The following is a 65347-nucleotide window of genomic DNA, read 5'->3' on the forward strand; positions in this document are numbered from 1 at the left end:
TTTTATGTGAAATGATTGTTTACATTAGTGATATGTAATTGCTTATATTCATTGCGCAAAATGAAAAAAATCTACGCCTACATAAAACCAATTGATGGAAGTGTTTCCATAAAATAGAAAGTGCAATGAGAACAACGTTATTATTCGAAAGTATTATGCGGTTAATTACTTTTATGTATGGATGTTTTGGAGTATTATACAGTGGTGCAAGGTTTGAAGTTGTCCACTGAAAAAATATTTTTTTGACATCACTTGACAATTTACTTTTTAGAATATTTTGATTTTTTAAAAAAAGATAACCTTTATATTTATAAAAGAAAACAAAAGATAAAATAGTGAAGGTAAAGTATGTGTAAAATTTTTATTGGACAAAACTCTTAACAGAAAAGTGGTAACATTGTGAATAAATCCCATGGGATTATCATCTGTAGTCTTAACTCTAGAGAGAGTGGGGAGACAACAGGGGTCAGACTCTGTGGTCTCTGCTTTCAAATTAAACACTTGTTCTTGTGTTTCCTCTGCAGTCTTTTCCCTGGTCCAACTCGAGTGTGCAAAGCTAGCTCTGTAGTTCATTAAACTCTTCGCTCTCCATCACCACCAACCTAGGAAGCACTTGTCAAGATGACCTCTTCTGCTCACGCTCGTGGCCTCATCATCTCTCTCATTTTTCTGTCTATTTTCTTACCCGATGTGAATGTGAGTTTCTCTCCTCTTCCTCTCCCCTAAATCCAAATGAATGTGTCAAAATTTGTAGCTCAATTTTCTTAATCTTCATTATAAGCAGGCAAATGGTGGTGCAGCAGCATCCATGCAGATGATGATGAATGAGAGCCGGAGAAGATTGGGAAGTTTCCAGATATGCGCACTATGCACCTGCTGTGGTGGAGCCAAAGGGATCTGCTTGCCCTCTCCATGTTGCTATGCCATCAATTGCAACATTCCCAATAGACCTTTTGGCTTCTGCTCTTTCACCCCTAAAACATGCAATTGCTTTCAATGCCATCTTTAGTTGTTTCTCTTGCAACTTCCCTAAAGTTAATCACAGTTTTTCACCTTCGAATCATTATACTAATTCGGGTATTATATTGGGGTGCGGTGTGGTGGGAGAATAGGATATTGAAGCCTTAGCTACAAACCTGCCACATTTGTAATGTGTTTTGCTATTTTTTTATTCATGATGGTTCGTGCATCAATGCAATTAGCCTAGGTATGTGTATTATTCCCCCTTTTCTATGTGTTTTATGATACTAATGCCATTGCTTCTATAATGTCAATTATTAATAAAGCAAGAATATTGCACTTCTGTACTGGTAAATTTGTGGCTGTGGGCTTTGGTTTGGATTGTTGCAACTAAATTCTGCATCTTAAGAAGAGTGTTTTGGAATCTTTCTGACCTCATTTCGCAGCAATCCATGCACTGTTGTAAGGATAATTTAAGGATCCAACTGGAATTGCTTGTGGCTGTTCTAATATTTTCTGAAGTGTCCTCCGAACAAGTTCTCTTGAAGGTGCTAGTGCATTCTATTAATTATTTTTATATTTTTAATACAATAAGTATTCTCGTTCTCATTAATTTTTTTTTTACTTTTATTTCTTCAATTATAACCTAAGAACACCCTTTAAGATTTGCCTGAGCTATATTGATGTTGCTATCTTGCTGCAGAAATCATTTTATGCCACTGAAAACTTAGAAAACAGTAAACGTTTTGGTAGTTTTGAAGGGGAATAAAAGTTCACTGGCCAGTGACCACTACTAATTTGTCTGTTATTGAAATCTTAAACTGCATCACGTCTTGTTATCATTCAGATCCAAAATCTGTGACTGTCTTGTAATATGTTCTGTGAAGGAGAATGTTGAATAAAGTGATGATCCAAGCAGAAACAAAAAGAAGATAAAACGAACGATCATATGGTATAAACTCAATCTTCATCAACTCTTTTCAAATGAACTTGACAAGTTGACATCTTACTTTTATCAAATCAAAATTAGCATAAAATGACAGCAAAATGTTTACTCAAGAGAAAAACAGGGTGGATAATCTAAATTACATGTTTCTAACTACCCTCTTATCATTATTTTATTTCCCTTCAAAGCTGATCCAATAAAAGGAGGAAAATTTTCACTGAAGGCACCCAGCTTATTTAAGAAAAAAAAAATTATTCCAGGAGTCATGTCCATGTGATCTTATAAGCTTTCTCTGTATGTCTTACTCATGATCCACCCTTGCTGAAGCTTCAAGTAGCATTTCTGTTCACATATAATATGTTTTTTTCTGTACAAAACTTACATAAAATTTGTCTGCCAATCCAATTCTTACTCTGACTGTGGAAATGGATCCACCCAACATTCATCCTCCTTAACTGCCTTTTCCCAACGTTTCCTAAAAATATCTAATTCCCGGTAAGAAAGTCTCCTCACCTGCAGAATGTTAATGTTAGTGACGACAGAAAAAAGTATGTATCACTCAGATATACTAAATGTTTGGCATAAAATTTTCTCATGCAAGAATCTCAAACATGCAAAGCCAAATGGCAAAGCAATTAGTTCTAGTCATTTAAGGTAACAAGTTTAAGGTTAATTATTGCCTATTTCATTGGCTTCCATCAAACATCAAAGGGGACCCCCCCCAAAAAGTTGTTTTTCTTTACCACATCCAGAGGCACAAGTTTTGCAAAAATATCTGACAGGTATAGCCTATGAATCAAAATCAGATAAAAGCGTGTTTTTTGAGGTACATTCAGACAGTACTTGAATTGACAAATCATGGTAACTTACGTCTACTCTGTGATCCTTTTCCTGAGGTTTAAGCTGCAAAACAAAGTTAAGCTTCAGTTTCTAGGAAGATAGAATGCGAGACACACATACAAGGTAAGAATTGAGCTAAGAAATTATAGTGATTTAGAAAATTAAAACAAGTATTTCTTCATAATTAAACTCCAATAAGAATGCAAATTTTCTGACCACAGTCTGATCTACTCCTCCGAGGGTGGGACGATTGTAGTGGATAATGTATTCAGAATCCACAACACCAACGCTTTTTGTTCGATCACCCTGTACCCATCAGAGATAAGGTCAGATTGAACAAGAAGGTAAAAGTAGAAGGAGAATGAAAAAAGGAAAAAGTTTTAATACAGTTTGTTAGCGTTATTCTCTAATTAAAGTTTGTGTTTCATCATGCTAATCGCCTTTGATTCTAGTTGCCACTATGAAAACAACGGTTACCCAAATAAAAAGTTCATTTTTTTATTTGAAAATAGTACCAGCAATGTCTATGGTATTATTCTATATAGAAAAAGGATATCAAATTTAACCAAACATGGCTTAACTTGCCTGAGCACAGTAGCCAAGCTGCATGTCTAGACCCCATGCATGGATCAAATCATTCTGTAAATCAAACCACAGATTGTGAATAAATTGGAACCAGTATAGAGCAATGTTTATGGTAATGCTCCACAGCATCATTAATTGCACAGAATGGAGCACCTGAATCATATACCAAACACAACGCCATGCAGCTCTTGAGAAAACAGGAGCCATCATTTCTATCCACCTGTAGCAAATTGCTTCACCTTTTATTTCTTCCACTGTTTAAATAAAGGGAAATCCACCTTAAATTTGTTTTTACAACATTAAAATCTTACCCTGTACAAGGTGGAGCTGTACTGTTTTTATCACACCCTTTACCATCATTACCAGCTCTGAAGGTCCTTCTGCAAACACAACGACCAAAAGCATCCATAAAAAGGCATTTTCTTCAAAGCACACTTATCTAGTAACAACATCATTTCAAGGAAAACACAAGATAGGCTTGTCTTCCCTCAGTTTTTCAACAAAGGTTCATTACCACTGATTATATGGTTAGTATTTGGTAACTACCTTAACCCAAAAAAACCATAAGCAAAACTAGAAATAGGGGAAATGAGATGAACTTTATAGAAAATGTATAGAAGTGAACCTGTGCACTGTTGATCTCCTCAAACGTGCAGTAATCTGATGATGCACTTCTGAGTTCTTAGGATCCAGTGCTGGCTGTGATATCTCTAACCCTTCAAGTTTGATAATAGAAATATACCTGAAAATAGTTTAAGAAATATGGTATAAATCATGAGACAGAATAGTTATATTTGGATGAAAGGCCATGATCATCAAACTATATAATTGCAATTAACAAATGCTAAAACGGAATTCTACATACCTATCTGGGTGGAAGTATTGCACTCCCAGGTCCTCATCCCAAAGGAAAATGTAATCATAGTCTTCAACTATGTCAGGGTGTAAGAAACGTTTTGCAAACCACCTAGTCATTGAAAACATGTCCATGATAAAAACACACTCAGAATAACAAATAGTATTCAAAATATGAGTCTGTTGGAATGTGAAATCACCCTAGAAACCTACCATTTGCCTTGACCGTTTACTGACACATGAATGACACGACTATTCCACTCAAGATCATTCCATCCATCAACAGCACCATCATAGTGGAAGAGCATCACAGTGAAATTACTTTCTAGAAACTGCAATGTAGTGTAGAAAGAGAGTTACAGACAGATAAACAACAAGAGTACTTGTTATGAACAATATGTACAAAACTCATTAAAGTACCTTTTTGACCATTTTGTCCACAAGGTCTTTCTGCTTTATCCCAACTGCCATCGCAAACAAACTGCTGGATGCATTTAGCTTATCCTTACCATACCAGAAGAAAAGAAAAAGGGTTTAGTACCTTTATCTTTTTTGTCTCAACTTTTTCAGATTTTGGCATTTAGTCTTTAATTTCAATTTTGACCAACCAAAGTCACTAAAACTTTAGTTACCACTTTTAGCCTCAGCTATTAGGTAAAATGTTAATTGATACACATAATTGGCAGTCTAATAACTTGTCACGTAACAAGACAATCATGGATAGTATTTTTGGTAAGCTGTATTATCTATTCAGATCAGTTGATGACAAAAGAAATTGCACTTAATCCAAAATTACAGATTGATAAAAATTCAAATAAAGTTTCAGAACCCAAAAGCCAAGAAAACCAAAAGAACATAACCAATGAACACAGTGTTGGTGGTGGTGATGATTGATATGAGCTCTCTATGCCAAAAGAGTGTAAATTAAAGAGACTGCATATTCAAGAAAGAGATATACAGAAACTCACTTGTGCAGCACCTTCAGCAGGTTCTACAGTGTGATGACCTCTCTTTCTAGGCGTGGGAGGATCCCAAAGAGGTCGCAAATCGAAACTGGAAGTGGAGGACACTATGCCTGCAGGTAATGCCTCACTACCCTTAGGCCTGCACTGGTTCTACTAAACAATATAAACAAATATTAAGCACCAAAATTCAGTACCTGAAAAAATTGCACACGATCAAGAAAAATAAATGCCTGGTGAGAAATCGAACCTTGCATTTATCAACTGTTGCAGTTTGTTGAGCGTCTATTTTCCAGCTTGATAGCCTCAGCTGCATGGAGTTTGGAAGAATGTGATGAATCCTACTTAATCAAAGGCAAATTCGTTAAGAGAAAAGGATGTTCATATATACCTGTGATGAGAAGATCAAACTCGTGAAAATTATAACAGCACAAATTAAAGAAACTGCCGGGAACATGGCATAAAGACATGATCTTTTACTCTTTGAATCACCACCAGACAAAGCCTGGTCCAACATAAGACAAGGTTAGATAAAAGCAACACAAAATGTTTTTTTCATAAAAATTAAAGACCTTTATGGTACCCTTTTTCACAAGTTTTACAAATCATGATTATTTTTTCATCATCGATTCCTTATGTAAGACAAATGAGGCATAACCCTTATAGCCATAGGCCATGCAAAAAAAGGAAAGGATCAAAGAAAATAAAACAGAAGAAAAAACATGATTATCGGTGGCCCCGTTTGTCTTAGAGAAAGAAAAGGGAAACATGAATCGAAGCAAAAGTACGATGATAATAAAAGGGAAGAAAGAAACGATACTCGAGAAGGTGACTTCATATTTGGTTTTGAAAAGCAGAGAAGCGTGGTGTGGTGTGATGAAAATCAAAAGCAAAGGTCATGGAAAAGTGTTGATTAGACAGAAGCAACATTCAAGATAGAGAGAAGGCAAATTAGTGGCGAAGATGGTGATCGTGGTCGTAATCGCAATCACAAATCTGAACTCTAAGACAGAGAAAAATTAAATAAAATGGATAAGTTTCTTTCCCTTAATTTTGAGTATATAGTTAGTTTACGTAAGGAGCGGGAACGGAACAACCAATGCCACAAACAAACAAACTGACAAAAATCATTGTTAGAACATCAAATTCATCTAATTTCTTATCTTTTCTTTCTTTCTTCTTTATTAAGAAAAATTAAGGTGCTTACAAATAATGCACACTTATTTGTCGTGTGCTTCTTCTTCATTCCAATCCCATTGAATCTCAATACCATTCTTTTTACAATTCTAATGTACCTTGTAACTATGATCAAATAATACTATTAATTTAATTTCATACTGTAATTTTCTTCTTATTTTTTATGATTAAATATATTTTTTTCTAAAGCTATTTAAAAAAATATGTTTGGTTCTTAATATAAATTATATATATATATATATATATATATATTGATTTATTGTGATTAATTATGCAATATAAAGGTCATGTAATTACTGTTTAGTAAATTATATGTAAAAGATTTTGCTTGTAATGAAAGAGTTTTAGAGTCAACTATAGTACAACTTCCACTAGTATGTAATGAAAGAGTTTTAGAGTCAACTATATTCTTAAAGTGAAGGGAACAAAGTACGTAATTTATATGAAATATAATTTTTAAAAGTAATATGTAGAGGAAAAATATATTTAATTTTTTTTTTAAAGTTGGTTTATGTCTAAGAATGATTTAATAGAAATTGTGTAATTTGATTAATATACTTTAAAATGATTCTTATTACCTGAGTTAAAAAGTGGATTTATATCTAACTGAATACAAAATGAATTTAGAAGATGACTTTTACACTCATTTTGAGTTATTACAATTTAGTCTAATTAGAGTTGTGGTGTAATTGAATAAAAATAAATTATTATTATTAAAATTAAATATGTTTTTTTCTCTCCAAATTATCATAAAAGATATTTTGTCTTTAAATTGAATTATAAAACATTGAATATTTGTATTTTATGAAAGTTGGTATAAAACATTCTTTTAGAAACTAAATATATTTTTCATAATAATTTAGGAGAAAAACATATATAATTATTATTATTATTATTTTGTATAAGTTTATTAAACTAATAATATTATTCTCCTGCAATATAAAACTCTTCCTATTGAGAGGTTGCGGCTCTCTGTCATGTGATTGCATTTGAAGCCAATGAAAAAGGTAACAGAGACAACCATGTAGATCATATTAGTGTTTTGTTTGTATTTGGTTATTGAATCTTCTTTTTAGTGAAGTTATCAGCCAAATAAGTCAGATAGATTTTTTTTTTTAAAGTTAGAAGTTTGGCTGATAAAAGTTGGAAAGAAAAATATAAAATATTCTAAATTTAATTTTAACATTTGATATATATAAAATTGATTTAAAGAATTTGAAAAGAAAGATAAAAATGATTGTAAATTCAAATTTTCTCATTAACAACTAACACTATATATATATATATATATATATATATATATATATATATATATATATATATATATATATATATATATATATATATATATATATATATATATATATATATAGTTACTCATCCTAGATAAACTCTTCCTTTATTGATTTTAGGGTGAAATCATCCATATCTAAACCTCTTACTCTTATATTATAATATCAAAATTTAAGTTTAACTTAATTCTACCAACTAACTTAATAAAATAAAATGATATTTGTAATCTAATTATATTTTTAGTCGACCTTAATTTAAATTTAAATTGTAGAATTATATATGGAGATAATAATTGCGTTAACATAAAATAATGCTGCGGTTCAGAAGTCTACTTCAACATTCACTTTACTTCTCAATTTATCTCTTGATAAAGTAAACGTTTATGTGCATAATTCACGAAATTAAGTTATCTTTCTCGTGGTCTTTTATTTTTTTATTGTTCAGTCTTCTCTTTATTTAATTATATCTATCAACAATTATATATATGGTCGTCATCGACTTACGTGTGATAGTTTTTCTCCTTTTTTTGTATTTTTAATGTATTTAATGCCTTTGTTTTACTTGTTAAAAAAATCTCATAATAAGACATCATATACATAAAATATATCTACTCACATTTTCAATATCTCTAAAAATATTCATTAATGAGACAATTTTATGAATTTTTTTAATATATATTCCATAATAATTCAACCTAACCATTTTTTTCAATATTATATTTATTTTTATTAATTTAACCATGAAAGATGTGTCAACCTAAGTGTAACATCCCATATTATATATGAACATATAACATAGTAAGTCCACATTTAAATAAGAGAGAACAGTTAGAGTAGACTGTAAATAAAGTTAAGCTGACAGTCATCCCAAAACGAGGCAGAATTTAAAACTTAAGCAAATGGAGTATTTCAAAAGGGTAGGAATCACAGGTGGATTCATAACAACTGAATAGTAATTCCAAATAAAAAAAACAATAATAGAACCCTAAGGAGACTAAGCAGCAACATCGTCTTCCTCCAAAGCCTGCTCCAGAGGCACCTCATCCGCCTCTGCTCACATCCAAATGGATGATCATTGCAAAAGAAAGCATACCCAAGCAAACACATAAGCAAGGGTGAGCTAGATATAAAAGTCATGTTATAGCAATCATACACAATAGACAGTTAAATACAGATACTAGACCATACAAACTTGACTTGTTACACTTAAACTTGACTCGTCCTGACTAGAATGATTGCCGAGCTATGGCGGGTTATGCACTCGTGGTGGCCTCTACTGCTTTGCAAAGTCATTGCCAATGGGTTTCACCCTACCACACTCACGAGGTTAGTCCATTATCACTCACCTTGGATCATACTGGAAGCACCCAAGACTAGGACCTCCTGCTACTCCTCACCACATGGATCAATCCTCTCTACTTGAGAATGAAAGACCATTGGAGCGTCAGGAAAACCCCAAATACTGAGCTACCATGCAAATCATTCTAAACATTAAGGGCACCACCATGAATCTTCTCCTTGAAGATCATGGAATTACGTCCAACACTATAGGGCACCACCATGTGACCTCCCTTTGAGATCCATGGAATTACGTCCAATAACCATACTTGTTGCACTTACGCCAATCACAACTTTGTTTCATATATACTTTCAAACTATAATTCACATACAATACACATACCCTCAATCATGTTGCAAAATCAAGCCACCCAAATCAGTTATATAGACATACATACACCCTGGCAGTCAAACAACATCAAACAGCTTAAACAGATGAGGAAAACTGTGAAACCCACTGAACCAGGTCGCACAGCGCACCAAAATGCAAGGCAAGACAGCAAAAATTCGCACAGCGCACCACCCTTGGTGCGTTAAGCGAATTTTCCTGACGGAGGGAGTGTTTTTCAGCTAAAATTGGCATAGCGTACCACCCTTGATGCGCTGGGCGAATTTTCCTGACAAGGGGACAGCTAAAATTCGCATAGCGCACCAAGTTTGTGCACTATGCTAAACTAAAAATTCTAATACAAATTATCACACCCTAAACCCTCGCATAGCGCCCCAAATTCGCTATTCGAATTAATTTAGCCTTTTCACAGGCAACCCCTAGTCGCACGGCGCCCGGATTCGCTATGCGAATCACCAAACAGAGAGCAACTCTCTCTAGCCATTCGCACAGCGCACCAACTCGCTGTGCGAATGATCAAACAGAGAGCACCCCTCTACGAGGACTCGCTATGCGAAAACATTCGCTTAGCGAGTCTGCATAATCTGCAGAACGTAAGTTTTGCTAAATTATGCAACTCACACACCCCTTACCATTTCTAATCATTTTTCCCAACTTCTAACACCTCTAATTTATATTTTATACTTAATTAAACTTGTCTAGATGATCTAAAACCTTCCTACTACCATTCTAAAGTAATTACAACTCAAATTCAACTCTAAAACGCCAATTTCCACCACTTAGGGACCCAAATTCGATTCAACCATTTTGCACCTGTTTTGATCAGTTTGATGACTCTAACAAGTCACAAATAACCTCCCTATATTGTCCCAACAGACTACAAGAGCCCTAGACCCTTAACTCTCAAATTCACTATCCCACTTCCTCTCAAAGTGACCTAAGAACTATATAAGCTCCAAATTTCCTTTCCAACCAAGGTTATACAGACTTCACACTTCACTCACTTCCAATTGATCAATTATAACCATTCCAAACCCATCCAAATCAATTCCAAACATCACAACACAGTTTCATAACATATGAACAATACGTACCATTTCATACGCTCAAAACTTAACATATAATCCAAACAGGAGAATATTACAGATTTCATCACACATGCACACCATACAATAAAATCAAAGAATGTCTAGCTCCCCTTACCTTGTGGTTACAGTACAGTACAGCTCATAACAATAGCAAGGCTTTGATAGCTACACAGCTAGCACCCAACAAGACCCTACAATCCACTGAAGTGGGGACAACACAACTCTTAGAGCTAGAACAGACAGAGAACCAAAAAGGAGTACTACCAGTTGCATGCAACAGTAAAGCTGCATGCCATAGGTCCAAGAGGAGAGTAGAAACCAACTTACCCGTCCAAATGGAAATCTAATCGGATGGATAGGAAGCTCTCAGCTCCGTGAGCGAAAGGACACCACCTAAACCAAAATGCAACGGTTCAACTATGAGTGAAGGTAGAGAGATGACAAAGCTGGTTTAGAGAAAACTGAGTTTAGAGAGAGAAAGAGAAACTGGAAAATGAGCTCAGAGTTGGAAAATAAAGGAACCCCTTCTAAGGTCATGGTGCCCTTAGCCCTTTGGGCCTGGCTGCCTCAGAAAAGAAGGCCTAATAGCCCTTATAGTTTCCAGGACCTTACACTAAGTGATTTATTTGAACCTCGTTAATTTCTAATATTGTTCTTAAAATCAAAATTTACAGCATAAATATTGATTTCCTTCCATTTTTAATATTCTTGTCATATAAATTAAAATGGGGTTTAGGAATTGAAAAAAAAATGTAAAACAAAAATAAAAAATGTAAACAGATTAAAAAACAGAAATAATGAAAATGAAATATCAATTTATAGATCAAAACAACTTCTTGAATTCAGATCCAATTTTAAACAATAATTAAAATATTTATACAAATCAATTCAAAATATCATTCACATTAATTTGTATCTAATTATAAAATCAATATTCAATTAATTCTTAATTTTATTTCTGAAATGACAAAAATGCAAATCTAAAAAATGTAAATATAAAATTATATAAGAGAAAAACAAACTTTGAGTGACAAATGACTAATGCAAAACCTAATTAAGATTTTTTGATATTAATTTGATGAATTAATATTTAAGAACCAATTTTTGATGAAGAACATAAAACAAAATTAAGTGAAAAAGAAAAAGAGTCAAAACGAAATTTGAGATAAAAGAAAGAAAATAAGAAGAACAACAATTTATAGAACTAAAAAACAGAAAATTTGGATTTGTTTGAGGTTTTTTACAAAACTTCGGTAAATACATCACTTCAAAAAATCATATAGAATAACATAAAACTCCAAATCTAATAAATCCATGTGTCCATATTTGAAGACTTGAAAATATAGAATTTAATACAACGATAATTAGACAAAAACAATATTTACATAAACTTTTTATAAAAAGTTATAAGATCAAAACATTAAATGAAATAAAAATTAAATTCAATCCGTTTCTATATTTATCTTTTTACTCTATTGAGTCTCATTTATTTTTATTGAGCAATATTGTCCCTATCTAAAATGAAATAAAATTATTAATTAAATTTAATTACAACTTATATATTTATATTAAAATAATTCTTTAAAATTTAAACATCAAATCACCCAATTTAATATTAAAATTAATTTTATGTTTTAATTAAAATTAAAAAATACTTATTTTATAGTTATGATTTTACATTTTTAAACTTAATTTCTCTGCTTTAATCAATTTTATAAATCAAATAATATTTATAATAATTGAACAAACTTATTTTTACTTATTGGTAAGTAAATTAATTTAATTCAGATATATTTTGAAGAAGGAACAAATTATTCCATTTTAAAGAAAATGAAATTCAATTAAATCAAAAAATAAACATATAACTAATTTGAATACAAAATGTGACGCTTACATTACGACATGAAACTAATATTGTTATATAACACTCACGTTGCCATTGCCATTGCCACTGCCATGTGTTATGATAGAAACTTGACACATAAGAAAAAAGTTAAAAAATATATTACTAATAGACATGTATCATATACAAATAGAACATTAACATCTTTTATACAATTGAATAAATACAACCAACATAAGATCATCACACTATTTTAGCCATATAATAAATCTTTTATTTTTAGGATACAACGTTATATGTTTTGGTACTAGACTACGATCCTCAATAGGTGTGGTAACTCAGATAAAAGTAGTTGATTAATATTTTAATTGCGAAATTTGGATTTTTTTTGTTTTTTATTTTTTAAGGAGAGTAATAGTTGTGTATCAGTTAATAAATTGGAAATTACACAAGCTTAGTTAGGATGATATAGTATCTTAAAAGTATGTAGATAAATTTTTGCTAATAGGTATGTAAAATTTTGACACAATTTGTTAAATATTTGTCATTTGTAGTTCTCACTATGTCAAAAAAGTTTTTTATGTCTTTTAGAAAAGATTTTTTACATCTGTTAAAAAAAGTTTTTTACATCAGTATTTGAATAGAATAAAAAGTTTTCTTTTCTTTGATCAAGTATAAAAAAAATTGATTTTTTACACCCGTTCTATTTAAAACAGGCATAAAAGACTCACAGTTACGACTGTTTGTTCTGGAACACGTATAGAAAGTTTCAGAATAAAAGAATCTCACTTTTATATCTGGTGCTATAACTCGTGTAAAAAAACAACAAAATTTTTATGGCTTTAACTAGTATATAAAGTAATTTTTTTTTTGGATATTTGATTTGGATGTGCCACTGTATCCAGACCTTTATAAAATTTAATTCCAGAATACAGTCTAAACAATCGATAACGAACAAAATAATCAATATTATTTCAATTAACACATTAAAATATAATATTTATCTAATAAAATTCTTAAATATATTTATCTAATTACACATAAAATAGTTCTTATCCCAAACATTAATCAATATTATTTCAATTAACACATTAAAATATAATATTTATCTAATAAAATTCTTAAATATATTTATCTAATTACACATAAAATAGTTCTTATCCCAAACATTCATAAAAAAAAGTGCATATTCAAAGGAAACCCGCCTGCTAGTTTGCCGAAAGTAATATCTGCAGTCTGGAAACCCGCCTGTTGGTTTGTCGAAAGTAATCTCTGCAGTCTGACATAAGTTTCCAGCGAGTAGGATTTTGCACTTGGAACAATTGTCTCCCTAAGTTTCTGATTAGGAGCATGTAAACTGATACAAAACACAAAACAATTTTTATGTTCTGGTTATCATTCTTTGCCCAATTTTCACATCCTAAAAGAAACACAGTAAAGCGTATATACAATAAAAACTTACTATAATAATTTATCACAATACAATGAAAAATAGAAACAGAAACAAAGGACAAATTTTATATAGACAATGTGATTACTTGAAGTTTTGAAGGAGAGAGAAATGTATGCATATAACTTTGCACTTGTATTGAAGATGAATTACATATGCATTCACATGTGGCATAAAGTAAGTCCGGAAAGTCTTCATAAAAAATAAGTTTCATTTTACAATTTAAGGTATAAAAACTTATTTTTAACGATTCAGGTTCATGCAGTTCAAAATTTACAATATTCTAGTGAATATAAAGATTTTTGTGATTAGCTTTATTACAGATTAAATCTAGATATAAGATCATGGTGAACTCAGAAATGAGAAAATTTGTAGTATTTTGAACAAGTGATGCTGACAAAGTGGTTGAATCATCACTTGTCTAACTTGGGTAGGGCTAGTAAAAGTTCAATCATTGCCTAATATGGTTCCCCAGTAAAGGATTCATTGAGTATGTCAGTTGGACTTCTTAATTGAAGTTTTGCAGAAAAAAATAATATATGTTGTAAATGACTTTCATTGCCACCAATAAATGAATACCCAAACCTTATCGTCTAATAAAATATTATTCAAGTAATTTTAAATTAAATAATTTAAAGTGAAGTAAGGAATTTAACTAATTATTTGAACTGTTAAGTTAACTCTACTATTTACTTTATTATAATTTAAATATACCGTGCCCAGTTTTGGACTTAAAGTGACTTAAGGTAAATATTTGTTTAAGGTTTTCATACAAAGGCTTGTGAAGTTTCCTTACAGGATTAGAAATGTATTCATCCACAGCATCCATTAGTTTTAAGATAGCCTTCTTTCCAAGTTCTTCATTTGTCCCCTGTAGTGCAGAGAGCGCAGAACCTCGCACAATTGGAATTTCATCCCCAGGAAATTTGTAGAAATTAAGAAGTTCTGCAAAAAAGTTTGGTTTGTCAATGGATGCACATCCATTTTGTAGAAAATATATGATCATTAGTACATTAAATTTTCTTCCCATTCAAATAAAACAATAAGCTGATAATTCGTACCACGAAGCTCCAGTTCCACAACTTCAAGCAACTCTGGATCATCAACAGCATCAACCTTATTTAGAAAGCAGACCAATGATGGCACACCAACCTGACACAGGAAAGAAAAATACCCATGCATGTTATGGTATTTTGGTTTTGTAATTTAGTTAGATTTTATAAAAACTGAGTTCTACTTTCGCATGTTGATAAAATAACAGCCTGCCGAGCAAGCAGTATATGTTCTTTTGTTTGAGGCATTGGCCCATTTGGTGCAGAAACCACAAGAATTCCACCATCCATTTGTGCAACTCCAGTTATCATGTTTTGCGATTTCAACAAATAAATAAATTGAAGAAGGCAATCAACACTGCCTTCTTCCTCAGGATCCCAACATCTGGGGATTCCAGTTGCCTAATCTCCACTAGAGATCCAATATCAAGAAACTAAGCTAAAAAAAAAGAACAAAGGAGAATAGTCAAAACCTAAAACAAAATCGAGAACCTCATGATTTACCCCGTGACAAGTTCGAGTCTCGCCAGATGCTGACCTTGTTCATCCCACGCCGCTTCTCTTCGACTCATGACGACTCTACATCCAAGCACTTGAGAATTAAACTGTAAAATAATTTTTGAGGGTTAAAAATATATTGACAAAGAGTACATGATAAATAGGGTAACCTAGACACAATATAATCATGATAAATAGACTAATCTAGACACAATATAATCATGATAGATAACCTAAACGATAAATAAGGTAACCCTAGGCACAATTTAATCATGATAAATAAGGTAATCTAGACACAATATAATGATGATAAATAGGGTAACCTAGACACAATATAATCATGATAAATAGGATAAATATTCTAACACTCTCCCTCAAGGTGGAGCATACAAATTGTATGTGCCAAGCTTCGAATAAATAAACTCAGTCCAACACAATCAACTTGTCTAAAATGTCGAGGCAATAAACGTGGTAACTCTGACTTCGAATAAGGTGTACATATGTTTTAGACCATCAAGAAAGAATGTTTATAAACCAAATTGGACTCATAAACCAGCGTAACTGAAGAGACTCCTCATAAGCTTATGGAGAATAATATTGGACAACACGAAACTTCATCTAGCACCATGAACCTTCAAGTAGGATGACTTTGACAAAGTTGATTTCCATCAAAAGTGAATGATGAGTGGTAGACAACGAAAAAACTGTAGAGACTAGATTGCCATCAAGTAAGGATGGAGCCTGCATGGCTAAAAGCAACAAAAATGCAGGGACTGCTATCTCTGACTAGTTGGAGCCTACAGTGGCTGAAAGCGACAAAACTGCAGGGACTGTCATCTCTGATTAGTTGGGGCCTCTGACTAGTGTCTGCTAGTGGTTGGAAACATACTCCCCCTGTAGGGACTAAATTGTCATTACTGACTGATGGGGCCTGTAGGGACTAAAATGTCATCACTGACTGATGGGGCCTATAGTGGCTGGAAGCGACAAAACTACAGGATTGTCATCACTGACTGACGAGGTGATGGAGCCTGCAGTGGTGGAAAGGACAAAACTGTAGGGACTGCCATCACTGAGTGATGGGACATGCAGTGGCTGGAAACATACTCCACTCACGGCAAACGATGGAAATGACGACGCGTCGATGAAAAATCGTGAAGGTGGAAGATCATAATGGTCTCTTTTATTCATCAAAGCATCCAAAAACAGATCTGACAAGGGACTGGTGAAATTGTTTGACTAAGATTATGAATCTTGATAGAAATAGACTCCCCTCATGCCATGAGGAACCTTCAACCTATGACTTTGGTGTTGAAATTCCTTGGTATTAACCAACTAATAGCACTAACTCTCCCTGGAGACTTGTAAATAAATGACACAAGCCATCATGAACATCACAACTGCTACAATATGCAAAGCTAAACACACACTATGAAAGAGGCTAAGGAACCATGCTGAAACAAAAAATATTTTTTTCTTTTGGTCCAGCGAGACGAACGGCAGCGACACAATATGATTCTGACATTGAGAAGGTGACTTGTAACAAACATGCGCCAAAACCTGATCAGAGAAAATTCGTTCGTGACAATGCGTGTGGAGGAGAATGAGGCAATGAGTCACGCTCCTTGAGGCGACAAAACCCCTAACTTTGTCAAAGAAAACGTGATGGTGGCGACAGATGTCGAACAGATGTGGCACACGTAGCGACGCCTGGATGAGAACTAGCCCTCGACATTGACGGGATTGGTCGTCGCTCAAGGAGGCAATCCAGATCCACTGGTCGTCGAACTATACTCAGGCAGCGGATGGTGGTAGACGACAGTGGGATTGCTCATTGAAGTATTTCAGAAAAGATGAAATTTTTAATGTCGTCGGTGGCGGCAGTAGCCACCGGTGGCAACAAAGACAAAGTAGAAAGAGACTCAGACAACCTGCTCTGATACCAACTTGAGAATTAAACTGTAAAATAATTCTTGAGGGCTTGATTGATCCCTCTCATAATCTTCTATTTATAAAAATAAATTGATAAAGAGTACATGATAAATAAGGTAACCTGGACACAATATAATCATGATAAATAGAGTAACCTAGACATAATATAATCATGATAAATAGGGTAACATAAACGATAAATAGGGTAACCCTAGGCACAATATAATCATGATAAATAGAGTAACCTAGACACAATATAATTATAAATATGATAAATATTCTAACACAAGCCAACACCCGAGGAGAAGTCCTATTGGAGCTATGCGACCGCGAATCTGACCTCCTCGAAGCTTCTCCGATGATGAACGCAGGGGAATGATGAAAATGATAAAGAGAACTCGAAAGGTGTTTTAAACAGTGGGAAGAGGTTATAAACGGTCGAAAGGGGTTTTAAACGGGGCAAAACCCTAAAGGAACCAAGGAACCCTAAAATGGACCGATTGATTGGTGGAAAATGGGTTTTAAACGGTGGAAAGGGATTATAATGGGTAGAATGTGATTATAATCGGTGGAAGATGTAGATCGAAGGTGAAATGGTGTTTAAATGAAGTTTTAATCGGTCAAAGATGAGGAAATGAGGAAATGCGGGAGAAACCCTAACCTGAAGGTGAGGAAGATGGTCTCTGATGGTGAAGGATGAGCTCTGGAGCCATTGAAATCTCGAGGAAGACGACGCGAGAAATGCTCTATGATGTTCAGGAAAATAAGGCAAAGAAGATGTGAATGTTGAGTGAGTGAACAACTTCAAATGCTAAGATGAACGAGCTTTATCCAACCACCTGGACGACCAAACAAGAACAATGACAACGAAGGAATGAATTTTTGATTAGAAGTAAAATATTCCACATCGGTTATACTATTTAACTGTTGTAGATCGATAATCTATACTTGTTATAGGGTAACCGTGTAGAAAAAAAAATGATTTTTTATACTTATTCGGATGACAATCAGTGTTAAATATTTGTATTTTATTACAATATTATTCATTATTTTTTATACTTATTTTTATTGTAACTAGTGTAAAAAAGTTTCTCATATTTACAAAATTGTATAAATTGATATTTCCACTAGTGCGTTGATGATAAATAATGTGTCATCATGATACCTATAGATATATATTTATCTATTACAGGTAATTTAAATTGTATATCCATTTCAATTAAATAAAATTTTATCTTTTTGAGAGACTTTTAAGTTTATCTAGTTAAGTTACTTATTTATGTTTATAAGAGGTATGAAAATGATTTAACAGTTACGTTAGAATGGAGAATAAAGGAGGTTGTCGATTCAACTTCTTTTATTAACAGTCTAGAGTTATAAAACTAGTTTGAAAAAAAAATATGTAAGAAGCTGTGGATTTAATTTTTTTCATTAATAAATACTAATAATTAAAATTATCATTAAAAAATAAAAACTTATTTGTATTTATAATTGAACAAAAAATTTCTCTTTATTTCTATAATTAAAAAAAGGTATTGTTTACATATATTAATCTATTTTAGATGGTAGGGATTAGCAAAGATTAAAAGTAATGTAGGGACTAAAAATATTATAATATGCTTTGAAATAAAATGATATACGTAGATATTAATATGGATAGTCTTTTTTTTTTTTAAGTATAACAACTAAAACATAAATTTATAGTCTGCATGAGTGCTTAAACAAAATTTGTCATCCTGGTCTACTACAATAATCCAGTGAAATATTTTTTTTTCTTGTTTGAAACCTTAACGTATAAATGAAAAATTGCTTTAAAAATATTTACAATTTAAATAATCTTAAATTCAAATTTAAACCACCATTAGTAAATTTTAAATGTAATTATAAATTTATAATATTTACATAAAAAATATACTGTAGAAATAAAGTGTTCAAACTCAATTTCATTATATAGGGACAAATAATAGGTTTTTTTTAATTAAGCTAGTGTGTTTTTTTATTTCAAAATGGATAATTTTTCAAAGTATAAAACCCACCTTTGCATGATTTTATTGTGAAAAAGTTCATGACAATACAACTTTAGTGTAAAACATTTTTAAATTTAAGTTATGTTAATGAAATACGATTTTAATCTAGTGTATTTTAAAATTAAGTCATACAAAAATTATAAAATTTTAATTTAATTTTGATAGAAGTTATGTCAACGTGACATAATTTTAACTTAAAATACTGTGAAAATCTTAATACAATTTTGATTCGAAAAATGTTTTAAACTAAAGATATGTTAACTTGACAAAATTTCTTTACAACGAAATCTTGTCACCTTGATTTGACTTATTTATTTTTGATTTTTTTTATGAATTTAAAAAAAATCACACCACTTTAATAAAAAACTAAAATTATAAATAAATCAAAGATTATTGTAACTTAATATTATGTTATGCACATAACTTTTAAAATTTAGTTCATGTTATATTATAAATTAAAACATATATATTCTCTTATTTGTAAAAGATGCTAAAAAAATATGACCAAATTATACACTGTAAATATTCTCCAATTTGTATTATTGAAGAAGAATAGTTGTTCTTATGATCCACTTAGATGTAAAAACGGTTGATTTTTTTTTTTGAGATATCAATTATCAATTTTAAAGATTCCAAAAGCTTATTCAATCTTACAAATGGGGAAGTTAAAAAAATAATAGAAATTATAAAATTCAATTCAAGCACGATTATATGATGAATGTACTTATACACTGTATTTTAGAATCGCATATTTTTTTAAAGAAAATTGTATAAATTTTAATAGGAACCTACATTTATAATTCTACTATAAAATAGTATGAAATTCGTCGATGTTTTGAAACAAAATCTACAAAATCTTATCCAATTGGAAAATATTATTTGAGAGCTAAATTTTTTATATTTATTTGATATTATTTTTATTTATTTTTTATTTTTTTCTTTTAGAAATATATAAAATTTATAAAAGTGTGTTATCGTATCATTATTTTATCGAATTTATTATCTCTAAATTTTAAAAAGATTTGTTGTAAATTGTTTTAAACTACATTTTTTTTATCATGCATTCATTCATATATTTCGATATCCTTTCAACTTAAACTACTTAGTGTAAATTTAAATACAATTCATATATTAAAAACATTTATTTATAATTATTTTCTTATATTTAAAAAAGTGTAATTGAATAATGTGATGGCGTGGGTGTTGTATAAACCCTTGGCAGTGTGGAGAATGGAAGAAAAGAAAGGAAAGGACTGAAATTACAGTGTGGAAGCAAAGCCCTTAACCCAGCAGGGGCATCAAAGGGAGAGAGAGTAAGCAACCCAGGAACCTTTATCTCTTTTCTGTCGTTTTATTGCGAAAACCATTCATTCTTAGCGTCGTTTCGTTTATCTATGTGGAATATTTGTGGTTCACTGAGAGAAGATTAGGAATGGGATTTGTTTTTCTCTGTGGCGATAAGCGAAACTGAAATTAACCTTATTCTTTTCAAGAATCGTACACCTGAATTTCAGTTCTTGTTCCGTTTCTATTTCGCAGGTTGCTTCTAACAACTCAGAATCATGTCTTGGTGCACCATTGAGTCCGATCCTGGTATGCAAAGTTAATGGCTTTTTGACTAGGGTTCACCGTTCATGCAGTATTTTGTTTGATATAGATGTTGATTGGTACATTGTTTTAGAGTTGATTTTGCTTCTTTATTTCCCCAGGCGTGTTTACAGAGCTTATTCAGCAAATGCAAGTGAAAGGTGTACAGGTATTTTTGTTGGACTTATTTATTTTATCGTTGTATTTAGCTTGGCCTTGGTGTGGGATGTTAGTTTTTGTATCTTGTTTAGGAGATTTTGCTTCCTAGGGAAGTGGTTGGGAATTGGGTTTTGAAGGGGACAACAATTGTTTTTATTTTTGATAAATTGATAAATATTCTCAAGTTTACTTATTATTTTTTAAAATAACATGATAGATTAATTAGTTTATTTTTATGAACTTTGCATAACCGTGTTACTTTGGAATTAATAAATTACCCTCCCCTGCTTATTTCAAGGCGCAATGTTGCATTCCTGGGAATATTATTCCCACGAACATGTTTGGTTGGCATTTAGTATCGACATTAGAGAGATATTTAATTGGCAATTTTTTCTATTTGTTAGTACTGTTATTCAGTTTTTTTTTTTTTGGGCGAAGTCTTTGTGTTGCATTCTATTGTATACTAGCATCTATAATAATGTGAATAACCTGTTTAAGAGAAGGGAGGGAGAATACAACCAGGGCAAGCTAAAAGTACCTTCCAAACCTTGTAAAATGATACAAAAGGAAGATGAACAAAATAAAGAAAGCATCAAGGGAAAAGGTTGCCAAGTTATTTTCGGAATGTGGCTAACTCCCTTGAAGCAATCATGAATCTATTCAACGGCAATTAGAATTGATAAACACAACCTATCCTGTAATAATTTTAGCAGTAAAGAGACTTTCTTAAAGATGCAAGCATTTGCTCCAACCAAATTCACCTGTAGACTTCACATACTGTCTCGAAAATGTCAGCCTCCTTGTTTTCTCAAAATTTGTAATGAATGAACCATCAGAAGCACCTCCAAACCCCTCCAAGTAAAAGGACACTGTCTGCTCAAACAGAAATCTTAAAAGTTCATCTCATGGTAGATGAGCATAGATAAAGAAAAGGGCTGCAGGTCAATCTAATAGGAATAAAAAGTGAGAGTTATAGAAGACGACCTTTGTAAAATTAAAGGGTTTGTGAGGAGGTGAAATTAGATTTCTCGTGGGTTTTCTTTTCGAACAAGGAAGTATGACCTATAGGGAAAATGAAAAATTATGCTGTAGAAGTGGACGGGGAAAATGGACTGGCTTTCTACGTCTGCATGTCCTTTGAGAAAGCTTTTACCTTGTCAAAAAGGATTTATATTCCTGGGCATTAGTTAAAAGCACATTGTTGATTGCCATTTCTTGCCAAATTCAGGGCATGGCTTTTTGGAATTATTTCGAGTCTGTTAATATAAGACTGAAAACTACTAGAAAATTTTTCAATTCGATGACCATGGAATTTGTTAAATTTTGTGATCCAAAATAAATCTGATTAATTACAGGGCTTAGCAAAATCAATTTATTTTTCCTTTTGGTTCTAGTTAGAATAATTTTTGTGCATGCTATCCTCAATCACATTTGTCTTGGCAGGTTGAGGAACTATATTCTTTGGACATCGACTCTCTCAACAGTCTAAGGTTGGTGTGCTATTTCAGCTAGTCTTGAACTTCCATATGTTGTGATGATTAATTTGTGAATGTTTGAATTCTATCTGTCTGGGGATTTTATCCTTGATTTCAGGCCTGTTTATGGGTTGATTTTTCTTTTCAAATGGCGCCCAGGAGAAAAGGATGACCGAGTTGTAATCAAAGATCCCAACCCTAACTTGTTTTTTGCTAGCCAGGTTATTGTTACTATTTTAATAATTGAAATATAAAATCATAATTGTTCTCTGCGTGATTTTACTGATCTCGTGGTTGATTTGTAGGTAATAAATAATGCTTGTGCAACCCAAGCGATCTTGTCCATTCTTATGAATTCACCAGATATTGACATTGGTCCGGAGCTGACAAAATTGAAAGAATTTACCAAGAACTTTCCTCCTGAACTAAAAGGTTTGGCTATCAATAACAGTGAAGCCATACGAACAGCCCATAATAGCTTTGCTAGGCCAGAACCTTTTGTTCCTGACGAGCAAAAAGTTGCAACTAAAGATGATGATGTTTACCATTTCATAAGCTATCTACCTGTTGATGGGGTGTTATACGAGCTGGATGGATTGAAGGAGGGTCCTATCAGCCTTGGTCAGTGCTCTGGTGGGCAAGGTGACTTGGAATGGCTGAAGATGGTGCAGCCTATGATACAGGAGCGCATTGAAAGGTATTCCCAAAGTGAGATAAGATTTAATCTCCTGGCAGTCATCAAAAACAGGAAAGAGATGTACACTGCTGAGCTGAAGGAGCTTCAGAAAAGGAGGGAGCGCATTTTGCAGCAGCTGGCAGCATCAAAGTCGGATAGACTGGTGGACAATAGCAATTTTGAGGCACTGAACAATTCCCTCTCTGAAGTGAATGCTGGGATTGAAGCTGCTACTGAGAAGATCTTGATGGAGGAAGAAAAATTCAAAAAATGGAAAACAGAAAATATTCGTAGGAAACACAACTACATACCCTTTTTGTTTAACTTTCTAAAGATTCTTGCTGAGAAGAAGCAGCTGAAGCCCCTCATTGAGAAGGCCAAACAGAAAACAAGCAGCCCGTGAAGAATGTTTAATACAAACCTTTTATGTGGATTTTCCCGATATGAGTATGCCCATATGTATCACGTTGCACTTAATTTTTTTAACATTTTCTTAAGTACTGATGCACAAACTTCTTCTGATCCATGGATATAACTCTACCCTCTTTGGTAAAGATTCATTAGTTCTATTTACTAGTGGTTCTGGGTTAAATAATATACTGTTAGGGGATGAATTTAATCTTCAAAGCTAGTCTTTAACCCCCTCCTCATATCCTCGCTCGTATTCTCTCTCTGCAGTTGAAGGACATAACTTTCAAAAACTAGTGATATCAAGCTACTCCCCCCTCTTTCCTTGTGAATAAGGAAATGCCATGAATGTTCCGAAATGTTTAAAGAAACCATCTCACTGATCTCATTTGATATAGTAATAGGGCACATTTTGTTTGACATTCAGAGGAATGTACAACATGAATGTTCACCGTGAAAATTTGATCTGTAAAATACTAGTTTTTCAATTTCCAGACTACTGATGCTCTGGGTCTTGATTCTCTTTGCATAATAATGGACCAAACATGTTTAAGTTTTTGGTTTACTTTTGTCCAATTGGGCAAACCCGATTATAAATTTGATCTTGTGGTAATATACGTTTGCATGAAACCTTTCCCGTTTATAAAAACACGTATATAAAATATAAATTGCAAATCACTTCAAGATGCACCAACCTTGCTCTTTTATCATTGGGTGGCCTTTGGAATGATCATTGTCTTTCTATTTACCATATGATTTAAATTAAACTTCTTTCACGATCACAAATAAATAACAATAGAGGTCTTTATTAACGCTTTTTGCCAAGAGAGGTAACTCAAACTTGTGTGTCTTGCACATAAAAAATATCCTAAAATTACGAAACATATTTATCTAGCGCACTCCGTAAATAGTGCGAGCCAAATTATTTTTATCTTCATAAAATAAATTACACAAGGTAAAATAAAAAATTAGACATGCAATCAAATGATTAGATGGTATCGTGTCACGGTAACGGTTGTTGTTACTTGTTTTACAAGAATTTATTCTGATAAATTCATTGGAGAAGAAGAAAAAGGTCATGGAGAGAGAAATAACCCAATTAAATAATTTATCTAGTAAAATAAAAAAATATAAACAACGAAAGTTAACATATGTTTGTTTATGGGAAGATAAGAAATTAGAAAGCACGTAAAGCGAAGGTGGCAGCATTTGCATTTCCCTCTTAACGATGCTAGTTGCTTCAATTTCTCCTCCTCGTTTTGCATTACATTGAGGAAGAGTGCTATATGTTTCTGATCCTGAAACGGTACGGTAGCAAGAGTTATAGCTATTTTAGGTAGTAGCATGCGTGGTTGATCAGTGATCAGATCATAATTGTGATCGTGGATCGAAGCAATGTTCAAATTCTTGAAAGAGGTGGTGGCTGGATCTGGCACCGGCCTCAAAGATCTTCCATACAATATCGGTGAACCTTATGCTTCTGCTTGGGGTTCGTGGCTTCACTTTCACGGCACCTCCAAGGTAACTCAATGTCACCTATTTTTCTTATTCCTGAACGAGTAACTCCTAAGTCCAATTATACGTGCATAATGTTTAGGCCAATGTTAGCTTCATTTTGGAGCTATACCTAACTAATTTGGCGTTAATTTGGTTTTGGTTTTGGTTTCAGGATGACGGTTCTCCAGTGTCAATATTTTCTCTGTCTGGGAGCAATGCTCAGGATGGACATTTAGCTGCGGGTCGTAATGGTGTTAAGCGTCTACGCACTGTAAGCTTTGCTTGTATTGTGTTGCTGCGGGGTTTCAAATTTTGGATGATTTTCTCTTTTTGATGGTGCACCGTTTCAGGTTAGGCATCCGAATATTTTATCTTTTCTTCACAGCACAGAGGTTGAAACTGTTGATGCTGGTTCTCCCAAGGTTACAATTTATATGGTGACCGAGCCTGTGATGCCGCTGTCAGACAAGATTAAGGAGCTAGGTCTTGAAGGTACCCAAAGGTATCAATGCAGTTTCTGCTTCATGATGTGCTTCAGTTGCTAAAGCATTGATTGGCAACTTTCATTGCACATGATTCGAGTGTAACATTAAATTGAAATAATGCAGGATGAAAGCTTTGAATTTGAATTTGATTCTGATTTTGTTATTTTTTATGAATTGGTTTTTGAATAGAGTAAATAGTATCCATTTATAATATTTTACTCCTTATCGTGGTTGTAGGGATGAATATTATGCTTGGGGCCTGCATCAAATAGCAAAGGCTGTGAGCTTCTTAAATAACGATTGTAAACTCGTGAGTGTTCATGAGCTAATATAAATATGGTTTTTATGCTCTCTGGTTACTGTTTTGTTATTTTGTTGACAAGCTTTACCTGTTGCAGGTTCATGCTTATGTTTGCTTGGCAAGTGTTGTTGTCACACAAACTTTGGACTGGAAACTCCATGCTTTTGATGTTCTGTCCGAGTTTGATGGGAATAACGAAACTTCCTCTGGGCAAATGCTGGTAATTTAGTGTTTGGAAGTAATAATACCTTCTTTTCTTGTCAACTTTAGAATAGGTTTCTTGGTATGTGGTTGAAAAAGGACACCATGGCCTTACACTTTAGCAGACCCTAGTGTGACATCAAAACAAGCTATAGCCATGTGTTCTCTCTTGAAAGGACTTTTTTTTTCCAAGGGGGGGATGGGAAGGACCTTGCTATAATTTGTGAAACCTTTTATCATCTAAAAAAACACTCAAGCGGTGAAGAAACTGTTATGAAGAGAACGATAATAGGGGTAGAAGAGGGAATTCGTAGTGGCACGGAAAGAAACTTGAATGGCCTTGTACATAGGGCAGCAAATTTAGAGCAAAGAGGAAAGAGAATTAGTGCACGTCCCAAGAAAACCAACGTGCACCTACAAGAATATGTTTGCAATATATAAGATGATGGTGAGTACAGGGTTGTTGGTGGACAAATCTTCTTCCCTTGGAATTCCTTCTGTTTTCTTCTCAGAGGTTCTCTTGTTTATCTTTTGTCTCTGTGTTATTGCTGCGTGACAATCAAGCTCCTCTTCATATAAGTTTTAATCTTGTCTTTTATGAGAGGATCAAATACATTAAGATTGACTCTCATTTCATTCAAGAGAAGATTATATCTGGAGATATTAAGACTGAGTTTGTCAACTCATATGATCAGTTAGCAGATATTTCCACTAAGTCTTTATAAAGACCGGGAATTGAATATATTTGTAAAAGCTTGGTACATACTATTTATATGCACCAGCTTGAGGGAAAATGTTAGATATATTGCATTTTATGTTAATTAGGGAAACATAGTTCCTATGTTACTTATGTTATTTTTACATTTTCATTTGTATTTGGGCTTAGCCATTCTCACTATTATAAATACATTATCCTATGTATATTTTCTACACAAGGAGATTAATCTTATACCTAGTTTTATTATATTCAACAATTACCAATATCTGGAGAAAATTTAGTACTTGGGGCGGCTTGGCTTGCTACACTAGGACCATATATATTTGATTACAGTGCTCTCACTATCAAGTTTTATATGAATGGCCTGCACAATTTCATCAATTAAGAAGAACGCAGCAAAGCTCAGGTATGGAGTTATTTACATTACAGCTGCAACAACCAATTTGTCCTGCAGATCAGTGGTTGGATACTCCTACTACTGTTGAACCTGAAATAGCTTTATTGCTGCAAACTTACATGGATGTTTTTGCTACACCTTCAGGTTTAACACCCCACACCAACACCCAGCCCCCCACCCCCACCCTTCCACCCCTAGGTCACACGACCAAGCAATTCCCTTGCTGCCTGGGGCTGGACCTGGGAAGGTAAGACCATATAGGTACCCTCACAGCCAGAAACAACAAATTGAAATCATAGCGTCTAACATGTTGAAAGAAGAGATCATAGCACCTAGTACAAGTCCTTTTTCCTCTCCCGTCATCCTAGTTAAAAAGAAGCTGCACTTGGAGATTTTGTACTGATTACAGTTGAATACAAACCTGGAAAGGAAAATGTTGCTGGTGATTCCTTATCCTGATCCTTTTTAATGGCTTGGTCTCAACTCAAATTGGAGATCTTATCTACCCTTAAGGATTTTATTTACCAAAATCAAAATCTTAAGAATACAATTGAGTTGTGCCTGAACAACCAAAGTCCTCATCCTAATTATACAGAGCAGGATGGGTTGCTGTATTGGAAACGAAGACTTTTTATTCCACATAAACATGAATTGGTGAATCAAATTTTGCATTAATTCCATAGTTCTTTACAAGAACTCTAGCCAGGATTATTGCTCAATTTTACTGGCAGGGAATGCACAATGATATCAGGGAGTTTGTAAAAAATTGTTTAATCTGTCAACAGGCTAAAGCTGTGACTTCTTCACCTGCTGGGTTACTGTAAACCTCTGCCTATTTCAAATCATATATGGGAAGATTTGTCCATGGACTTCATCACAGGTCTTTCTCCTTCACAGGAAACACAATCATTTTGGTGGTAGTAGATCGTTGGTCAAAATCTGCTCATTTTTCTCCTTTAAAGGTTGACTATACCAGTAAGATGGTTGCTGAACTTTTCATGAAATCAGAGATTAAATTACATGGGTTCCCAAAAACTATTGTATCAGATCGAGACAAAGCCTTTACTAGCAATTTTTGGCAACAATTTTCAAGTTAAGTGGCACAAAACTTAACATGAGCACCACCTACCATCCCCAAACAGATGGCCAATCAAAAGCTCTTAATAAAAGTCTTGAAATGTATCTAAGATGTTTCACCTATGATGCTCCCAGGGACTGGGTTAAACTACTTTCTTGGGTGGAGTACTGGTACAATACTGCTTTTCATACTACCACTGGCATGATGCCTTTTAAGGCAGTTTATGGTCAAGATCCTCCCTATTTAACTAATTACATTCCTGATGCAAAAGACCCCACTGCTGTCCAAGAACTGTTGGTTGAGAGAGATCAGATTCTTCTTAAATTGAAAGCTAATCTCCACAAGGCTCAGGAACACATGAAGAAGTACGCGGATAAAACGAGATCAAATCTTGAATTCAAGGTTGGTGACATGGTTTTGGTTAAATTACAGCCATACAGACAAAATTCAGTTGCTTTGAGAAAGAATCAAAAGTTGGGATTAAGATACTTTGGCCCTTTCCCAAGTGGCTTATAAATTATTATTAACCACTACTATTACCATCCATCTAGTATTTCTTGTTTCACAACTCAAATCATGTAAAGGCGACCATAATCAACCTCACACACCACTACCTATCACTCTTTCAGATTCTTCAGGGACAAAAGCAAGTTCAGCGACATCTAGTTCAGTGGGAAGGAATGGATGGATCACAGGCAACTGGAAAGATCACGAAGCACTTCAAAAAGCTTTTCCAGATTTCAGCCCTGAGAACAAGGTTGATTTCAAAGAGGAAGGAATTGTTATGAAGAGAACGTTAATAGGGGTAGAAGAGGGAATTCATAGTGGCACGGAAAGAAAGTGGATGGCCTTGGACAGAGGGCAACAAATTTAGAGCAGAGAGGAAAGAGAATTAGTGCACGTCCCAAGAAAACCAACGTGTGCCTCAAAGAATACGTTTGCAATATATAACTATTGGATGATAGTGAGTAAAGGGTTGTTGGTGGAAGAATCTTCTTCCCTTGGAATTCCTTCTTTTTCTTCTGAGAGGTTCTCTTGTTTATCTTTTGTCTCTGTATTATTGTTGCGTGGCAGCTCCTCTTATTGTAAGAGTGTCTTTTCTTGTCAATAATACAAATACAGAGCTTATTCACTGTTGATTGAATTTTTTTTAGTTCTTTACATTACAGAAACCTAATATCTATTCCTCCCATGTTTTCCATTCAGCAATATGCATGGCTTGTTGGAACACAGTACAAACCAATGGAACTGGCAAAATCTGACTGGGCTGGAATTAAGAAGTCTCCTCCATGGGCCATTGATTCTTGGGGCATGGGTATGTTATTCTCAGTTATAATGTATTATGATGGCAATTTGAAATATTAAGTGGAATGGAGCCAATTAACATTCTGGCATTGTTATATTTTTCTTGCTTGCTGCATGTCCTCTTACTAGCCTAATCAATATGGTTGTACCATGGGGCGCACAACTTATATTTTGGAACTCGTTTTATCTATAACTGGCCATAAAAAGAAACAAATGAATTTTACTTGTGAAATACTTTAACTTCCTTACTAAAGATATAAAAACCGATATTGAACCTCACCAAATATCTTAAGCTTTTGCAAGAGTTGGTCCTTGACATGGTATCAAAGTTTCTATGATTAAATGGTAATGAATTTGATCCTCCACACCTGCTTCTTGTTATTCTAAAAGCTAAATTTCAGCAAGAGAAAGATACAGCCCGTAAACTATTTATGCTTCTGAACCAATGGGCTCATTTGCAAGAAGGTGAACTAGTGATATAAAACCAATCTTGAACCATCACCTAACTGCTTAAGTTTTTGGACAGTTGGTCCTTTATACATTCTTACATAAAGAAGTGGTGCTATAAGTTAAACTCCATGCTCATTTACTGTTGGGGCTTGGTTCTGTTTGTAATTTACTGTTTTGCTAACAATGGATCATAATATAAATTTTTGTTCAGAAGGAAGAACTAGAAATAATACATCTTATGCTTTGCATAATGTTACCCATAGTTACCAATCCACTACTTTCCAGTCCTAGTATGTAGGAAATCGTATTTATTTTGGAATTTATTGTTTATGTATTTTGTTTAACCTTTTCTCTCATAAATATTCCTTAAGAGTATAGTTATATATCAGAAAAAAAATGTTACCCTTTATTCCATGCATTAGTAATATTGGTTCAAATTATGTAAACTGCACAGATATTGTTGGTTTACGGAATAGACCTCTCAAAACCAACAAATTCTTATTTTATAGGTTGTCTTATCTATGAGCTATTCTCTGGTTTAAAGTTGGGCAAAACGGAGGAGTTACGCAACACTGTCTTCATTCCTAAGGTTATCCTGCTTAGGAATTTACTGTTGGTTTGTGTTTGTACGTGTTACTAGATATAATGTTTAAGTGAGGCTTTACTCGGTTGGTTACTTTTTTATATCTCATTCTAATGAAATATTCATTCTTCATCTCTGATTGTCTTTTTGTTTTTGGCTTATAGTCTCTGCTTCCAGATTACCAGCGGTTGCTGAGTTCTGCACCCTCTCGTAGATTAAATACATCAAAGCTTATAGAAAACAGCGGTGAGTGCTTGTTAATATATTTATAATTAGTTTTACAGAAACTTGATTAGCTTAGCATTGTTACAGTTTTACTTCTTTGTTTGAACTTTGTAGAATTGTTTTGCAGTTTGTCTTATATGCTATAGGATACAGTCTAGTCCTCTGTCAGGCTACTTAAAACTGTGCTAGTTATATCTAGGTATTTTACATTTGGGTTGGCTTTAGTGCGCTAGGATAGTCATAGACTGTAGTTTAAAACTGCATGGGAAACATTGGTAATGATTGGAATTCTGACAACACAGACAGTCTTAGCTATAGCCAAAGGGTTTTTGACACGGTTGCTTGGCATTTTTGGAAAGATGTTCCATGTTTGATTTAATACATTCAACTGTAGTTTTTAGCTTACCAGAATGCAGTTAAAACTGATGTTGTATAACTCTAACTTCCTGAATTGATTGTATACAAGAGAATAGAGAAATTTGATGGTTTTTTCTTGAATAGAGGATTAATCAAGGAGAGGGGGCGTAGAGTATATTACATGCATGCAGAGGTTATGGTTTATATGATAGAGTGTTGTTGGGAGCACATTCTAATGTAAATTGATCTTAGCTTTTTCAGATTTAGGACTTAGGAGGGAATTCTTCTGCTTCATGATCAGGTGAAAACGAGCTAAAATAAAAACAGTTCAATAATCTATACCACATCATAAATGCTTGTTTTGAACTTCTAGTAGTTATTGTTTTCTGCCCTGATATAAGTCTCTGCAACTTTAAGTTTGTTGGTAATGGATGTGCAGAGTATTTTCAAAATCAGTTAGTAGACACGATTCATTTCATGGAAATTCTTAGTTTGAAAGATAGTGTTGAGAAAGACACTTTCTTCCGCAAGCTTCCAAATTTGTCAGAGCAACTTCCTCAGCAGATTGTGTTGAAAAAGGTCTCTTTACAAGTTCAAATTTTAAACTTTTAATATGTTCAAAATTTTACCCCAATTGATAAATGGGATAATTTTGGTCTTCGCAGTTGCTTCCTTTATTAGCTTCTGCTCTTGAATATGGTTCAGCCTCTGCCCCTGCTTTGACTGCATTGTTGAAAATGGGTTCTGCACTGTCATCTGAGGAGTTCCGTGTGAAGGTGTATAACAACTTCAATACCCTTATGATACCCCTTTTCTTCGTTCTTTCTTAGTGTTTGATTCTCTCACTAACTAGTACTCATCTCATTCCTTAATTGGATTTCACTATATAATACATAGGTGCTTCCAACCCTTGTTAAGCTTTTTTCATCAAATGATCGAGCTATTCGAGTTGGACTTCTACAACATATAGATCAGTATGGGGAGTCATTATCAGCACAAGTAGTTGATGAGCAGGTATGTTATCAGAATACGATTGTTTAATTTTTTTTTCCGTGGTATAATACATGAAGATTCATGTTATCAATGTGGATGTTTTGATTCTATTGTTGACATTTTATGATTAGGTTTACCCTCATGTTGCTACTGGGTTCTCTGATACATCCGCTTTTCTGAGGGAACTTACTCTCAAGTCCATGCTAATTCTGGCTCCAAAGGTATGTCTTTTAATATTCATATCGGCTAAATTTCTGTCTTTTCGTTTTACTTTAAAAACGAGAGGTGTTATTGGTGTAATTAGAATTTTAGGCACTCAAAATTTGTTATTACAGTTATATTGCTAGTACCAAATTTTTGGTCTTTGTATGGTATGTTTGGCCTGATTACAGTTTAACACATTTAGCACATGGCTTAAATTAGTTTCAGCGCATGTATATATCATTAGGATTCGATTAAAGTTTATATTGTGATATTACTATTATATCTTGCCTTGTTCAAAAGAGGCGTGGGTTGTGTCAGAGTTTGGGAATTAGCATCACGGAGAAGCTGCTATTGCTATTAGAACTACCAATAAATCTTAATTACACTAATCAGTATTTGAATAAGTACATGTTAGGATACAGGATGATAGGACTTAATGGGTAAGGGGTTCAGGATAGAAAGCAGAGGAATAAAGAGAGCGGGAAAGTTTGTTAGAGGGGGAGAGAAAGTGTATAAATAAACCTTTTGGTATTTCTGTGGGAGGTAGCCATTTCTTATGTTGTGTAAACAGGTCTTGAACCTTGTTGAGGGGGATTAGACTTCCGTTATTATCTTGATATTTTGTTGCAGTAAATACATACAAATCATTTGTTATTTCTTATTTCTGTGTTGTTGTGTGTTTGGGTATTGTGAGAAAGTTAAGTTTCTAACTCGGAAACCTAACAGTACATGTTTTGGAATGACTAATTTTTGGGAAATTATTTGATTGCTTATTTCTTAAGATACATTAAATGTTTTCAAAGAAGTTGAATGATGTTGGGTTTGCATAATTAATTTTGAATGCACATCAATGAAATAAATGGGTTTCTTGTGACTCGCATTTATAATACTGAATTGTCTTTGAATTCTGATTGGAACTTAAAATTGGTTTTTGATATTATATAAAAGAAAAAACTAATTGAGACAGAAAATATTACGCAGAACATAGGATAAAGAACTCTCCTAAACAAAGGAACAGAAATAAAAAGTACCAAGAAAAAGAAATTCAATGCAACTAAGTGTACCCAATCCCTCAATATATATGTTAGTGAACCTGTAAGGATCTAAAGGAAGGAAAGGTTAAGATAGTTAGTATATTAATAAGTTAGTTGAGCATTAGAGATCCTTTGTAAAGGAGAACCCTTGGAGAAGAGAGTGTTGTTCTATATTTTGTTCTATTCAATAAAATCTCTTTTCTTTCTCTTTTCAATTTTTGGTTCCTGACAGAACCTCAATAGAATGCAATGTTTCTGAAAGCTTTGTTCCTTTATCATTACTCGTCCTTTTCTTTTTTTCCATCCCAAATCTTCTTTTCTATTTGATGAATCTTTAGTAGCTAATTTTATTTGTTAAAATATTATTTGTCTCATAATTGCAGCTGTCTCAAAGGACCTTTTCCGGGTCATTATTAAAGCATTTGTCAAGGTTACAGGTACTGCTTCAACCATTAATATGTGGGGAAGGAAAGCTGACTGGGAAAGTGAACAATTTTCCTAGTTTTCCTTTTCTAAAATTTATAAAATCTACGATTTGTTCTGTAGGTCGATGAAGAACCAGCTATACGAACAAATACTACCATCTTGTTGGGAAACATTGCAAACTACTTAAACGAAGGGGTATGATCACATGATGTTTTCTAGTTCAGAAAGTTGCCAAACTTTTATTTATTGTTAGAAAATATTCATCGGTTAATAACTCCTCCGAGTTTTTCTCAGACAAGAAAAAGAGTGTTGATTAATGCATTTACAGTCCGTGCTTTACGTGATACCTTTCCACCTGCTAGAGGAGCAGGTATTAGAGTTACCCCGATCGACCTATCACATTTTTTCTTCAGTTTTGTAACAAAATGTATTTTTTCACCATTTTAAATTTTAATTTACAGGCATTATGGCTTTATGTGCTACCAGTTCCTACTATGACATCACGGAAATTGCAACTCGGATTCTTCCTAATGTTGTTGTGCTCACAATTGATCCTGACAAGTTATATCCTGATGATGCTTTATTTTCTTATATTCACTTGCAATCAGTTTGCTAGTAAATTGATTTCTCAATAACTAATATTTTTTAGTGGGTTAAATCCTTTTTTAAAGAAAAAATTATTGTGTTCCACAGTTGCTTCTTAATTCCTTTTTTTGATGTTTTAAATTTTTTTACGTTAGGCTCTTAAATAATGGATGTTATTTATTTTTTTCCTTTGTGCTAATTTGTATGTTTTGCCAATCCTCATATTCTACATAGAGATCTTTCTTGTCCTTGGAATATTTCACCTTTTTCAAGGCAGTGATTATATGTTTTTCTTGTCATGATTCAAACAGTGATGTGCGTTCTAAGGCATTTCAGGCAGTTGATCAATTTTTGCAGATGGCGAAGCAATATTATGAAAAGGTATACGATAAAATTCTTTGACTGTTACCCAGATGCATAATATGGTTCTAAATTTTGGCGTGTAACTTTGAGAAGAAAATAAATTTAAGTTCAGAGTTAATTTTTTAAACCCTAATTCTAATTTAATGTAAATCCATTCCAATATTTTAAATCAGAATACGCTAAATTGGTGGAAAGGAATGAAGTAATACCAGCTTCCATTAATTGGATTGTATAAAATAAGATGGCATCGGTGTTCCATTTCATTTTATCAGATGCCCTTCTTTTTGCCCCCTTCCAACTCAGGTATGGGATGGAACCAATCCCTTTTTTCATCCCATTATAAAAGTTATCCAAACAATGGAATGGTAATTCTCTTCCATTCCAACTTATTTTATTCTATTCTTCTCACCATTATATATCCAAAAACATATTCTCCCTTAAGGAATAACAGTTATTCTTAACTTCTTATAAATTCAAAATTGAAGTTGTTTTTGAATTAATAACTTAAGAATTTAAACGGGAAAGCCTTAGTGCAAAGGTAATATGGTTTCCTTGTGATCTTAAAGATCACGAGTTTAAATCTTGAAGATGGCCTCTCTCTGCTTAGCTTTGTACATCCACCCTTACTGTATCCAACTAGGTGGGAGCCTTGTGCACTAAATCACTTATTCTTTACTATTTTAATAAATAATTTTTAGATTCTACCTGAATTGTTTATACATATCTCCCTCCTAATTATTTTTTTTTCTTTTAATTTACATTTTTTGGATTTTACCTAAATCTATAAATAGTTGTGCAATGTACAAGATGATACTTTCTAGTTCCTGCTTTACCTAATAATGTTCTTTGTCAAACATTTCTTAGAAGGAAATTTCACTGTTTAAAGAAAGTGTAACTATTCTGTATACTGTACTGGTTATCCCCTTAGGCCTGCTTCTCATCATTTAAACTAATAATATCTAGGATGATTTGCATGGGCCTACAGCTGAACGTTCACACTTATGTATGGACAGTCAGGGTATTCTTTTGCTTATGCACTGCCATCGTCCTGATCGTAGTAATAAGAATATTTGCAACAAAATCAATGCAAGTTAAGGAAATTATGGGGTGTTTGACAATTATGATCTGTACCAAATAATTTCGAGAATAACCTAATATAAAAAATTACCGCTTAAGTATTTTAGTGTTGCACCAAATTAAAAAGGCTCATGGCAGGTCAGCATTTGGAGTTTTGTAGATGATCCGTTAGTTTCAATAACTGTCTTAGTAGTGGCAGTTTGTTGCCACCTTCAATGGTGAATTTTGATACTGATGTTCATGCTCTTATCTTAGACGAATACAGCTGAGGCTACTGAGGGAACTAGCACGGAGATCTCTTCAATTCCTGAAAATGCTGGTTTACTTGGGTAAGTCAGTTCAAACTTTGTGGCCTGGCTGTTCACATATTAAACAACCGAGAATAAGTAGTTCCAGATTGAGTTTTACGATATTGAGTAATTTAGTTTACACTATTTAATGTGAAGTTTCCCTTCTTTTTGTTTTAAATTAGTCAATTAAAAATGCATGGACTCTTTCTTGTCTACTTATGTAGAATACTAGTAGTAACAATAATAGTTAGAACACACACGCCATTGAGTGAAACACACACGCCTCTCTCTCTCTCTCTCTCTCTCTCTCTCTCTCTCTCTCATTGAGTGAAATTCATGTGGGTTTTGCTAAATACGTAGGTTTTTTTCCTTATTTGGTGTGTTCCATTCCAAAAATAGTGGGACCTACAGGAATTTCAACTAATGGATAGTGTGTGTTGCTATCACGCCTCTTAATATGATGGTATATAGTATACCACATAAAAAATTGTCTTTGTTGTTTGGGTTGGGACTTTGGGAGGGTTTGTGTCTAGATTTTTCAAGTTTCAGTATATAAACTCGTTAAATGATGCTATCTTTTGTCATGCCACTGTAGGAAAGTTTCTTAATCAGTTGAAAAAATAAAAATCTGGCGGTAGTTGTCTTGTCTAAACAGTCCTGAGGAGCTCAGCATCCCATTAGGGGTACCTGCTTTTCTAGCTGAGATTCAGTCTTCTTTAATTGCACCTAAGCTGCTGAGCTGTTTCTTTGCATTATGGTTTCTGACTTATTCTCATCATTGTGTAGGTGGGCTATGAGTTCCTTGACTCTGAAGGGTAAACCTTCTGATCATGCTCCAGTGTCTTCTGTGAGTTCTACGGCACTTACTCCAGCATCTGCTAATGCCAGCTCGGGTATGACAGATGATCGGTCTCTTGGCTATTTTAAATATGATTTACTATTGTGTATTCCTCTGAGTATGTGATGAAATCTTCCTCTCCCCCATCCATTTTTGCCTGCTGACCTTCATAAGTCAATAATGTACAAGGGTAGTTTTGAGGAAACAATATAAATTTAGGACAGATTAATCATTATAAACTAAATTAACTACTTTTCTTAATTCTGATAAACAAAGTAATTGAGGCTCATAAATAAGAATGCAGAGAGTAACTTTAAATCTGGTAATGCTTTTGTGACCAACTCGAGTCACTCAGTTCGCTAGTACTTCACTGGAATAATGTCATCATCTTTGATGCGCATTTTGGCACGTAGGCAATTTAGATATTACAAGTCGTCATTGCATTTGTTAATGTGTTGAGATGAAATCCTTTTGAATAGTGAAATTTTGCAAGAAGGAGGAAACTGCTTGAAGAACTTGCTCTCTCTCTCTCTCTCTCTCTCTCTCTCTCTCTCTCTCTCTCTCTCTCTCTCTCTCTTTCATATTTGTATAGACTTAGTAGAAAATTGAGCAGCAGGTCCTATCATGGGACAAAGTAGGTTAAAATTGTTTTTTCATATTCATTTTTTTTATCTTCGTTTCTGCTGAACCTCTGACGTTGAAAGACAAAGGCTTTTTCTTGCGGATGATGGGGTTTAAGTTCATAAAAAATATCTTAACCCGGCACTTTCTTTTTGAAATGGCCTGTCTTAACTTAATGTGCCCAAAAAAATCAAACTCATTAGATGTGGGCATAATTTTATGTTATTATAAATGAAGGAAATAATGAGAAGACTGAGAAACCGCCAGGCAAAGGCATAACTGAAGATCTCATGCATGATGTCCGCTATCCACTATCCACCTTTGAGGAAAATTTGTGCAATCTGCCTCCTTACCTGATCTTTTGACGCTGCAATTTGTTCTGCTTCATTCCGAGTAAATATTTACAATTTAACTCTTGCTTATTTAACTTCTTGTTTGGGTATTCTTGTTATAGATACTCCTCCAGCAGCCCCTCTTCGTGTAAGGTCTGCGCCAGATTTTGCTGAGCAACCTGTCCCTACTTCCCCAACATCAACAGACGGCTGGGGGGAACTGGAGAATGGACTCGACGAGGAGTGTGAAAATGACAAGGATGGGTGGGATGATCTGGAACCACTTGAAGAAATCAAACCAACTCCAGCTCTAGCAAACATTCAAGCAGCTCAAAGGCGGCCGGTTTCGCAACCTGTTTCGCAGACAAAGCTAGGTATTAATTATCCAACTATTAGCAGTTTGATGAGGATTCCTCATTTACCTGTTTGCTAGTTACTATTTATCCATTCACTTGCATTGAAAAAATGCTTCTATGTCAATGTCAATGATTAATGACAATCCTCATAAAGGGATTGACGCGACTGTATGATTACTGGTTCAGGTCTGCAACTTTTGATTGAATTTAGCGTTCAGTCACCTTTTGACAAGGCATGAACTTTTGTCCTTTGTTGCATGATAGGATTATTAATTTGATAATTGCTACTGAAAAAAAATTAAAGGTTTGTTTTGAAGATTATGCTGCCATTTTATTGATCTTTTCATCTGTGCTTTAAACTTGAAAGTTTGACGGTGTCACTACTCCCTTGATACAAAGGAACATTCCCGACCTAATTACTCAAATTCAGCTATTTACTTGGTGAATTTTATGTATTTGTAGTAATTGGAATTTTTGTGTGTAAATTAGCCACGAGTTTGCAATCCAAAAGTACATCAAAGTTGAGAAAGGATGAAGATGATGATTTGTGGGGTTCCATAGCAGCTCCTGCTCCAAAAACATCCAAATCTTTAAATTTGAAATCAACTGTAACTGATGATGATGATCCTTGGGCTGCCATCGCTGCTCCTGTTCCCACTACTAAGGCCAAGCCCTTGTCAACTGGCAGAGGGCGGAGTGCTAAACCTGCTGCTCCAAAGTTAGGTGCTCAGCGGCTAAACCGGACATCGTCCGGCACCTAAACAGAACTTCCTCTTGCCGGTGATCATCATGTTCAAATTCAGTATGCCATCCAGTACATTAATTATTTGTCATTTTATTTCAAGGGGTAAATCTCAGTCGCCGCAATGGTTAAATTATTCCACGTCAACTAGGCTATGGTATTTACTGCAATATTTTGAGGGCATGCTTACTTCTTTTTTTGTTGGGGGGTGGTTGACGATCAATTAACGTAAACATTTTACATGCAATGTAATTACTTTCATAATATTATAGAAAGTTTTCGGTGGAATTATTTAGTTAAACCTGTTCTAATATTTCTGATTTATTTGGTTCTTGTATTGTGGATAATAAATGTCCGGTCATATTTATGACCAATTACAATCATTTGTAAAAGTAAGATTATTCATATCATTTCATTAAAATCGACATGTATAAAATAATCTGGATAAAATTTAATAAAACCATAACATTAATTTTGTTTAAATAAAATATTTAATTATATCTATACCAAAGAAATTTTCATTTCCTGTGTCTATTGGTTTTCAAATTTACGCTTTAAATAATTTTTTAAATTAAAATAGTTATTTTATTAATTTTTCCGATTCTAAATTTAATCATTTGATACAATTTTTTCAATTTAATCATTTTTAATTGTAAAATTACCATAAAAATAAATAAAGGTAATTTTAATAAAATTATAAAAAATATTTATATTTAATTTCATAATTATAATAATAATAACTTTATTATTTTTTATTATTATAAAAAAAACGTGAACACATACATGTGTTTTTCCTATTGATAACTTAAACTAATTAAATTCATTAATGATTTTTGTAATTTAATATATTATAATACGTGATTAATCTGGTTAAGTTAAATTAAGTAATAAGAGCTAAAAGAATTATAACCGACTAATAGATAAAATAATATTGTTATATTCACAGTGTTATATAAGAGGCAGAGATAATTGATACAAAATCAGAATGAGAAATTAGTTGAAATCGTGATAAAGGTAAAAAAAATCAAATAAAAGATGAAATGACTTAATTCAAAAGATAAAGAAGAAGAAAAATCTTGAAAATATGTTTTAGAAGGTTAAATTATTTCCCAGAATTTATTTGACAATTTTTAATTAAGTATTGAACTATATTTTTTATTGGGTTTTTTAATTTTTAATTCGGTTATTTGGTTTAAAGTTTATTTGAAAAATTATATGTTCTAGAGAGATTTGTGTAAAAACAGATTTGGATGGAACAAATGTGAGATTAAAAATTTGGTGAAAATGCAAATATGGAGAAGTGAAAAATATTGTATTGAAAAGGTAAGAACACTTACCTAATCACAATAATTAATAATTAATTAGGTTTACGTGATTAATTTATTGTAATTAAATAGAGTAATTCAATTAAAAACAAAAAAAGAATATTAGATGGACACTCCTCAATTTTCCTACACCTATTAAATAACTTATTTTAAAAGTATATTTTCTAAATTATTTTATATTTTAAAATAAAAATATTATATTAATAGTATTGAATAGGTGTATACTACAAACTAAAATGTCTGTTTTTCATCAATTTTCATGAAATAAATGTGATATTTTTATGACGAAAAATATTCACAGGAAAATATAATGAAAAGACAATTTAAATACAATAGAAAAATTAGAAAACAATATTTTTACTGTTTTAAACTATACTACTAATTAGTTGTATATTAGAAAAATTATCATGTTAAAAACAATATTTTATGTTTTCTCAGAAAACTATTTTTACTGTTTTAAACTATAGCAGGAGGAATGGAAAACTAAAAGATAAAAAAAAAAAGTGCTCGTAAAAGAAAAAGGAAGGCAGCAACTTCCATCCATTGAACTAATCTGAAGCTGAAGTGAAGAGTAGGATATTGTAATTGGGAACCCTAAACCCTAGAACCTTTGACTTTCCTCAATTCCTTCAACATGAGTATGACCCAATTCGCCATGGTATGTTTCTAAGTTTCTCTCTGTAAAGATATAATGGATGATACTCAATGAATTTTAATTTTGAGCTGTCATGCGCTATCCTTTTTACGGTTATTATGTTGGTAAGGTCGTAGCAATTTGCATTGAAGTTAGAAATTTCTGAACCTTAGGATATGTTTTATGACAAAGGTTGTTCCTCTTTCTTTCCCAATGTTAATTGAGGGATTTTTTAAGGACAATTTCTGCTTTGTTTGGTTTCAGTATAATATATGCATATCTGATGATTTTGCTTGGCCTTTGTGTTATTTGAACGGGCATGGCGCTAAGTAGCGTCTCTTAAGAAGGACTTACCTTGCTGTGTTTAAAATTTTAATTGAGTCTTAGTACTGACTGATGCTTTTGTATATCAGGTTGAGGAGTTAGCTTTTCTTGTCAAGGACAATCTTTCTTGCAAACATCTAGTTCTCACAATGGAAGAAGTCTTGGTTAACTTTCTTCAGGATGATCACACTAGGTAACATTTATTCTATAATTTGAGTGGTGTTTAACTTGAGTATTAGTCCCAGGTATAGTTAAATTCATGTTTTACCTGTCTTAAGGATGGTTCAAAGACAAACTTGAAGACTCAGTGGATCCCTTCAAATTGTTTCAACGGAAGGGCCAGGGAATGATTCTAAACAATTTTATGTTTTTCTTCATGTTTCTCGTGTGTATGTACTTATGGCCCCTAAAAGAAGAAAGCAATGTGTGTTAGAAATGAGAGAATACATTGTTGCAATTAGTGTTATTAAAATTGGAGAAGCACTGTTGCATCACAGATTTCATGGAAAACGCAATCACAACACTGTTGTATTGTGGAGCTTGCTGAAAACATCATCAAGGTCGTGTGTATGGCTGCATGTTGTGTCATAGATATTGTGTTGTGGGTTGGTGTAATCTGTGGAGTTGGCCAGGTTTTCAGCTTTTTCTGAAAGCTGGAGTCCATGGAGGCAGAGTGGATCTGGTTCTGCAAGGGATGTTAAGAGCTCTACGTGCTTGAGTTTGAAGAAAATGAAATCAAAGGGGACTGGGTTTGGTTTGTGTTAATCATAGGAGAAGGCTATATATGTTTGAACCTGATTCTTAAATTGACTCACAATACTTTAGTAATCTTACATGCAACGTATCACGGACCATTTAAAACGCTCCCATATTTCCTCACATGGCCTCTTCTTTATCCTATTTAGTGTTTATTCACTTGGCCATTTTGAGTTTTAGATTAAACCCAATATCCCCCCTCGAGGAATTTCTCTCTGAAGATTAGACAAGACTGTTTCAGTCTCTCTCAAGATTTATTTGCATGTAGCATAATACTTTATAATATGCCACTTTATATTTGTGTGTGTGTGTGTGTATTATATTTCAACCACTGCGCCTTTTGCTGTTTGTATGCAGTGCTATCTGCTATTTGATACAGTGCATTTCAAGTTTTCTTGCAATATTAATAGTCTTAAGGTCTTAATGTATGTTGATTAATATGTAAAGGGGATTTTGTAGAATAGCTTTAAAGCTTTGTCAGTCATTTATGGCATGTGACCATGGCTAGTTTTTGTGGCATTTAAACATATGCATGGTGTGTTAAATAGTTGTTTTACAATGAAGTTTTTCTTTCAGCTGGTAGACTGGATTATCTAATATGCTTCTTAATATCTGTTTTTATTGACTATAGTTCAGATGGGATCTTGGAATTGGAGCCAATGAACTCTTACAACCGTCTTCTCTTGCATCGCCTTGCTGAGATATTTGGGTATTTTTCTCCTGAATTTTAGTTTAGTGGATTTCAAAATTCCTTTCTGGTTTCATTTTGAATCTGTGTCTATTTTTCTTTTCATTTGATAGCTTTATAATTGTTGCCAGGTTTGCACATGAATCTGTTGGTGAAGGAGATGACCGTCATTTGATTCTGGAGAGATGTCCAGATACGTCCATGTAAATGAACTTCCTTTTGTTTCTCTCTTGCTATTCTTATTTTAGGCAAAATTTGTATTACTTTATTTTATGGCTTCTTTTTGTGAAATAAACTCCGTTGGATGAATTCCAGACCTCCAATCCTTGTTAGTGATATCCTATGGAAGTATGATGACGAACCTCAATCTTTGGTTACTTCCCACCAGATATTAAGGAGAAGCGAAGCCTCTTCAGGTAATGAATGCTGCTGATTCTTAGATCAGCAGCTACCGTAGCACATCATATACACTATTAACCTACCTGTAGAATCTACCATTATCAGTAAGTTGGATTTTTTCTATGATGTGGGTTCCTGTTCGGGTTAGGTAGCGTTAATCTGTGTGATGCATATTTCAGTCTCGCAGACAAACAAAACATCCTTTTCAAAGTCATTGGAGGAGAGGAAAGCAGCTTATTTAGTTGCTCGTGAGAGAATTTTCTCTATGAAGTTGGAAGAGGTAAAAGAGCCTGGTGAACAAAAGCCTCGGAGTGTGCCTGTGGTTGCCCGCAGAATGATTGCTCATGCACTGGGTCAAAGAATTCATACAAAGAATCAGAGTGGCTTGGCTAGTGACAGTATAAATGATGGAGGCCTCAAAGATGAATTGAATGTTCAAGATAAGAACAGTGAAGTGTCCAATCTCACGAAAGATTCTGAAGAGATTTTATGCCTAAGAAGGAATCCAAACAACAGAATAAGAAACAGTAGCAGTTCTAATGCATCCTCACATAATAAAAGGAATGATCAAACACCAGTTCACGAAGAGTCGCCTCTGTTCTCTCAAGATACAACACAAGGGCAAACTGTAAATAAAGACTACATGAAAAAGGAGCACTTGGGAGCTGCAAAGAGAATGTTTGCACATGCTTTAGGAGTGCAATCTGGGAAGGATGGTTCAGTTCCTAGAAATAGAAGTGGAGAAATAAAGAAGAATTAAGCTGAGAAGGTTGTGGTATATTTAGAACAGAATGATATTCTGTTGCCCCAAATGGACCTCTTAGGTGCTCCTCCGGTTTCAAATTTCAATCACAGTCACGAAGATGAGTAATGAGCTTTCTTTACTCAGGAGATACATGCAAATGACTATCGTAGTATTATGTTGGTTGCTTAGCTCTTCTGTGACTGCTGCTGGAGTAACAACTTCCCTAGCAGCCAAGTCAAAGGGCATCATGAAAGCACTATCCAGAATCAAGTGTAACCTCTTTTGGTTATGTTCGAAGATGAATGAACAGGCTATGGTGTTTTGGCTCGTCAGCTATATGTTGTTAGACATGCAGTTCTAGTTTCATACTATGTTTAGTTTGTTCTGTCAATGTGATGGTTTTCATTATGGCTGTTCCCAGGCCAGCAGGGTGCAATGCTTGATTTCACCTATCATGGAGGGTCTTTATTATGTATATATTAAAAATTAAAATCGTAAATTTAATCTGTCATGCTTAGAAATTCCAAATTTCTTCCTCGTTACCCTTATATACGGTGTCAATTGTGTCATTCACTTGGTGGCTGTTTGATTTTAGAAAATATTTTCAATTTTTTCCAGAAGTTTTTATAAAATACAAAAAAGTTTATAGCAGTAGACCAGCTTTCAGGGAAGTTCACGGGACTACTTTCAAACCCTAAGTTAGTAGTTTTCTTCAAAAAATATAATTTATTTAATATTTAAAGTGACATTGGAAACTTATTTTGGATCATTTAATTAACTCAAGTTATTACTATTTGTTTCAGCTAATGTAAGTACATATAAATATTTCGACTTAAGAGTACAGTTTATATAAACTATGTGGGAATAACTATATGGCTAATTTTAGGCAAACGCATTTGGTTTCAAATTTTGCCAGGCCTCAGTTTAATACGTTAAGGTTTAAGAATAATATTGTTGATATAAACAATATAATAAATTTTATAAAAATATTTTAGAAATATTATACTACGTCTTAATTCTTTTACACAAAGTGTTATAAAACATCGAAATACCAATTCCTTTTCTAAATTTATCCATTATTTGCAGAATATTATTAATAACACAAGCAATTGTTGCTATCATTGAACTTTTATTTTTAAAACTGAAGTCAAAATTCGATTTGGAACTAATTATGTCTCGGGACGAACTAATTAAATAAGTTATCTTAGCCTTAAGATATGATTATTAGATAATAACAAAATTTCATAATAGAATAAGCTTAATACAATTTTTGCCTTAAATCCTAGATTAGATATGGTCCTTATAAGAACACTATATATAAAAAATTAAGCCAGTAAGATTTTCTACTTTACAGCTATTGATGGTCGACTAAAATTACAAGCAATTTTATAAATGAAATAGGATTGCCTCGAATAACAAACTAACGACCCAAGAACTTTAACTTATACATGTTTGCTGTGACTGAATGAATGTACTTTTAAATATTAATTTTCAAAAATACACAAACAGGATTTAAAAAAAAAATTATAAACATTCATTTCCAAAAACAATATATTAGCCAACTATTAGTCTATTATTTTAGACAGTTGCACGCTTGCCACAATCTCCAGAAAAACTCGGTTCTCCTAAACCAATTTGCTCACTCCATAGCTTTTAGCATTTGAACATCAACAATTATCCCCTTTAGCTAGGGATTACAGGACTGTTTACAATCATAATTACTCAACAGATTCATATACATGATGGGAAATTGGAAAGTATCAATTTTCAATACAAAGACCAATGAGCAAAGGAATTCACCCAAAAATATGGAACACTGGGTGATAAATGACTTGCAACTATTAATTGGCATTGTGGTTTATAGTACAAATTCCTCGTTCAATTATCCAGAAATCCGCAGGGAGTACTCAGGGACTGATGCAACACCAGTCCAGTATAATAAAACAGAGAGGAGCCATGGCCAACACTAACATGCTTGACCAACATTATCCATCACATCTCAATGTCTTCAAGATCTGGGAGAGGAAACCGAAGAATTGCAGCAATGCCACTTATCTGGGCTAGTTCTGTCCAGTAATATAAAGTTGACATATTCAATTTCAAACAGACAGGAAATTAGAACATAAAATGTTTGTTCAGAAATTTCATTTATTTCCGTGAAGCAGCTCTAAATAACAAAAGGGGGAAGAAAAAAAGGCATAACGTTTTAGTTTATATATTGTGATCTTATTACTTTTACCTTCTTTTTCAATAATTGTTCACCATTCTCAGTCAATGAATTTCTAGGATCAATAATATCCCAAAAAGTTAAAGAATAATGAAATTAGTAAAACTTACGCTCTCCAGAGACATGCATGGATGAAAATACATGGACAGATCCTCCTGAATCCTTAACAGAGTTGACCAAGTTAACAAACTTTTGTCTTGTTGATATATCTGAATTCCTATAACCAAAAGCAAATAGTGAAGACACAACTCCATGGCAACATCAAACAGAGAATTTTCAGGATTAAATTCCAAATCCCAAGTTAACAAATAGGATGCGAAAGCAAATGCAAAGATAAAGTTAAGTGATAATGCTATACGGGCTCAAAAGTAAAAACCAAAATATCTTTCTTTAAAACAAAACCTGAAGTAAAAGGTAGTTTGCAAAGATGTTTGATCTAAACCAGTTTCAAAGATGAACAAAGAGATACATAAGATACACGGTTAAAATAAAACAAACAAAAAGAAAAAAGACGCAGGAAGCCAAAGTATGAATCTGATAGATCAATCCGGCATGTTGTCTTTCATTTAAGAATATTTTGCGATTATATCATGCAAACCTGAAAAGATCATCTGTGATGAGAAGAGTTTGTACAGCTAGGCGTTCATTGGCAACCTCAACATGTTTCATTCCATAACATGCGCGTGATGGATCCTGTTCCACATCAAATACATATTCAATCAGGATTTCCTATATTTCTAAAAATGCAAAATTTAAGTAAGCTGTTTCTACAGCTTTGAAGAGACAATAATCCAAGGGAGAAACATGAGTACTCCTTTTATGCAAAGGTGATACTTCCTTTAGATTTTTTATTCTCACTCTAAACCAGATTTTTAATGCTTTTTGTGCACAAGAATAAGAAAAAAAAAATGTACTTTTGTAGAACAGACAGAAAAATAATGGTTTCCCATGATAAATCCTCTGGAACATGATTTTTTTAGCTTACCCAGCATCCACCCAGTTACATTGGTAACTCTCGATTGGGTTCAACAAATACTAAACATCATTACGTAAGAAGTATAATAAGGAGAAAGTATTAGCACAATATAATTGAGATAACTTTTACTTTCGATAAAAGTATGATGTTATTTGAATTTTAAACACCTAATAAAAATCTTAGAATGAAAAACAGAAAGCAAATTTGATGGAAGATATGCTTCTCATGCAATTCAATAAAGTAAACATCTAACTACAAGTCATTATTAGATCAATTTATCATGCAACTGTATAAAAGATCAATACTTCTCTTTTAGGTATATGACTATGAGCAAATAGAAGTTAACCAAAGACCTTATTGATCCACCTAAACTTAGTGTCTTTAACTTCATCATAATTTTTAAGTTGAACTAATTCTGAAAGCAATTAAAAAATAAGGATATGGCATTCTAATCATAAAAATAGGCAAGGTTAACAAATGCATCTGAAAAGAAAACCTGACATTTGAAAGCATGTTGAAGAAATCCTTCATAACTCGAACCTGAAAAACAAAGAAATAAAAGCTTAACCCACACTCAATATAAAATAAGTAAACATAATACGGAATTTTTTCAGCAGTGCCAAAGAGAAAAGTAAAAGATACGGGCTTTGATGGTACCTCTTGTGCTGCTTTAGTATCTTTTATCAAATTCATGACATTTGGAGCATCCAAAACCTCCCTTAAACTATGCCTACAGATAATAAATAATTAGGCTAAAGAGATAAGATAAAGAAAATACAGCAGTGCCCACAAGCAATTGAACTTAAAAGTTAATCCTTAAAATAAGAGTCAGTTACTCTATGTTTGCAGCCATATTTTTTAGTCAATACACATAAGAATATTACACAGAAGAAAGATTAAGCAAGTCAAGCCACAGTTAATTGATCAGCAAGCACAACAATCTTCACATGTTCATGTTAATTCTAATTACCTTATGAAGCTTTTGTAGCATACTAAAAAAGTAGGAAAATATGGAAATAAAGAAAGCAACCATACTTGTATCCTGAAGTTGTATGCACAAGAATGATGCGTGATTTGTTTTCAATAATAGGTCGCAACTGTCTTCGTTCTGCCTCCAAAAATAAGTGACGATGAAACTGATCCTGAAACAGAAACAGAATTTCAAAATCCGGTCTTCACTTAAGCAAGCAAAAACCACTAAAGATGATTTTATACTATTAATAATAATACATGCAAACACACAATCAAATTTGTAAATATTCACCACGAATAAAGCAAACAGGAAATAATTGCTCACCTTTGTAAATCCTGGACTTGCAATTACAGCACAACGAACCACGTTGAAATCGATATGTTTCAAGAAAGCCTAAACAGATTCGTAGAATTCCAGTATATTTGTCAATGCCCCTTTTACACTTTTTGTTGAATGTAAAATATATATGATTAAATATAAGAAAGAAATACTAGGGCAAAAGATCATGATAATATCCTCTTAACCAAGAGTAAAGAAACATATATAAAATACATTCATTCATACAATAAGGAGATATTTGATAACTGGCATTCTCATTCTCATCCAGGCATCTAATATTATCCAACAAGATGCCCATATTTGGTGCATGGGTATGATATTATTACCGTGAGTATCTCATTGCTCGGGGAAAGGAAGTGGCTATAAGTCAACTAATGAAGAACACCAATTCAAAACTAGCTACACATATATAACATAACAAGAATCAGGTGATATAGCTTTGAGGGGTGTTTGAATTTGCATTATAGCATTAGCTTTAATTTCAGAAACACCTTAATTGAAAAAAAAATTATAATCACAGTAAATCCATTTCAATTTTTTTAATATGGAATATGTATCACTAATGAGAATAAATGCTAAAGATAAGAAATTTAAGTCCTTATTTACCTGCATAACATTCTCGAAGAACTTATCCAAAGCCTACAAAAGGGAGGGATGCTTTAGAATTGTATCACTCAAGTTATATAATTCATTCACTGACGTCTTACAATAGGGTGACAGATCTTACTTTCTCATAACCAGCAATTGCAGGCCCATGCTTGCGAGGAATAGATGTTTCTATCCGCGATCGAGTAACAGTCATACTGTTTTATTGGATTAATACGATGAATCATTTCATTGTAATGACACAATTACATGGAAAACATAAACTAGAGTATCAACAAGAAGCAGAACGTGTATTTAATTTCCAGTGTTTGTGGTTACCCACAGAAATCAAAACAAAAATAACAGTGACCAAGTTTAATATGAGTGCTGAGCAAATTATCTTATGGATAAAATGCTATTATAAGTAATACATATAAATGAAACCTAGTAAATTTATAGCCAACCTTCTACCAACAAGGAGGATATGAGCTAATCCTTCCTGCATCAACACCACTGCTAGATCAGCACTTGCACCAGGATCTGCAAAATATGCATGGGATTTTCATTCACAGTTTTGATTACTAAGATTTACACCAACAGTCAGACAACAAATGACCACATGAGGATTGTTAACCCTTTGTTTGCTTGAAAAACATGACTGGTTCTATATGATAATTTATTTCATTCTTTCCACCATTTTTCTAAAACAACTATTTAAAGGTGTGCAGGAGATTTAAGACATCTCATAAAGTAGAAATTCAACAACTTTATCAAGTGAAAATAGGTAAAGTAATATCTTCATTCTTCAAATTAGAATATTTTGTAATTTCCACGCAAACAGACTACGCCACTAAAATTTCCATAATTATAAAATATCTATAAAAGAATTGAGACATTCATATAATTTGATACGTACCAGAGGCCTGCTGTAGCACCTCCAAAGCCAAAGAATCCCAAACATCCTACAAGAGGCAGAATATAATATTCAGTAATTGTGATTCAAAAAGGTACCAGTGGGCTGCGAACTATATCACAATGTGATTTTCATAAAGATTCCTCACCACTCATTTCTTAGGTTACATTTTCTATTCTAACCATAATGGCACAGTGATAGATGCAAGCAAAAGGCCTGGCTTATATGCATATGAAGCACGAGTTTAACATTGCGAAATGATTTGTAACAAGAAGCACAATGATTCAAGAGAAAATACCTTTCTGACCACAAACGGTCGCTGCAGTTCAAGTTCTAGAGTATGGAAAGCTCCTATCTGCAACGAGTTACAAAGATGAAAACTTAAGTTCGGCAGTAACAATTTGGAGAAGAAATCTGGATGACAGTCGCAGTTCACTACCTTGACATGTTCATTCTCTAAAATGTTCTTTCCACGAACACGCAGAATAGAACCTTCTTTGTCATAATCAGCAACCTAGTATAAAACAAAATCAAGATAACACAACCTGAAAAACCGAACAGAAATCCTACTGATAGCACAAATACCTCTTCGACTTTAATTTCCAGTTTGAGCTTAACGCGCTCTGCATCTCGACCGCCATGAGCGGCCTCTCTAACAACCTTCCTATTAATACAACAAGCAAGAAAACGAAAGAAATATGAAAATTGAAAAACAGATTATGCGATCAAAGAAAGCAAGAATTGAGAGAAAATAGCACCTAACAGTAACGGCCATGACAGAGTCTCCGGGAGCAATCAAGTTATACGCAAACCACAGATCATCGGAATCCACCGCCACCATCTGCATAGTGCACAGAATAAACGTGAAGAAGAAATTTCATGGAACTAAGGAAACTGAAGTGTGGAGAATAGGAATTGAACCTTAACGCTACCAGGTCCATTAGGAACGATGTCTCTGCGAACGATCCTCATGGCTGTGGATACCACCGGCGCTAAACACCGCACTTTCTTCCTTTTCTCTCTCTCCTTGAAACGACGGTTGAAAGCGCACGTCCCCACTCACTGTCACCAAACAATGGCTCGGGCTGTTACTTCTAGCCCCACTGTAATTACTGCCTTCACCTCCCTATTCCATTAAAATCCTTAGCTTTGATACGAAATTTTTCAATTTTTTTGAAACAAAAATTAAATATTGTATATTTGAATTGCTTTTATTTTAAATTATTTATTATTTTTGAAATATTTCATTTGGATAGAACAATTCAAATTTATTAAATTTTAATTTTCTTAAATAAAATGTTTCAAATATTACCAAATATAAAAATACAAAATACAAAAATTATTATTATAACCTTGCAAACAAAATTGGAAACTTCGCAAAAACAAATATGGTTGACCTTTACGTAAAACTTATCTTACTAGCATTGATAAAATTTGACGAACATTAACTTAGAAAACACTAAATAAGTTAGTATTTTGTTAATATTTATTATAATAAAAAAACTTATTTCTTATTTATTTTCTTCTCTTTCATTAATTCAAATAATTTTATAAATTTTTACTTCCCCTTTTTATTTAACTTTCCAAAACTCAATCCAAAAATAAAAATAAATGAAATATATAGAAGATTGAGCCATAAATACGACTAAGATAAAATAAATAAACGGTAAAACTTTTTATAAAAAGAAAAGAAAACGTTATGACATTAGTTTGGAAAATAGTTTTATATTATTATCTAAATATAAATTACTATATAATAAATTTGTTTAATTTTCAATAACTTTTTAAAAATTATATATATCATTTATAATTGTTTCGACATGGGAATTGAGATTAAGGTCTAATATCTATGTGATAGTTATGGTCTCCTAATTCATAGTAGTCATTTGTTTTACAGTGTCAGGAGGTGTTTTCATGTTAAAAACAATTTAATTATTAAATAAGTATTAAATACAATTACTTATTTTTTTACCTTATATATATTTATAGATTTATATTTATAGATTTGATTAATAATAACCTAATTAGAACACAATAATTACATTTTATTTTAAATTGTTTATCATTAGAATTAATCTCCTTGTTGAAAACCCGTTCTGTGTGTGACTGGACAACTATACAAAATAATTATATAAAACTTGTTTTACACTATTGGCATGGTTAAACTCATAATCAAATTGAAAGCACGTGAAAAATAGTTCAATATTATAATACCTAGATGAATAATTGCATGATTAATACATAAAGAAGATATTACACTAATGATAATATGATATTGGAATAATGATAAAATGAAATATATTTATATTTATTTTTCACATATTATAATAATAAAATAGTTATAAAATAGTAAATTTTTACTTTAAAAAAATTAGTAAAAAATAAAGAAAATAATTTCAAAGTATCATTTCTATTTAATATTGAATGTTACATGCAAAATAAAACCGAGGTGGCACTCTCCTTAGCCTACATTTGTCAACTGAACCCTCTCTTTATAGCACGTGTCATCAACAACTATATTGTAATAATGAATCAGACACACACTTCTCATTTTGCCCAACATGCTGCTGAGAATCAGAACGAAGATGAAAAACACAGTAGCATGTTAGCTTTTAGAGGTTGGGGATTTCAAGCTTGTTTATCTTACAATCTGTTCAGGTACAACTCTGATCCACATTCTTCTATTATCTTCCCTCTCTTCCTGGACTGCATCGGTCTCTTACCGTTTTCACTCTATTCACTTGCTAATTAGTAATGTTGATGTAAGGCGTATAGACATGCATAGAGAAAACCTCTTTAATCTCTAGAAATATCACAAGTTTTTGTTTCAACTTTCAATAGCATTAGTTGGTGTATATATTATAGGATGGAATTTGAAGAAGCGGAAGATGAAGAGTGGGATACTAGAAAATACTCGTCCAAAAGTAATGCTGCAAATGGTTGCATGATGAGGTGGCTGCTCAAAATGGGAGTCTGTGTTGGAAAGAAGATCTTAGTGGCTGGTTTCATAGCTTCAGCTGCTCCTGTGCTTGTTCCACCTCTTGCGGTGGCTTCTGTTATTGTCATTGCTCTTTCTATGCCTTATGCAGTTTTCTTGGCTAGCTATGTATGCACTCAGAATTTAATGAGTAAATTGCTCCCTAGGCCTACTCTCCAGAATCCCCCATTGCTTAAAAGGATATGTTTTAAGCAGGGTGGTTGTGATGATATGCAGATATATAGAGAGGAACAAGCCCTTGTAGATGAAGCAAAGAGAGACATTGAAATCGATGGTTTTGGTATGAAGAATGGAGAAAATGTGACAGTGGGGAGTGAGTGTGGTCCACGAGAAGAAGATGCCACTGATGGAATTGAGGAAAACTCACCAGGAGAAAATAATGGAGTGCAAGTGCAACCATTTAGTGAGGACTATGAAGAATTTAAGACTTTTGAGGTTAAAACTTTGTTTTTACATGAATCCCAGGATCAGCCCATGGAGGGTGATATAGAGGAAGCAGAGTTACAAAGAGAAACAAAGGGACTGTTAGAAAAAATTAGAGATGAGGGTAGAACTGATAAGACTAGGGAGAGAGGAGAATATGCAGAAGGAATATGTAGAGGGGCAGATGAAAGGGGTAAAAGAATTGGTTCTGTTGAAGATATGGAAGAATCATTGGCAGAAGAAGCTAGTACCATTGGGGAAACTGGAGAAGACTTGAGAAAGGAAGAAGATCCAAATCTACGGGAGGAGATGCTTCATTCAAGAAATGATGAAAATATGGATACCATGTTAGAAGGAAAAGAATTTGACACCACAAATGATTCAAGGAAGTCATTGGCTGAACCTTCTGAACTACTGATTCCAGCTGAACCAATTGAAGCTTCACCAATTGAAGTAATGGTTTATAACATTCAAATGGATGAGAACTCTTCTCAGGACTCAGAAAATCAAGAATCTCATATGCATGAGTTAAATGAAAGGATGTACTTGGAAGATGCAGAAGCTAGAGAAATTGCTAATGAAAGTGCACATGATTTGTTTGATGGAAAACAGATAGACCCTGATGAGAAGACATACACAATTGATTTGCATGAAGGTATGGACCATAGAATATGTCTGCCATTTTACAGTGTCTAGAGGACTAACTTTTGTTTTGAGCCCTGATATCTGAATTAATTTGTATGGTTGCAGAATCTTCAATTATTGGCAGACGCACAGATTCTATGGAAGTTCTTGTTTCCTCTGTAGAACAAGAGTCTTGGCCATCTGAATGCTCCTCTGAAGAAAACATTATCTCTTCTTCTGAAGAGGTCAATGCCTAATTAATTGCATTCTATGTGGAAATGATTCACTTAGTGTATGATTAAACTTGTATACATAAACTAAAAGTTTTATTGCAACATATTTGATTATTATGGGAGTGTTTACTGAAGCTTTTGCAGGTAGTATTGGGTGATGAGAAGATGTGGAAAGAGATTAATGTGATAAGGAAGATAGTAGGATATGAAGGTAGAAAGGAAGCATCATGTGCAGATGAATTGAAGGCTCTTTACATCTTCACTGGAGTTGAGCCTCCAACATCTCTCAATGAGAACTCCATCCACCCCTTAGAAATCAAGGAGAAACTCCAATTTCTTATGTCCATCCTTGGAATTAAGCCCAACATGACTTAGAATGTAACACATTTGTGTTTTGTTTTCTGCATATTTCAGTCAATTTAAACAAGTTCCTTAAAATGAAGGATATTTTTTAGGATTCCCTAGGTAAACTTATTATACAATGTCTTAATCTTAATTGTTTCCATGTTTACTGTCCTACATAATTTTTAATATCATTTTATAGATTTTTTATTATGAAGTAAGAGTCACAATTTATAATATCAATTTATAATTTTTTATTTATCTCCCTTAATTATAAGTTCTTTTTTAAATTAAAAAAATTATAAGTTTTTTTTAAATTAAAAATATTATAATTTTAGTGTAATCCAAAAACAAAGTAAAAAAACAAACAAATAAATTTTTAATATTTAATTTTTTATCAGTTGTTCATTTATAATATTAGAGTCTTGAATAGATAAATCTATAATATTTTTTTAAATTAAATTAGGTGGGTTGGTGAGTCAATCCGGTTCACCACAGGTTCAATCCGACTTACCACGGGTTCAATTCGAGTGAGTCGAGAAAATTAACCCGCATAAAAAAATTATATATTTTTTTAAACCCAACCAACTCAAACCCGTGGTGGATCGAGTTGGCTTACGGATTACAACCTATTTTGACAACACTATAAATGAGCTACTGAGTTAACCCGTTTAACCTACCAACCCGTGGTGGGTCGGACTCGATTCGAACTTTTTCAGCTTGCTAATAAGTAAGTCGGGTTGGGTTGACTTACTAAGTAACCAACCCGTAGTGAGCCGTGGTAGGTCGGACTGGGTCGAGCCGGATTTTCCGTTTTGACAACTCTATGTTTAACAGAAAAAGTTAAAGTGTGATGCTCCTTGCACCACCCCATCTTCTCTCTACACCTTCTCATTTTTTTTAAATTCCAAATTTACACTTTTTACTTTTACCAATTTTACTTTTTATTTTTTAAAACTCAAATCCCAATCCCCTCTCACCTTCACTTTCCCTTTCTCTTAATTTCCACTTCCATTAACACAACATTTTCCATTTTCCTTTCAAATTTCATGAGATTCACCGAACACCCAGTGATAAACTGAATTAACTATTTTTTCTTTTATTCACTTTTTATTTTGTACTCAACAAACATACTTCTCTTTCATTGCACCATTGTAAGCATGAATGTAATTTTAAGCATAAATTTTCAAATTTGATTATTTAAAGACAAGGAAGTGGGGAAATTTTTTTTAACAGATTATATTATGGAATCATGCTACTTTAAAACTCATCAGAAGTTATAAATGTTTTAAATTTATACAATGTAAAATTTGTTTTTTCTAATAAATTTTGTGTTAACGGAAGTGAAAATTAAGAGAAAGAGAAAAAGTGACAGTTGGAGATGGAGACTTGTTGCTGAGGGTGAAAGGGAAAATAAAAGTAAGAAGGGATTGAAATTGAGATTTTAAAAAATGAAAAATAAAATTGATAAAAGTGAAAAGTAAAAAAAGTAAAGTTAGAATTTAAAATAAAATGGAAAGGTCTAAAAAGAAGATAAGGTGGTGAAGGGAGCATCACTCAAAAAAGTTATCACGAAATCTATGGTAAAAGATACAAAAACTCTATTCAATCACCTTTTCAATTAAGGGTAATCACCTTTTCAATGAATCAAAGTTTAAAATATTGGAAAAAAATTGTAATTAGCCTTTTCTATTCATTTAAATATTTTAATAATAAATATAGTTTGTGATGAAGTATAACTTTTATATGAGTTTAATACTGTTTTTTCATATTTTATATTCTTTTTTTATTTTAACGAGTAAAAATACATGCATAAACATTCATTTTCTTTTATGATAATAAAAACTAATAAAATTATTATCATAATTAAAAATATTTTTAAATAATTGCAATGTTTTCTTTTTTAAATAACTTTTTTATTATAAATAGTTGTTTTAGCTTGAAAAAATAGTTAAATTTTAAAAAATGGTAATTTTTTTTATAAAAAAAAGTCACTTAAAAGGAAAAATTCGTAAATAATTATTTTGATAAAAGAATGCTTAAAGGATAGTGAATCATCTTTATATAATAATAATACAAAAGTATAAATAACTTTTAGCAATCTTTGATGCACTTTAATATGTCACTAAGTTGAGATGTGAAAAGTTATAATGATAACTCACATAAGTTTATTTTGAAGTCAAGAGTTCAATGAAATTTTGTTTTATAGTTTTTATATTTTTATTAATGTGTTTTATAGTTTTTATATTTTTATATTGATACAAAGATTTATATTTTAATTAATGTTTTATTCAAATATTAAAAATATATTTTTTAAATGAATAGAATATTTATTTATTCTTAAAACCTAAAGTTTTATTTAAGATATAGAGTTTTAAATGTTTTATTATGTCACTTAATCTAGTTTAGAGATTCAAATTTTAGATTTATAGTCTTTGTACTCAAGATATTCAAAGTTTTTCATTTAAATATTTGTATTTTGGTTCTAAGAGATTTTTTTTAAACTTATTTTGTGGTTTTTTTATTTGTTTTATTTTCTTATTTTCAACCTTTACGTTATATAACTTGTTTGAATTATTTTTGTTAGAAGAAAAAAAATTATATAAATTAAATTCAGTTCATCCTTAATATGGACAAGTTTTTTCATTTAATATTTTCAAAATCAAAATTTTAGTTTATGTACAAAAAATGTTGGTTTATGAAAGAAATTATTTACTTTTTTTTAAGCTGTCCGTAAGAAAAAATTTGGACAAATCCTATGTAAATGTAACTAAGGGTGTGGAACCAATTTTCTATCACATTTTCTTTTTTACTAGTTACGCACAGATGGAAGTTTATTTGGTTTATTAAAATAAAATTTTGAAATTGAAAAAAAAAACAAAAGATGAGATAAAAAGATGAAATTTATATAAATTAGGTCGTCATTTTTTTTGTCTTTTGAATATATTAAATCAGTGTAGTTATCCTTTTTCTAACGTTGTAATGAAATTTCAGTGTAAAATTTAATATTAGATTTTTTTTTTGATGGATGGTTTTTATGTATTAAAAAATCCAATAGAAAATTTTGCGAGTATATAAAAATTTGTTTGGTATTAAATTTTTATGGTAATAATATAAAATAAAGGTTTTTAACATTTGAGAATATTAGTTTTGGATTAGCTATTAAAATCGAAAGATAAAAAAAAGTGCTAATAATTTATAAAGTAAATTTTCTATTTTAATAATTCAATTTTGATAAATCAGTAAATATATTTTTTGTGATTGTTGAAGATTTTTTTTCTATTTTCTTCTACTATTTAAAGTGAATTAAAATGAAAGAACAACGTTATTATTTTTTAAATATTCATATTTTTTTTCTTTTTCTAATACAAAGAGAACTATATTAGATATTTATAGAATATTCTTAAATATTTTTTTAGACCAGTTTACTTAATTCATGACTTGATTAAAAGGTTTGTTGATTCGAAATTGCGTTATGGGTAAATGTAATTAATGAGAAATTTATTTTTAAATTATGTTACCCTATTTTTTTATTTCAAATAATTTATTGATGAATGTCAATTTTGAATTGTATTTTTTAAATTATTTTTTTCCTCAAAAATGGAAATTTAGAAAAGTATTTTATAAATATATGTATAAAAAAAACGAACATACTACATTTAGTTTATATATGTCCACTATCACTAGTTTTTTTTTACTATTGGTTTTAATTATATTTTCATCTTTATTTATTAGACTTAGTTAAATATGACTTATTTGATATATAATTTTGATAAAAATAATAAATTTTGGTATAAAACATTTTATAATTTCTTATTATGTCAATTTATAATTATTGGATAGTTGAGATTAATGATCAATACATATTTATATTTATGTTTAATTGATTCGGAGGTCTCTATTTGTGCAGTTTTGTGTCAAGTAGGTCCTGTATTTTGAAGTAGCTCAATTTGGTCCCTAATTATGAAAAATTAAAGCAATAAAGTCTGTGCCGTTAAATTCTGTGAACGACGTCAAAGTTGTTGTTTGGTGGCTAGGTGATGTGGCATTTGAAAACACGTGTCACACGTGTCACATAAAGAGTTTAATAGGTGGACTTAAATTGACGATAATGCGCTGCCACGTGTCAACACTCTTCCCTCCCAATTAGGGTTTCAGATTGGGGGAATACTCCTACTCTAGCACGTGGTCTCTCTTCGCAAAAGGAGTTCGCCTCTTCTCCTCCGCGACGCTGCGAACAACCTAATGGTGTTTCAGGCGAATTGAACTCCTTGGTTTGATTCTTGCAGGTTTTTGGATTTTGATGTGGAGGTGCAAGAGGAAAACATGAGAGAAGACGAACTGATGAAATTGATTTGGTGTTCCTCTTTGCAGGTGCGACGCAGAAACAAATGGGTTTCATGGATGAAGGTGTTGATGTTTGATGCTGGTGCGAGCTGCTAGTGGTTCACTAATGGCGGAGTGGTGCGATGAAGGTGGGTGCTGCAATGGCTTCGAGTTCTTGCGCGAGAAGTAATGCGATTCTGGGATTTTGGTTTGGCTTTGCAGGTCCGAAAGTGATGTCGACACTGACGCGTTCTTGCTTCGCGGTGGAAGAGAAGAGTTGCGATTATGTTCCTTTGATTTCCAGGTGGAGAAGATGAAGATGGTGGCGGCGACACATGTGTTAGCGGCGAAGACCTACGCTGTGGAGATGGTTGGCTACCAGCGAGAATGGCACGCGGGGAAGATGATAGTGTTCGTGGAAGAAGGTCGGGAGAAGCGTGATGGCTCGAGGTTGCTCATGGTGCTGGCGCTTGTGGTGACCGGTTATGCGGCGGCGTTGATGGTCGTGAATGGTGATGACGGCGAGATCGTGGTTTCTTTGCACGATTGTTTTCGCTCAACCTATTAAACTCTTTTATGTGTCACGTGTTTTCAAATGCCAACTCACCTAGCCCTCACCTAGCCACCAGGCAACAATTTTGGCGCCGTTTACAAAATTTAACAGTACAGACTTTATTGCTTCAATTTTTCATAATTAGGGACCAAATTGAGCTACTTCAAAATACAAGGACCTACTTGACACAAAACTGCACAAATAGAGACCTCCAGATCAATTAAATCTTATATTTAAGGCTAGATATTACTTTCTTTTTACTTTTCAGAAAAAAAATGATTAAAGGTTTTCTATTTGAAATTGTGTTAGGTTAATTCGTATTACTTTGGTTTAACTATTTGTAATTGCATATTTATAATATGAGCTTATAAGTTGAATCTTTAATTAATTAATTTTTTTTTTATTTCCTATTTATTTAGTTTAATCCTAATGGACAATGATAAAATTTAGACTTTTTTTTAATGTTTAATTATTTCAGTGTATAATTATCAGACAAACAATACTAGAATCACACTTGGTAAAATTTGGACTTATGACATCAGGTGTTGGAGATTCGAGTTTTGCAAAACTAAACTAAAAGCATTTTTTTCCATAAATTCTTTTGTATTATTCAAATCCATTTTGCATATAGATATTCAGTATGTATGTTTAATTGAAACTCATCTTCAAAGGTTTCCAATTTATTGTTCATCTTATAGAATAAGAAATATCATAGAATAAGTAATTATTAGGGATGGAGATGACATGATTTGAACCCATGACATTTTGTACATTTGATAAGATTAAATTTAGAAAAATATATTTTAAGTTTATGTCTTAAAATTCTAGCAGTACACAATAAACAAGTTTATCCATACATTAGTTAGATATACATTAGACGAGTTATTTTTTACATTGGTTAGACCAATCTAGGAATACAATTATTACACGGGTATACCAAAAAATATTAAACGAGTTTGTTGATGCATTGATTAGACAAGTTTGACACAATACACATTAGATGAATATGTCCATACAATCACTAAATAAATAAGTATAGTAAAAAACATTAAATGAATCATTTCACACATTTATTAGACAAGTTTAGGAATATCCATTAGACTTGTCCATTCACTAAATAAATGACTCTTGCAACACACATTAAACGAGTATACACATACATTGATTAACGACTATGTTTATACACTAATTAACAAGTTTAATATACATTAGACAAGTTTGTCTATACATATATTAAACGAGTCTATTATTATACATTAGACGATTTGTGCACTCAATGATTACACGAGTCTTGCAATACACATTGCATGAGTTTAAATATACATTGATTATACGAGTCTAGTAATACATGTTATACAAGTGTGTGCATATAATTAGACAATTATAGCAATAAACATTAGACGAGCTCTAGTAATATACATCAGAGAAGTCTTTCCATTCATTGATTAGAAGATTATAGCAAAACAATTATACTAGTCTAACAATATACATTACACGAGATTGTCAATATAATAATTTGACAAGTATAACAAAATATATTAGATAAGTTTAGGAATACACTGATTACATAAGTAAAGCAAAATACATTAGACGAGTCTCTTGTCGTATTGATTAGACAAGTCTAGTAATAGTACATTATACAAGTCATTCTTATATTGATTATACGATTCTAGCAATATACATTAGACAAGGTTATTAATACACATCAGATGAGTGTGTTCATTCACTAATCAAACGAATTTGACAATACACATAAGAAAGAATCTATTAAATGAGTATGACAAAAAACATTAAAGAGATCAAGTAATACACATTAGAGGAGTTTGTCTACTCACTAATTAGAAATGTATAACAAAAAACATTACACAAGTGTAGCAATACACATTATACGAGGTTGTTCATACACTAATTATACAAGTAAAACAAAAAATATTAGACGACCCAATCTATATGTTGATTAAAAGAGTATAACAAAAGATATTAAATGACTCTAAGAATTCATTAATTAAATGAGTACAACAAAAAAAATTATAATATAAGTTAATGTAAACCTCATCTAAGAAAATCGATTTTATAAGTTTTAGTTAGATTTAAAGTTTTTTTTAAAAAAGAATCAATTATGTTTTGATTTCAAAATTATAAAGATGTTTCTACTCATATATCTATGTTTGAGGATGAGACTAATGTTTTACATAGGTGATGTTTCAACATATGTTTGAAAGGTGCAAAATAGGATCAAAACATGATACAAGGAAGGGAGAATATTCGGTCAACCCTTTTCATTTTATCTGTGAAAAATGAACAAGTCTAACTTTCAACTTTTGACTTTTCAGGTTAGAAGAAAATTTGTTGAAAATGTTCAACCCTAATTTACAATATGCTCTATATGATTATGTTTGCAAATTAGGAATGTTGGTACATCTAAATGGAAAATAACTAAAGATAAAAAAGCAAAATGTACATTTATATTTTACAACTTATGTGCTAACATTAATTATTTGTACAAAAATTTAATAATTAGGATAAAACTGATCGTATTTCTCCCTTGGATGAGGCAGTTTAAAAGGTAAGGTGTGCTTTAAAAAAAGCTAACAATTAAAAATCCATGATAAAATTAAATATTTAAAAAATTATATAATTAATTATAATTTTATTCATTAACTTTATAACAAATGATTATAAGTTCATTTTATCACGAAAATCAAATCTCAATCGACTCGCACCTTACGTTACTTAGTAGCAAATACACAGAAAAAAAAATTATAAAACAAATACATTATAAACCTTGAAGTTAATTTTTCTATTATAACTTATTGAGTGAATATGAAAAATAAAAACATTTGGCATTTTTTTTAAATATCCATAAAATGAACCTTGGTTTTCAATTTTATGGTAAAATATTAATTCTTTTATTGTCTCATATCACCTAAATACATTCCTAGTATGTATACTGCTGACTTACTCAGGAAATACTGATGTGTCTGTCAAATGATTTTATGTTTTTGGCTTTGGAATCAAACTCCAATTAATTTAAGAACCTTAAAATGGTAATAGATGATGATTATATTAAATATTTGAACTCAAATTAAATTAATAACCTGAAGATGGTAATAGATGATTGTTTTACTACTTTTCTTTTTCATTTCCTTTTTATCTGTATACCTGCATTTAACAAAAGAAAGTGACCACACTACATTAATTTATTTATCTATTTTATTTTCATCACTTTCCTTAATAGTTTAACATGTTCATGTTGTTTCTTATATAAGATTGACATCAAAGAATATGAGTAAAAGAACTATATATCATTTTTCGTACACAAGGTCATCATCTTTCTTTTTGCTATTCGATTGATGAATAATGTAGATAGTGTTCTAATAACCTCTTAGTTAATTTTTTCCTTAGTTTTGTAGTTTCTCCAGAAGTAACAAGCTAGCTAGTAGCAGCTATATCATATATATATTCTTCCAAACTGATTTCTATTTTTCTTAATTGATGCAGGTAAAGAAACTTTCTCCCTCAGTTCAAAGATTTCTCTAAGGTCATCCAAATTGTTGTCTGTCTTCGTGTATATCCGTATCATATGCTTATTGTTAATTTTTTTGTTATTGAATAATAATATAATAATCTTCACGCATTTGAAAATTTGATAATGAATTATTACAATTTATATATAATTATTTCTGCATGTATATATTTTAGGAATTTTCATCCGTTTCAGCTCATTATGTCAAATGAAGAAACTTATGTGCGTGAGGTATTATCTTTATCACTATGTTCTTCATTAACAACACTTGCATCACTATATACATACATATACATACATACATATACATATATATATATATATATATATATATATATATATATATATATATATATATATATATGTCATCAAGAAACTAATTATTAAGAATATATCACATATTGTTTGAAATATAAATATGTCTGTCGTTGGATAAAATACAGATAGATTTTTAATTTATGAAGAAACTTAAATATGTAATAAAAATGTAAAATGATTAAACTGCTAGATTGATTAATTTTACATTTTATTCACTAATTTCACGTGAAATTTGGTTAGTTACAATTCATTGATATGCATATGAAATATGTATACATATGAAATAATAAAATCTTAAACGTTTTACTTTGGCAGGAGCTGCGGAGGGATGAAGGACAAACAACTGGAATGACAACCTCCAATGGTGGAACCAGTGGTCTTGACTTTGATGAAATTGTCTCAAACTCTTCTCACCTCAATGCATCTTCCACTAAAAGGTATTGATAATGAAGCAAATAAAATATTTGTGATACTAATTTACAGAATATATATAACTTTTTAAGCCATTTAAGAATACTGATGTAGTGAAATTTATTGTTTTCTGGATATATTATATCACCATAAATAACTACTCTCAGGTTTAAAATCTACTATTTTTTTTAAGTATATGTTATAGTTTTGATGCTAAGCATAGTTCATAAAAATGAATAGTAGGTCACGAACTATGCTTGAATTTGATCTTGGGGACGCTTTCGTTAATAACAATGCTCTACATCAACAAGAAAGATCTTTGTCAGCAGCAATACCCCAGAGTTTCCCTTCTTTTGTTGTGAGTATTTCCAACACATCATACTCTAGTGATGATGCAAATGCAAGTTTAGTTTAATAATTTACATGCTTATTCGATGAAAACAAGCAGGGAGAATTAGAGAGGGATTTGCAGGCCCAAGAGAGTGTGTTTCCTGTCTCTCAAAACACTCTTCACTCTGAACTCTTTCATCCGTAAGTTAGCTTCTTTAACTATAAAATTTACACAAAGTTTCAAGGTTTACCAGATCAATGAGTTTAGTATTGAAATTAAATTCAGGCTTGGGAATATGGAAAATGGAACAAACTATGGAAGTTTCTTTTCAATTACTTCACCAACTGCTGAAGCCACTGTAACTAGTTTGGTCAATGGCAATTACCATCCAACATCAAACCTTTCACCACAGCTACATGGAGACTCTTCTTCAACTCTTAAACTCTCCTCAACTCAAGTATGAATCATATTCTAACCTACCTTCCTACAACCTTTTTAGACACAAAAATATGCATTTAACTTTCTTCTTCTCCTTCTCAAAATATCTATTCTTATAAGTTTATGTCCGAACAGTATTTATCCTGTTGAAATTCATGTTTTTAATACTGAAAGAAAATATAAACAAATATACTCATGATGTAAAACAAATTACACGTGTGGTATTTTTTATTTTTATAATAATTATCGTAAAAGGATACTTTATTTATTTTTTATTCGATATCATAAATTTTTTTTTAATTAACTGTTGTTGTCATTCAGAACCAAAATCTTGCTGCAAATGGTGCAGCAGCATCTTACTTTCCGAGGACTCAGTGGACCAGTTATCCCAATTTCCAGAAACCGCATTCTCAACTTTCCACTGGCCTAGAGTAATTGAAATTCTTCTTCGTTTTCTTGCTTCAATAAGAATCAGAACCGACTAGCTTTTCAACTTTAATATAAGATCAATGTTTATATATATACTTGAAGCTAATTCAGTAGTAATTAAATGTTCACTGCTAAAATTAAAGGGCAATCCCGGAGATGGTGCAGTTAGGAGGATTAAGCAGCTTCTCTTATGGCAGAAGTGGAAGATCCTCCAATGAATCTCTATTCTTAAACACTAGAAAGGTACGGATGCTTTTAGCTACAGTTTCATGCAATATTTTAATCACGTATTTGTGCATCAACATGATAGCCTGCAAGAGAATAGATAAAGTGTAAAATCAAATAGGTTATATTATATATGTGATTCAAAAAGATATAAAACAAAAACTGAAATAAACATACATGGTAGTAAATGAAGTATATATAATAACATTATATATTCTTTGATGAAAGCTTATACCAGTATTTGATATCTTTGTATATATGCAGCTGTATATACTACTCAAAACATGTACACTGTGATTTTATTTTTCA

General features: G+C 32.4%; 7 protein-coding genes across 22 annotated transcripts; 4 read left to right on the forward strand and 3 right to left on the reverse strand.

The window, feature by feature from the left end:
* Positions 1-1910: 1910 nt before the first annotated feature.
* LOC108323073 (uncharacterized) lies at positions 1911-6220 on the reverse strand. 4 transcript variants are annotated; one of them, XM_017555411.2, is made up of 14 exons: positions 5969-6220; positions 5540-5653; positions 5399-5458; positions 5155-5301; positions 4607-4690; positions 4400-4518; positions 4197-4298; positions 3957-4073; positions 3643-3711; positions 3485-3551; positions 3332-3385; positions 2966-3052; positions 2777-2809; positions 1911-2419 (listed from the first exon to the last, which is right to left on the reverse strand). In XM_017555411.2, the coding sequence occupies exons 1-14, from the start codon at positions 5984-5986 to the stop codon at positions 2315-2317; spliced, it is 1176 nt and encodes a 391-aa protein (XP_017410900.1). In that variant the 5' UTR covers positions 5987-6220; the 3' UTR covers positions 1911-2314. The 4 variants fall into 4 exon arrangements, with proteins under 4 accessions (XP_017410900.1, XP_017410899.1, XP_017410904.1 ...); XM_017555410.2 differs by having other exon boundaries at positions 2963-3052; positions 5969-6209; XM_017555415.2 differs by lacking the exon at positions 5969-6220 and adding an exon at positions 5732-5958 and having other exon boundaries at positions 2963-3052.
* A 7126-nt stretch (positions 6221-13346) lies between these two features.
* LOC108323100 (elongation factor Tu, mitochondrial-like) lies at positions 13347-18085 on the reverse strand. 9 transcript variants are annotated; one of them, XR_001831637.2, is made up of 5 exons: positions 17849-18085; positions 15262-15362; positions 14767-14857; positions 14502-14650; positions 13347-13612 (listed from the first exon to the last, which is right to left on the reverse strand). XR_001831637.2 is itself a non-coding variant. In XM_052874883.1 (5 exons), the coding sequence occupies exons 2-5, from the start codon at positions 15302-15304 to the stop codon at positions 13598-13600; spliced, it is 264 nt and encodes an 87-aa protein (XP_052730843.1). In that variant the 5' UTR covers positions 15305-15362; positions 17849-18085; the 3' UTR covers positions 13347-13597. The 9 variants fall into 9 exon arrangements, 3 of the variants coding, with proteins under 3 accessions (XP_052730843.1, XP_052730844.1, XP_052730845.1); XR_001831638.2 differs by having other exon boundaries at positions 15250-15362; XR_008247819.1 differs by having other exon boundaries at positions 15231-15362.
* Positions 18086-20402: 2317 nt separating this feature from the next.
* Positions 20403-23684, forward strand: LOC108323067 (ubiquitin carboxyl-terminal hydrolase 2). The gene is made up of 6 exons (XM_017555398.2): positions 20403-20527; positions 20754-20807; positions 20924-20970; positions 22404-22450; positions 22554-22656; positions 22741-23684. The coding sequence occupies exons 2-6, from the start codon at positions 20777-20779 to the stop codon at positions 23512-23514; spliced, it is 1002 nt and encodes a 333-aa protein (XP_017410887.1). The 5' UTR covers positions 20403-20527; positions 20754-20776; the 3' UTR covers positions 23515-23684.
* Positions 23685-24664: 980 nt separating this feature from the next.
* LOC108323121 (uncharacterized) lies at positions 24665-39278 on the forward strand. Of its 2 annotated transcripts, XM_017555470.2 has the most exons (21): positions 24673-25040; positions 25189-25287; positions 25367-25518; positions 25739-25811; positions 25900-26022; positions 29403-29511; positions 30461-30540; positions 30699-30780; positions 31556-31695; positions 31782-31892; positions 32014-32130; positions 32241-32330; positions 33731-33784; positions 33894-33968; positions 34068-34143; positions 34235-34334; positions 34670-34739; positions 36054-36127; positions 36875-36981; positions 38002-38253; positions 38725-39278. In XM_017555470.2, the coding sequence occupies exons 1-21, from the start codon at positions 24915-24917 to the stop codon at positions 38994-38996; spliced, it is 2382 nt and encodes a 793-aa protein (XP_017410959.1). In that variant the 5' UTR covers positions 24673-24914; the 3' UTR covers positions 38997-39278. The 2 variants fall into 2 exon arrangements, with proteins under 2 accessions (XP_017410961.1, XP_017410959.1); XM_017555472.2 differs by lacking the exons at positions 38002-38253; positions 38725-39278 and adding an exon at positions 37785-37995 and having other exon boundaries at positions 24665-25040.
* A 1524-nt stretch (positions 39279-40802) lies between these two features.
* On the forward strand, positions 40803-44347 carry LOC108323068 (uncharacterized). Of its 2 annotated transcripts, none has more exons than XM_017555400.2 (6): positions 40803-40960; positions 41350-41453; positions 42653-42725; positions 42836-42907; positions 43020-43120; positions 43283-44347. In XM_017555400.2, the coding sequence occupies exons 2-6, from the start codon at positions 41441-41443 to the stop codon at positions 43861-43863; spliced, it is 840 nt and encodes a 279-aa protein (XP_017410889.1). In that variant the 5' UTR covers positions 40803-40960; positions 41350-41440; the 3' UTR covers positions 43864-44347. The 2 variants fall into 2 exon arrangements, with proteins under 2 accessions (XP_017410889.1, XP_017410888.1); XM_017555399.2 differs by having other exon boundaries at positions 40806-40960; positions 42648-42725.
* Positions 44348-45453: 1106 nt separating this feature from the next.
* On the reverse strand, positions 45454-50975 carry LOC128195761 (protein PELOTA 1-like). Of its 2 annotated transcripts, XM_052874308.1 has the most exons (16): positions 50783-50973; positions 50620-50702; positions 50447-50525; positions 50301-50375; positions 50160-50216; positions 49865-49910; positions 49413-49488; positions 49091-49166; positions 48970-49002; positions 48349-48417; positions 48087-48193; positions 47709-47781; positions 47553-47591; positions 46674-46768; positions 46186-46292; positions 45454-45914 (listed from the first exon to the last, which is right to left on the reverse strand). In XM_052874308.1, exons 1-16 carry the CDS (start codon positions 50831-50833, stop codon positions 45841-45843), a joined length of 1140 nt encoding a protein of 379 aa, XP_052730268.1. In that variant the 5' UTR covers positions 50834-50973; the 3' UTR covers positions 45454-45840. The 2 variants fall into 2 exon arrangements, with proteins under 2 accessions (XP_052730268.1, XP_052730269.1); XM_052874309.1 differs by lacking the exon at positions 48349-48417 and having other exon boundaries at positions 50783-50975.
* Positions 50976-52396: 1421 nt separating this feature from the next.
* LOC108323090 (uncharacterized) lies at positions 52397-54658 on the forward strand. Of its 2 annotated transcripts, none has more exons than XM_017555433.2 (4): positions 52397-52519; positions 52727-53937; positions 54033-54151; positions 54284-54658. In XM_017555433.2, the coding sequence occupies exons 1-4, from the start codon at positions 52464-52466 to the stop codon at positions 54512-54514; spliced, it is 1617 nt and encodes a 538-aa protein (XP_017410922.2). In that variant the 5' UTR covers positions 52397-52463; the 3' UTR covers positions 54515-54658. The 2 variants fall into 2 exon arrangements, with proteins under 2 accessions (XP_017410922.2, XP_017410923.2); XM_017555434.2 differs by having other exon boundaries at positions 52401-52519; positions 54033-54198; positions 54284-54422.
* Positions 54659-65347: the final 10689 nt, after the last annotated feature.

The sequence above is a fragment of the Vigna angularis genome, chromosome 3 (assembly GCF_016808095.1).
Source record: "Vigna angularis cultivar LongXiaoDou No.4 chromosome 3, ASM1680809v1, whole genome shotgun sequence".
Taxonomy (NCBI): Eukaryota; Viridiplantae; Streptophyta; class Magnoliopsida; order Fabales; family Fabaceae; genus Vigna; species Vigna angularis.

Excerpts from the sequence above, each read along its gene's own strand:
- LOC108323073 (XM_017555410.2), bottom strand. Across the intron at positions 5,302-5,398 it reads CAACAGTTGATAAATGCAAG|AACCAGTGCAGGCCTAAGGG; the intron begins GTTCGATTTCTC and ends ATTGTTTAGTAG. Across the intron at positions 3,712-3,956 it reads AGGAGATCAACAGTGCACAG|AAGGACCTTCAGAGCTGGTA; the intron begins GTTCACTTCTAT and ends TTGTGTTTGCAG.
- LOC108323100 (XM_052874883.1), bottom strand. Across the intron at positions 14,651-14,766 it reads TGTGGAACTGGAGCTTCGTG|AACTTCTTAATTTCTACAAA; the intron begins GTACGAATTATC and ends ACTTTTTTGCAG.
- LOC108323067 (XM_017555398.2), top strand. The coding sequence starts at position 20,777 with ATGTCTTGGTGCACCATTGAGTCCGATCCTG. Across the intron at positions 20,808-20,923 it reads CACCATTGAGTCCGATCCTG|GCGTGTTTACAGAGCTTATT; the intron begins GTATGCAAAGTT and ends TTATTTCCCCAG. Across the intron at positions 22,451-22,553 it reads GACTCTCTCAACAGTCTAAG|GCCTGTTTATGGGTTGATTT; the intron begins GTTGGTGTGCTA and ends CCTTGATTTCAG.
- LOC108323121 (XM_017555470.2), top strand. The coding sequence starts at position 24,915 with ATGTTCAAATTCTTGAAAGAGGTGGTGGCTGGATCTGGCACCGGCCTC. Across the intron at positions 26,023-29,402 it reads CTTCCTCTGGGCAAATGCTG|CAATATGCATGGCTTGTTGG; the intron begins GTAATTTAGTGT and ends TTTTCCATTCAG. Across the intron at positions 29,512-30,460 it reads CATTGATTCTTGGGGCATGG|GTTGTCTTATCTATGAGCTA; the intron begins GTATGTTATTCT and ends CTTATTTTATAG.
- LOC108323068 (XM_017555399.2), top strand. The coding sequence starts at position 40,937 with ATGAGTATGACCCAATTCGCCATG. Across the intron at positions 40,961-41,349 it reads GTATGACCCAATTCGCCATG|GTTGAGGAGTTAGCTTTTCT; the intron begins GTATGTTTCTAA and ends TTTGTATATCAG. Across the intron at positions 42,908-43,019 it reads AGATGTCCAGATACGTCCAT|ACCTCCAATCCTTGTTAGTG; the intron begins GTAAATGAACTT and ends GATGAATTCCAG.
- LOC128195761 (XM_052874308.1), bottom strand. The coding sequence starts at position 50,833 with ATGAGGATCGTTCGCAGAGACATCGTTCCTAATGGACCTGGTAGCGTT. Across the intron at positions 49,167-49,412 it reads ATCCTCCTTGTTGGTAGAAG|TATGACTGTTACTCGATCGC; the intron begins GTTGGCTATAAA and ends CCAATAAAACAG. Across the intron at positions 46,293-46,673 it reads ATCACAGATGATCTTTTCAG|GAATTCAGATATATCAACAA; the intron begins GTTTGCATGATA and ends TTTTGGTTATAG.
- LOC108323090 (XM_017555433.2), top strand. The coding sequence starts at position 52,464 with ATGTTAGCTTTTAGAGGTTGGGGATTTCAAGCTTGTTTATCTTACAAT. Across the intron at positions 53,938-54,032 it reads CACAATTGATTTGCATGAAG|AATCTTCAATTATTGGCAGA; the intron begins GTATGGACCATA and ends GTATGGTTGCAG. Across the intron at positions 54,152-54,283 it reads TTATCTCTTCTTCTGAAGAG|GTAGTATTGGGTGATGAGAA; the intron begins GTCAATGCCTAA and ends AAGCTTTTGCAG.